This window comes from Hordeum vulgare, chromosome 6H (assembly GCF_904849725.1).
Source record: "Hordeum vulgare subsp. vulgare chromosome 6H, MorexV3_pseudomolecules_assembly, whole genome shotgun sequence".
Taxonomy (NCBI): domain Eukaryota; kingdom Viridiplantae; phylum Streptophyta; class Magnoliopsida; order Poales; family Poaceae; genus Hordeum; species Hordeum vulgare.
The window spans coordinates 243877837-243949925 of NC_058523.1; positions in this window are offsets into that span (position 1 = coordinate 243877837).

The following is a 72089-nucleotide window of genomic DNA, read 5'->3' on the forward strand; positions in this document are numbered from 1 at the left end:
GTTCTCGAACCCGCACGGTCTGCACACTTAAGGATCGACGTTGTTTTATGCGTATTTGAGTTATGTGGTTGGTTACCGAATATTGTTCGGAGTCCCGGATGAGATCATGGACGTCACGAGGGTTTCCGTAACTGTCCGGAGACGAAGATTGATATATAGGATGACCTCATTTGATTACCGGAAGGTTTTCAGAATTACCGGGAATGACGAATGGGATCCGGATGTTCACCGGGGGGGCAGCCCACCCCGGGGAAGCCCATAGGCCTTAGGGGTGCCACACCAGCACTTGTGGGCTGGTGGGCAAGCCCAGAGAGGCCCCTGTGCAGGGAGATAAAAAAATCAAAGAGAAAGAAAAAAGGGGAAGTGGGAAGGAAGGGAAGGACTCCACCTTCCAATCCTAGGTGGACTAGGATTGGAGGAGGACTCCTCCTCCCCCCTTCGGCCGAACCCCTTGGGGCTCCTTGAGCCCCAAGGCAAGGCCCCGCCCCTCCCACCTATATATACAGAGGTTTTAGGGCTGATTTGAGACAAGTTTTTCACGGCAGCCCGACCACATACCTCCACGGTTTTTCCTCTAGATTGCGTTTTTGCGGAGCTCGGGCGGAGCCCTGCTGAGATTAGATCACCACCAACCTCCGGAGCCCCGTCACGCTGCCGGAGAACTCATCTACCTCTCCGTCTCTCTTGCTGGATCAAGAAGGCCGAGATCATCGTCGAGCTGTACGTGTGCTGAACGCGGAGGTGTCGTCCGTTCGGCACTAGTTCGGAGCGGATCGTGGGACGGGTCGCGGGACGGTTCGTGGGACGGTTCGCGGGGCGGATCGACGGACTTGAGGACGTTCCACTACATCAACCGCGTTTATTAATGCTTCTGCTGTGCGATCTGCAAGGGTACGTAGATCTGAAATCCCCCTCGTAGATGGACATCACCATGATAGGTCTTCGTGTGCGTAGGAAAATTTTTGTTTCCCATGTGACATTCCCCAATATTGGCATCATGAGCTAGGTTCATGCGTAGATGTCTTCTCGAGTAGAACACAAAAGTTTTTGTGGGCGGTGATGTGCGATTTGCTGCCCTCCTCAGTGTTTTCTTGATTCCGCGCTATTGTTGGATCGAAGTGGCTCGGACCGACATTACTCGTACGCTTATGAGCGACTGGTTTCATCGCTACGAGAAACTCCGTTGCTCAAAGATGACTGACGAGTGTCGGTTTCTCCAACTTTAGTTGAATCGGATTTGACCGAGGAGGTCCTCGGATGAGGTTAAATAGCAATTCATATATCTCCGTTGTGGTGTTTGCGTAAGTAAGATGCGATCCTACTAGATACCCTTGGTCACCACGTAAAACATGCAACAACAATTAGAGGACGTCTAACTTGTTTTTGCAGGGTATGCTTGTGATGTGATATGGCCAACGATGTGGTGTGATATATTGGATGTATGAGATGATCATGTTGTAATAGTTAATATCGACTTGCACGACGATGGTACGGCAACCGGCAGGAGCCATAGGGTTGTCTTTAAACTAACGTTTGTGCTTGCAGATGTGTTTACTATATTGCTAGGATGTAGCTTTAGTAGTAATAGCATGAGTAGCATGACAACCCCGATGGCGACACGTTGATGGAGATCACGGTGTGGTGCCGGTGACAAAGAAGATCGTGCCGGTGCTTTGGTGATGGAGATCAAGAAGCACATGATGATGGCCATATCATGTCACTTATGAATTGCATGTGATGTTAATCCTTTCTTGCACCTTATTTTGCTTACAACGACAGTGGCATTATGAGGTGATCTCTCACTAAAATTTCAAGATGAAATTGTGTTCTCCCCGACTGTGCACCGTTGCTACAGTTCGTCGTTTCGAGACACCATGTGATGATCGGGTGTGATAGACTCAACGTTCACATACAACTGGTGCAAAACAGTTGCACACGCGGAACACTCGGGTTAAACTTGACGAGCCTAGCATGTGCAGACATGGCCTCGGAACACATGAGACCGAAAGGTCGATCATGAATCATATAGTTGATATGATTAGCATAGGGATGCTTACCACTTAAACTATCCTCAACTCACGTGATGATCGAACATGAGCTAGTGGAATTGGATCATGAACCACTCAAATGACTAGAGAGATGTACTTTTTGAGTGGGAGTTTAGCAAGTAATTTGATTAAGTTAAACTCTAATTATCTTGAACACAGTCTAAGTCCAGTTTGAATATATTTGTGTTGTAGATCATGGCTCACGCGATAGTCACCCTGAATTTTAATACGTTCCTAGAGAAAGCTAAGTGGAAAGAAGATGGAAGCAACTTTGTAGACTGGGCTCGTAATCTTAAGTTGCTCCTGCAAGCTGGGAAGAAGGATTATGTCCTTAATGCTGCGCTGGGAAATGAAGCACCCGCCACGGCTAACCAAGATGTTAAGAACGCTTGGTTGACACGAGGACTACTCAGTAGTTCAATGTGCAGTCTTGTATGGCTTAGAGCCCGGACTTCAACGTCACTTTGAGCGTCATGGAGCATATGAGATGTTCTAGGAGTTGAAGTTTATCTTTCAGAAGAACGCCCGGATCGAGAGGTATGAGACCTCGAATAAATTCTATGCTTGCAAGATGTAGGAGAATTTGTCTATCAGTGAACATGTGTTAAAAATGTCTGGGTACTCAAACCGTCTAGATGAGCTGGGGATTGAACTCCCGCAAGAAGCTATCACTGACAGAATTCTTCAATCACTGCCGCCAAGCTATAAGGGCTTTGTGTTGAACTACAACATGCAAGGGATGAACAAGTCACCCGGCGAGTTGTTCGCGATGCTGAAAGTCGCAGAGTCAGAACTCCGTAAAGAGCATCAAGTGTTGATGGTGAATAAGACCACTAGTTTCAACAGAAACGGCAAAGGAAAGAAGGGTAATTCAAAGAAGAGCGACAAGCTTATTGTCAATCCGACGAAGAAACCCAAAGCTGGACCTAAGCCTGAAAGGGAGTGCTATTATTGCAAGGGTATGGGTAACTGGAAGCGCAACTGCCCCAAGTATCTGGCTGACAAGAAGGCGGCCAAAGAAAAATCAGGTATATTTGATATACATGTTATTGATGTGTACTTAACCAGCTCTCGTAGTAGTGCATGGGTATTCAATACCGGTTCTGTTGCTCATATTTTCAACTAAAAACAGGAACTGCGGAATAAGCGAAGGCTGGCCAAGGATGAAGTGACGATGCGCGTGGGAAATGGTTCCAAGGTTGATGCAATCACCGTCGGCACAGTTTCACTTCAATTACCATCACGATTAGTTATGAACTTAAATAATTGTTATTTAGTGCCTGCGTTGAGCATGAACATTATATCTGGATCATGTTTATTGCGAGACGGTTACTCGTTTAAGTCAGAGAATAATGGTTGTTCTATTTCTATGAGTAATATCTTTTATGGTCATGCACCCAATGTGAGAGGATTGTTCATATTGAATCTTGATAGTGATAATACACATATACATAACATTGAGACCATAAGAGTTAGAGTTAACAATGATAGCGCCATGTTTTTGTGGCACTGCTGCTTAGGTCATATTGGTGTAAAGCGCATGAAGAAACTCCATACCGATGGACTTCTGGAGTCACTTGACTTTGATTCACTTGACACATGTGAACCATGCCTCATGGGCAAGATGACTAAAACTCCATTCTCCGGAACAATGGAGCGTGCAACTGACTTGATGGAAATCATACATACCGATGTGTGTGGTCCGATGAGCGTGGAGGCACGCGGCGGATATCATTATTTTCTCACCTTCACTAACGATTTGAGTACATATGGTTATGTCTACTTGATAAAGCACAAGTCTGAAACATTTCAAAAGTTCAAGCAATTTTAGAGTGAAGTTGAAAATCATTGTTACAGGAAGATCAAATTCCTACGATCTGATCGTGGGGGTGAATATCTAAGTTTCGAGTTTGGTGCTCACTTAAGACAATGTGGAATTGTTTCACAATTGACAGCGCCTGGAACACCACAGCGTAATGGTGTGTCCGAACGTCGTAATCGTACTTTATTAGAGATGGTGCAGTCTATGATGTCTCTTACCGATTTGCCGTTATCGTTTTGGGGTTATGCATTAGAAACAGCTACATTCACTTTAAATAGGGCACCATCAAAATCCGTTGAGACGACACCATACGAACTGTGGTATGGCAAAATACCAAAGTTGTCGTTTCTTAAAGTTTGGGGATGTGATGCTTATGTCAAAAAGCTTCAGCCTGAAAAGCTGGAATCCAAAGCGGAAAAGTGCATCTTCATAGGTTACCCAAAAGAGACAGTTGGGTATACCTTCTATCTCAAATCCGAGGGCAAAGTGTTTGTTCTTAAGAACGGAGCTTTTCTCGAGAAGGAGTTTCTCTTGAGAGAATTGAGTGGGAGGAAGATAGAACTTGATGAGGTTGTCGAACCTCTCATCCCTCTGGATGGTGGCGCAGGGCAAGGGGAAACCCCTATCGTTGCAACGCCGGTTGAGGAGGATGTTAATGATGATGATCATGAAACTCCAGATCAAGTTCCTATCGGAACTCACAGGTCGACGAGACCGCATACTACTCCAAAGTTGTACGGTAATCCCTTCTTATCAATTATGTTGTTAGACAACAATGAGCCTGCGAATTATGAAGAAGCAATGGTGGGCCCGGATTCCAACAAATGGTTGGAGGCCATGAAGTCCGAGATAGGATCCATGTATGAAAACAAAGTGTGGACTTTGGAAGTACTGCCTGAGGGCCGCAAGGCTATTCAGAACAAATGGATCTTTAAGAAGAAGACGGACGCTGACGGTAATGTGACCGTTTATAAAGCTCGACTTGTGGCAAAGGGTTTTTCACAAGTTCAAGGAATTGACTATGATGAGACGTTCTCACCCGTAGCGATGCTTAAGTCCGTCAGAATCATGTTAGCAATAGCTGCATTTTTCGATTTTGAAATCTGGCAGATGGATTTCAAAATGGCGTTCCTTAACGGTTTCCTTAAGGAAGAGTTGTATATGATGCAACCCGAAGGTTTTGTCGATCCTAAAAATGCTAACAAAGTGTGCAAGCTCTAGCGATCCATTTATGGGCTGGTGCAAGCATCTCGGATTTGGAATAAACGCTTTGATGAGGTGATCAAAGCATTTGGGTTTATACAAGTGGTTGGAGAATCTTGTATTTACAAGAAAGTGAGTGGGAGCTCTGTGGCGAATCTAATATTATATGTGGATGACATATTGCTGATTGGAAACAACATGGAGTTTTTGGAGAGCATAAAGGATTACTTGAATAAAAGTTTCTCTATGAAGGACTTAGGAGAAGCTGCTTACATTCTAGGCATTAAGATCTATACGGATAGATCGAAACGCCTGATAGGACTTTCACAAAGTACGTACCTTGATAAAGTTTTGAAGAGGTTCAAAATGGAACAGTCCAAGAAGGGGTTCTTGCCAGTTTTAGAAGGTACGAGATTGAGTAAGACTCTGTGCCCGGCAACTGATAAAGATAAAGAGCATATGAGCACCGTCCCCTATGCTTCACCCATAGGTTTTATCATGTATGCAATGCTGTGCAGTAGACTGGACGTTAGCCTGGCCATAAGTATGGCAGACAGGTTCCAGAGTAATCCAGGAGTGGATCACTCGACGGCGGTCAAGAATATCCTGAAGTACCTGAAAAGGACTAAGGAGATGTTTCTCGTGTATGGAGGTGACGAAGAGCTCGCCGTAAAAGGTTACGTCGATGCAAGCTTTGACACAGATCCGGACGACTCTAAGTCGCAGACCGGACACGTATTTATTCTTAATGGGGGTGCGGTAAGCTGGTGCAGTTCCAAGCAAAGCGTCGTAGATGATTCTACATGTGAAGCGGAATACATGGCTGCCTCGGAGGCGGCTAAGGAGGGTGTCTGGATGAAGGAGTTCATGACGGATCTTGGAGTGGTGCCAAGCGCACTGAATCCAATAACCTTGTTCTGTGATAACACAGATGCCATTGCCTTAGCAAAGGAACCACGGTTTCACAAGAAGACCAGACACATCAAACGAAAATTCAACCTCATCCGCGAGTACATCGAAGGGGAAGACGTAAATATATGCAAAGTGCAAACGGATGTGAATGTAGCAGACCCGCTGACTAAACCTCTTCCACGGGCAAAGCATGATGAACACCAGAACTATATGGGTGTTAGATTTATTACAATGTAATTCGCATGGTGATGTGAGGGCTAGATTATTGACTCTAGTGCAAGTGGGAGACTATTGGAATTATGCCCTAGAGGCAATGATAAATAAGTTATTATTATAATTCCTATATCAAGATAATCGTTTATTATCCATACTATAATTGTATTGAATGAAGACTTAGATACATGTGTGGATACATAAAAAAACACTGTCCCTAGCAAGCCTCTAGTTGGCTAGCCAGTTGGTCAAGGATAGTCAGGGTCTTCTAACTATGTACAAGGTGTTGTTGCTTGATAACTGGATCACATCATTGGGAGAATCATGTGATGGACTAGACCAAAACTAATAGACGTAGCATGTTGATCGTGTCATTTTGTTGCTACTGTTTTCTGCGTGTCAAGTATTTATTCCTATGACCATGAGATCATATAACTCACTAACACCGGAGGAATACTTTGTGTGTATCAAACGTCACAACGTCACTGGGTGGCTGTAAAGATGCTCTACAGGTATCTCCGAAGGTGTCCGTTTAGTTAGTATGGATCAAGACCGGGATTTGTCACTCTGTATGACTAAGAGGTATCTCGGGGCCCACTCGGTAATACAACATCACACATAAGCCTTGCAAGCAACGTGACTTAGTGTAAGTTGCGGGATCTTGTATTACGGAACGAGATTGAAATAGGTATGCGGATACTAACGATCGAATCTCGGGCAAGTAACATACCGAAGGACAAAGGGAATGACATACGGGATTATATGAATCCTTGGCACTAAGGTTCAAACGATAAGATCTTTGTGGAATATGTAGGATCCAATATGGGCATCCAGGTCCCGCTCTTGGATATTGACTGAGGAGTCGCTCGGGTCATGTCTACATAGTTCTCGAACCCGCAGGGTCTGCACACTTAAGGTTTGACGTTGTTTTATGCGTATTTGAGTTATATGGTTGGTTACGAAATGTTGTTCGGAGTCCCGGATGAGATCACGGACATCACGAGGGTTTCCTGAATGGTCTAGAGACGAAGACTGATATATAGGATGACCTTATTTGATTACCGGAAGGTTTTCAGAATTACCGGGAATGTACCTGGAATGACGAATGGGTTTTGGATGTTCACCGGGGGGGGGGGGGGCAGCCCACCCCGGGGAAGCCCATAGGCCTTAGGGGTGCCGCACCAGCCCTTAGTGGTCTGGTGGGCAAGCCCAGAGAGGCCCCTGCGCACGGAGATAAGAAAATCAAAGAGAAAAAAAGGGAAGTGGGAAGGAAGGGAAGGACTCCACCTTCCAATCCTAGTTGGACTAGGATTGGAGGAGGACTCCTCCTCCCCCCCTTTGGCCGAACCCCCTGGGGCTCCTTGAGCCCCAAGGCAAGGCCCCTCCCCTCCCACCTATATATACGGAGGTTTTAGGGCTGATTTGAGAAAATTTTCCACGGCAGCCCGACCACATACCTCCACGGTTTTTCCTCTAGGTCGCGTTTCTGTGGAACTCGGGCGGAGCCCTGCTGAGATTAGATCACCACCAACCTCCGGAGCGCCGTCATGCTGCCGGAGAACTCATCTACCTCTCTGTCTCTCTTGCTGGATCAAGAAGGCCGAGATCATCGTCGAGCTATACGTGTGCTGAACGCGGAGGTGCCGTCCGTTCGGCACTAGTTCGGAGCGGATCGTGGGACGGATCGCGGGACGGTTCGTGGGACGGTTCGCGGGGCGGATCGAGGGACGTGAGGATGTTCCACTACATCAACCGCATTTATTAACGCTTCTGCTGTGCGATCCATAAGGGTAAGTAGATCTGAAATCCCCCTCGTAGATGGACATCACCATGATAGGTCTTCGTGTGCGTAGGAAAAATTTTCTTTCCCATGCGACGTTCCCCAACAGACACACCCCCTACTTGGCGCGCCAAATTTCAGATTTCGGGCTCCTGAAAACCCTAAAGATTGAAACTCAGGGGCGTGTATGAAGATCTTTCATGGCCTCACCTCGCCTCCCTCTCTACTCGATGGGAACGGCGAAGAGCTCACTCGACAGTGAGGGAAACACATAGCACAACAGTGTACCGAGGTTCGGGCCGCTGCGAAGCGTAAAACCCTACTCCTGCTTTGGTGGATTTTCTCTCGTGTTGGTTGGTGGATGAACTAGTACAATGTTCTTCGGCCTCAAGAGGCTGGATGGTCTAAGTGGTGTGTGGGTTTGTGGATGTTAGTTGGTCCGGGTCGGGGTGTCCCTTCTACGAAGCAACCTATCCTATATTTGTAGCGGCGGCCCTGGTCCTCTTCCCTCATAGTTTCGGCAGGAAGGGATCCCACAACGGCAAATTTCGAAGGGGGACATGGGTACATGCTTGCCCTTTCCTAAAGTGGTCTTTGTGTGCAAAGTAGCTGCCCGCTCTACAGGAACAAGCCCGGGGATGACGTCTTCTCGGCTGGCGGACGGCCACGGTCTTGTTGCACCAGAAGGGAAACATTTGGAAGATGCCTTTGGGGCCCTCGTATGTCCTTGCTCCATTTGTACTAAAGGGGAAACTGCACGGCCCTGCCATCTGCGGTTCGCCTGTCCTTGCTCAGCGTCATCCTTGACTCCGGAGGCCAGATCATGCCTCGGAATGTCCGTCTCTCCAGAGGGGCCCTGTGGAGGCCCCCCACGGGTCTTGATGTCGTTCCTCCCCGTGAGGCTTGGCCCCTCGGGAGGGCCTTGTCTAGGGTGGTCCCTGGCCTGTTAGTTTTAGGTTGATGATGTGGACCAGTCCTGGGCCACAGGCAGGCATGTCTCGGTACCCCAGTTCCCCGAACGCAGACACTCCACACTCTCTCGTCTCAATGCTCCACCATCTCCACAACATCAATTCGACGCACGTGTCGTTCGTTTCACTTGTGACTAACCCTAGCGGCTCGACTGCCGGCGCCCGGCATCGCCATGGTTTTTAGGCTTCCTTAAAATTTTATTAGGGTAATAATATTTTTTGGCTTGTATAAATACCAGAAATGGAAAAATAGATTAAATACACTTGAAACCCTTATTGTGTAGCAAGAACTACGCATTGTAATATGTATGAAACCATGTATTTCTTACTGGCAGAACTTTTTTTATTGCCTTGTTTTTGCTATGGTTATTTCCGTAAGCTTTCTGTAAACATTAGCTTGTAAGGCGCATGATTTTCCTAAAATATTCATGTCATTAACTCATCATATTTTACCATTGCTAATACTGAGAGCTATAACATTATAGTAACTTGTCAGAAATAAAAGGATGATAATAGCGCTATGAGAGGCACTCCAACCATCCAACGCATATAATTTTGATGATCAACAACGTGCATGTTGTGTGCAAACAAAATACCTTCCAACTGGTTCGATGCACATAGAAGATTGTAAAACTTATGCTACAACTCTGTTTACACACGGTCACAAGTGGTTCGAACTTCCCAATCTATCAGTTTTGCCTTGGCCATATTCTGTTCTATAGAACGGCTGTCGATCTCCTTTGTTTCCAGCGTACATACTTTTCAATATATGGATATATTCTGCCGATCTCCAAGAGGTGAGCATGTGCTAGTTGATGAAGTGTTTGTTGATGTTCTATCATTGAAAAATTCCTGGCATCATGTAACAGAAGTAGCAAATTATTAGAGCCTACTTAGTTTGTTCATTTTTTTGAAGAAGGTCAAAAAGGCAAAAGTAACAGTAAATATTACTTCATGTCATGTGAGTACTAGATAGTTCCACCAGATAGTGCCTAGGCATTACACACACACACACACATAGCCACACAAACACACAAAATGTTCCATGATCATACTCTTTCCATGTTTTTGTTTATTTGATCATTTTTAATAAGTTCTTGTTTATTTGACCAAATTTTCAAGCTAAATTGTATTGTTCATTTAGCTAGTGGTGATTTTTGGTTCCCTACTCCTGCAGTCGGTTGGTAGGAGCAGTATTACTATAGACCACGGGAACTGAAGTATTTCAGTTTTCGATAGCACTAAGTGTTTATCTTCATGGTATTTTGAAGGACGTTTCTAAATTAATTTCTGATGTGTTTCAATTTGGGTTGTGCAAAAGAAAGTCTAATTTATACCTAGGAGTTCAAATGTATATGACCTCTATGAACTAGTACTTCATAGTTTCATTAATAAAAGTGTTCCTGAAACAACAAATGAAAGAATTCGGATTGGTTGTATGTTTGGTCTAGGTGAATTGTGTGATGCAATGCAGTTAGACAGATGAATCTATCTCTGTTGAAATTGTTGCTAACCATCTCTGGTGAAATGTTTTGGCTTGCTTGCTATATAATATTGCTTGCTTGCTTGCGATCAATTGTAGTGACGACATCCATTGGAAGTAAGCGTTTGCGGTGGCGGCGATGATGATGACGAGGACATCGACATGGGGCTATGGCCGCTAAAATGATGGCGAAAATGACATGGGTCTGTTGGCAACTATGATGGCGAAGATATCCACATGAGGTTGTAGCAATGACGATAATAACAACAACTTCTACATAAAACGGTGCATTGAACTCGTGGATCTAGGCAATGTATATATACTAAATGTATTAACTGGATGTATCTATTTGAATATACTAATGAATGTATTTGTATATTTGAATGAATGTATAATATGTTGCCACTATGAGTGATTAGTTGTGACATGAGTAAATGACCAATGCCATTGACCAATTCCATTGCTATTTAGGTTAGTGGTGGCATGAGAAAATAGAGCCACGAAACCACTATGTAAAATACTTATGGCATGGCATATGCACGCCATCAGTGTTTCCTTAGCAATTGAGCCATACTAGGGCGTCGACTCCTCACACTAGCAATGTGTCTTTTAGAATTTTGGCACTAGAGTTTTCTGCACTAGTTTGCACTCATCCTTGTGAGGGTGTCGGCTAGTGTTTGCCCATCCTTGTGAGGGTGTTGGCTACCTCGTTGCTATCTCGTGGGACATGATGGAATTCGAGGCTCTCGCAGCTGGCTGATATTGTGAGTACGACGTTACGATATGCCGTTATCTTTGGGTCCTTTGCGCCAAATTCGCCATTTCCTTGTGATAAAGCGAGGGTGGAACCACGTTGGAATTCCACATGTTGGACTCTCATAGACACGGATATCCGTAGCCCGTGTAATAGAGCCTCGTATTTGGTTGCAATGTTTGAATCGGTATACATGATTTGTGGTACATACTGTATATGGTCTATAGTGGGTGAGGTGTGAACTACCCCGACTCCTAAGCCAGCCATCATTTTAGAGTTGTCGAAGTACACTGTCCAATTGAAGTATGTACTATACTCTCTGGGAAGTTCGACTATTCTCCATTCGGCCACGAAATTGGCCAACACCTTAGATTTAATAGCTCGGCATGGACGAAACACGATTTCAAAAGGAAGGAGTTTCCTTGCCTGCGATGCGCTGATACTTGTGATCTGTGTTGGGTTTTTCATGATGAGGAACGGGTTATTGCATCACAACGATGGTAAGTATTTCCATCAGTTATGAAACCAAGGTTTATTGAATCAATAGGAATATCAACCAGAACGGTCTTCAACGAGTGCACACAAAAGAACAAACAACTTGCACCCAACACAGGCAAGAGGGTTGTCACTCACCTTGTATTTGTTATTTGCAAGCGACTGAGGTGTTTAGATAATTGTAGATAGCAATTTAAAATGAAAACAAGTAAATGGCAGCAAGGTATTAAAGGTTTTGAAAATATGTTGTGAATAGACATGGGCCCCATAATTTTCCCTAATGGCATATCTCATGAAAAATAGCATACGGGGGGTAAACAAATCAACAGAGTAATGCATAGTGAACGATGAAATCATGTAGACAAAGTTAACTCAAACAATATGAATAAACTCCATTGTTTTCTCCTTAGAAGTAGAAACACAAAGATGCATCTTGTCCTCCACTGTCATTGACATATAGAAACTCGCGAGGTTGATCCTACTACAACGCACCTCCCTCAGAGAAGACATATCAATCTAGTTGGCCAATCTATTTCAATAGATCAGAGAGAATTACAAAGCTATCATAATCATGCACACAATAATCATTTAAGTATTCAGAGAAGACTCAAATATTTATCATGAATAATCTGTAAATAAACCCAAAATTCATCGGATCCCAACAAACGCACTACACAAAAGGAATTACATCATGTGGATCAAAGTGAACATGTGATGATCAAGGAGGTCCATGGCTGCCTGAAGAAGGGTCGACACTGTTCAATTGGACACATAGCCGCACCTCTCGAGCATCCTTGTCGGGCGGCTGCGCTCCTGTACTTGAACCCACCTCATCAACTACCACCAAAAACAGGACTTAGGGTTTTACACTCCTGAGCGGCCCGAACCTGTATAAACCCTTCTATGTGATTTCCTCGATTGATGCTCGTCGTGCACCGGAGCCCCTCGTACAGAACCGTAAAGGGGCCCGCGCCAACCGCTACGGGTGATGGAGACGAGGGCGGGCAGCACGCCCGTCCCACCGACGAATACAACAACCACACCGGGCGAAGCTCCGCCAATCACGCCCGTACGCCGCCCTCATGCTCGCGTAGTACGCGCCGGCGGTAGCCGGAGGCGACATCGCGCCCACAACCACGGCTGTAGAAGTGGCGTCTACGGCCAGATCTCCACCGCGCCCGCTGGATGATGACACGGGGTGGCGCGCGTAAGATACCCTTTCATAGGACGCGAAAGGCAAGGCTCAACCACCTCCCTCTGGTGGAGACCGAGAGCGGACGACGACGTGGGAGAGTGCTCCTTCTAGCATTGCCACGGGTAAGAGCACTACCCATGACTCACCCCGTCCAGTCCCTATAACGGCAGGGGAAGCTTTAGCGCATGCTCCACTATTGTTGAATTTTCAGTCTATGCCGCAGAGGATGGAGGAATGGAGGGATACCATCCAGACGGTGGTGGAGCACACACGATGCAATCCCCCCACGACAACAACAATTTACCTGCCAGACCGACGTACAAGACGAAGTGTATCAGGCCTCAACGTACATGTGGCTCAAAGAAGATCAACGCCAAGTATTGACGGAACCGCAGAAGGAGGATGTGCATACCACAATCGAGGGGCGGCGTGAAGCATACCGCCAGTACGATGGTCGCGCCAATCCAATAGATGATGATCAAGTGCCCGGGGCATCTGGTAGCCTACCTTACAAGGTGGGATGCCCGACGTTCAACCGTGAGCTGCGGCAAGTCCCCTGGCCCTCGAGCAGGGCCTTCAAGCCAGAGTTGCTGGACAAGTACGATTGCAATATCAGTCCATCAGAGTTCCTAGGCATCTACACCATGACGGTGCTCGCTGGCGGGTGATCAGACGAGAAGGTGTTAGCCAACTACTTCCTGTGGGCACTTAAGCACAACGTGAGGAGTTGGTCGATGAACTTGCCGGAAGGGCCCATCTCCTCCTGAGTGGATCTATGCTACCAGTTCATTTGGGCCTACCAAGGGGGCCACAAGATCTCGGGGCGGCCGAGGGATCTGCGCCTTCTCCCCAAGCGAGACGACGAGACCCTCCGCAAGTACATCTAGAGATTCAGCCGCATGCAGCCCAACATCCTGGACATCCACCATGTTGCAGTGATTGTTGTGTTTCACATGAACGTATGCAATCGCCACATGCGCGACGAGATGACCATCAATAAGGTTGGGGATGTCGCTGAGCTTTATGCTCCAGCCAACAAGTGCGTGCGTGCTGAAGAGGCAAGAAGGCTCCCAGGGGAGGATGTTGGCACGGAAGCCAACTCCGACGACAACGAGAATGTGCCTGCCTCCTCGGATAAGGGACTCAAATGTAACAAGAATCAGAAGGGAAAAGCAATAATTACTGCCGAAAGCTCTAGCAAGCCTAATGCTTGCAATAAGACCAAGGACAAGAGCTCGGCAATGACGTTGTCGCCTGCTCCGAAGATGACAACGTTGTGGCAGGCGAGAAGATCGAAAATCCATAGTGCAAGATCCACCTCACCAAGGGCCACGACATCAATGAGTGTGGCCAAGTATAACAGCTTGCTGCGAAGCAGAAGCAGGAGTATGAAGGCAAGCGATAGGGTGCACCCCATGTGTAAAGCTAACTATCCCGCAACCTTTCACTGAAAGTGCACGCTTAATACTATATGTGTTGCATGGAATGTTGTGGTTGTTTTCCTCTTGTGCGAGGCGATCGCAGAGACATTACCATTTCTGGCACCATCTGTTTTCCTTTCCTTCCTTTTTCCTCAAAGGGAGAAAGCCCCCCCCCCCTCGTACAAGTCTTATCAGTGGGGAGGACAATGGTAGTTACACGAATTGCTACGGAACGATTGCTTCGCAAAAATAAGTTGTGAAAACTATTTTATGACTTTTGGCTATCTTTCCTTGAAGCAAAATTGTTGTTTGTATGTAAAGACCTGCATGCGAGGGACCCTTGCCAAAACTATCGGCGCATTTGGATGTTTCATGTCTGCTCAACATCCCAAGCTGTCGTGACAGGAACAGCAAGGCGGCCTTGTGGGTAGCGACATCACCAAGGGCTAATAGGGATGTGTCCCAAAAAGGTGCCCATGCACACGATGTGCGCACCGGCGAGCATTTCCCGCAAAGCGTAGGTCTCGAACAAGCATACGAATCTAAGATTGCGTCGAAACGAAAGAAGCATCCATGCTGATGAAACCAAGTGCATTACAAACAAAAACAAGTTAACGATGTTGATCCCGGGAAAACGCCCCTTAACGTTGCAGGAACACAAACTTAATGGTTCAAGGTCACAGAGCTGGCCTTGTCGGTGATGATTGCGATGAACGCGTCATGCTCGCTAGTATCAAAGTCCTTCGACAGCCTAGACATGGGCTTGGATAGGCCGAGGTCGGGGTTGTGGTAGGAGACTTTCACTAGAACTTTGTGGAGAGCTCCGCGGCACAGCTCGCGGCAGCCCTTCAGGAACTCATTTGCTCGACCCGCCTCATACTTTGCCAAGGCAGCTACAAACTTCCAAAAGAAGAGGGACAACCTCGTGCTTGCTGCATCTAGGCCATCCCTGGGGAATACACACTCCTCCAAGCACATCTTCGCCCGCTGGATGGAGAGCTCCTCGGCGAGGTCGACAAGTTGTGCTGTCCAGAGCTGGACGTTCTCTTGAAGCTCGTTGGAAGAGCGTGCACCGGAAGCGACCAAGGCCCTCTCCTTCTTGAGCTCCTCGAGAAGGTTGCGATCGCCTCCTGGGCGGCCACCCTTGTGAGAAGATCGGAGCTTTTGGACACGGAGGCCTCTAGGTCCTTGGCCTTGCCAACAAGTGTGTCCCGCGAGTCCACCAAGGCTTAGGCGTCCTTGTGGGCGTTCTCCTTCAGCTCTGAGATCAACCCCCCCGGATGCAGCGAGGTCTTGCTCTAGTTGCCACACCTTTCCCTCCAACTCAACCATGGCAAGCCGAGCGGCGTCGGCGTCTGATACGTCTCCAACGTATCTATAGTTTTTGATTGTTCCATGCTAGTATATTATCTGTTTTGGATGTTTTATATGCATTAATATGTTGTTTTATATTATTTTTGGGACTAACCTATTAATCTAGAGCCTAGTGCCACTTTCTGTTTTTTCCACGTTTTGAGTATTGCAGATAAGGAATATTAAACGGAGTCCAAACTGAACAAAATCTCCGGAAAGTTTTTTCTTCGACCAGAAGACACCCAACAAACTTGGAGTAGGGGGCAGGGCATGTGCCGGGAGGCCACAAGCCTGCAGGGCGCGCCCTAGGTGGGTGGTCGTGCCCCCTGGCTTGTGGCCGCCCGTGTAGGTCTCCTATCCCTATTCTTTGGCCTATAAATTCGAAAATATTCCCGTGTCGCAAAAAAGAGCATCGCAAATAATTTTCCGCCACCGGGAGCCTCTATTCCCGTGAGATCCAATCTGGGAGCCTTTTCCGGTAATCTGCTGGAGAGGGAATTGATCACGAAGGGCATCTACATCAACTTCATTGCCCCTCCAATGAAGCGTGAGTAGTTCACCATAGACCTACGGGTCCATAGCTAGTAGCTAGATGGCTTATTCTCTCTCTTTGATCTTCAATACCATGTCCTTCATGATCCTCATGGAGATCTATCCGATGTAATACTCTTTTGCGGTGTGTTTGTCGAGACCCGATGAATTGTGAGTTTATGTTCAGATTATCTACGAATATTATTTGAGTCTCTTCTGAATTCTTACATGCATGATTTCATATCTTAGCAAGTCTCTTCGAGTTATTGGTTTGGTTTGGCCAACAAGATTGGTAATTCTTGTAATAGGAGAAGTGCTTAGTTTTGGGTTCAATCTTGCGGTGTCCTCACCCAGTGAAAAAGTAGGAGTAGCGAGGCACGTATTGTATTGTTGCCATCAAGGATAAAAATAAAGGGTTTTCATCAAATTGCTTGAATTTATCCCTCTACATCATGTCATCTTAATTAATGCATTACTCTATTCTTCTTGAACTTAATACTCTAGATGCAGGCAGGAGTCGGTCGATGTGTGGAGTAATAGTAGTAGATGCAGAATCGTTTCAGTCTACTTGACACGGACGTGATGCCTATATGCATAATCATTGCCTTGGATATCTTTACAATTATTTGCTTTTCAATCAACTTCTCAGGAGTAATTTTTTCACCCACCATATTATTTGGCTTTATGAGAGAAGCCTCTAGTGAAACCTATGCCCCCAGGTCTATTTTCCACATTATGCTGTCAGATCTATAAACCAAAAATACCAAAAATACATTGCTGCAATTTATTTACTTTTGTTTCCGCAATCTTTATATATATTTGTATCAGATCTCATCCTTGCAAATAACTCTAAAGGGATTGACAACCTCTTTATAGCGTTAGGTGCAAGTGTGTGATTCTTTGCATAGGTACTACTATTAGGTCCTTGCTTGTTCCTCCTAATGAATTGAAAACTTGGTTCTCAACAAACCAAGGGAAATACTTATCTACTTCAAAGCATCACCCTTTCCTCTTCGAGGGAAAACCAATGCAAGATCAAGAGCTAGCAAGAAATTTTTCTGGTGTCGTTGCCGGGGAGGATAAATAGAAAGATCATGCCTACCAAGTACCCATCACAAACTCATCTATTGCATTTACTTTATTTGCCATTTGCCTCTCGTTTTTCTCTCCCCCACTTCTGGAACTATTTACAGAAAATACCAAAAAGATTTGCCTTTTTATTCGCCCTTCTTATTCCGCTCATCTTTTTCGCTTGTTCGTTTCCATGGCTCAACCTAAATAAATTTATCTATATCTTAAGAAGTTGGAAGATATTGAGAATCATGCTAGGGGGTTCATGTCGCTTCAATTTGACTATAATTGTTTCTTTTGGAACGAGCTTAAAGAACAAAGGTTTATGCTTGAATACATGAATAAATAACTTGATGATATGGACAAGGAATTTTGTAGTTTGAAATCTCAGTTTGCTCACCTCGAAAATTTAGTAGGCCCAATTTCTGACAAACAAGCCACCTTAGTTAATAAAATGGCCGCGAAGCCAGAATCTTTAAGTAATGATGAAGATCTTAAAGTGATTGGTGTGACACCTATTGAGTCTTCGTTTTCTAGTATAAATCTTGAAAAATATGGGACTGGAGATGAGTCAACTTTCATTAAAAGGCGTCCCAATGATTCGAAGTTTTTGTATCTTAATGATAAGATTGATAAAAGTGGGATGGAAGAGGTCAAAACATTAAATAGCAATGAACCCACTCTTTTGGGTTTCAAGGACTTTAATTATGATAGTTGCTCTTTGATTGATTGTGTTTCCTTGTTGCAATCCATGTTGAATTCTCCATATGCTTATAATCAAAATAAAGCTTTTACTAAACATATTGTGGATGGAACGATGAAATCTTTTGAAGAAAAACTTGAGTTGGAAGTTTCTATACCTAGAAAGCTTTATGACGAATAGGAACCTACTATTAGGATTAAAATTATAGATTATGAGTGCCAAGCTTTGTGTAATTTGGGTGCTTGTGTTTCCACGATTCCAAAAACTTTATGTGGTGTTCTAGGATTCCGTGAATTTGATGATTGTTCTTTAAATTTGCATTCAGCGGATTCTACAATTAAGGAACCTACGGAAACGATTAATGATGTTCTTATTGTTGAAAATAAGAATTAGGTGCCCGTAGATTTCATTGTTCTTGATATGGATTGGAATCCTACATGTCCTATTATTCTTGGTAGACCTTTCCTTAGAACGATTGGTGCAATTATTGATATGAAAGAAGGTAAATTAGATTCCAATTGGCATGGAGCACTTTCCTAGAAATAAAATAAGATTACCTTATGAATCTATTATGAGAGCCACTTATGGATTGCCAACCATAGATGACAACACCTAGATCTATTGCATTATGCCTAGCTAGGGGCGTTAAGCAATAATGCTTGTTGGAGGCAACCCAATTTTATTTTTATGTTTTTATTTTTGCATCTGTTTTTGAGTGCTTCACACATTATTACATCTGTAATAATCGTCCTTTATTTTTTTAATTAGTTTTGAGCCAAGTAAGACCTTTGGGATGGTCTATGATGTTTGCAAGTTTATTTTGGTGAAAAACAGAAACTTTCGCTCTTAGTCCAGGAATTTTATAAATTCACTGGAACGTGTTTTGATATGAATTTTTTACACTAGATTGATTTATAAATTTCCCAGATTTTCCTAATGCTTCAAAATTTTCTGAGTTACAGAAGTATTCGAAGTAAACCGATTGCTACATATTGTTCTGTTTTTGGCAGATTCTGTTTACTTTGTGTTGTTTGCTTATTTTCATGAAACTATGGGTTGTATCGGGGGGTATGAACAATCGAGAATTTGGAATACAATAAATATTACATCAATATAAATAAGGAATGAGTTCACAACATTACCTAAAGTGGTGATTTATTTTTCTTATACTAACGGATCTCATGAGTATTCTATTGAGTTTTGTGTTGTGAAGTTTTCAAGTTTTGGGTAAAGATTTCACGGAGTTGAAAAGAGTCTAAGCTTGGGGATGCCCAAGGCACCCCAAGTCATAATCAAGGATACCAAAGAGCCTAATCTTGGGGATGCCCCGGAAGGCATCCCCTCTTTCTTCTTCAATCCATCGGTAAAATTACTTGAGGCTATATTTTTATTCACCACATGATATGTGTTTTGCTTGGAGCGTCTTGTATGATATGAGTCTTTACTTTTAGTTTTCCACAATCATCCTTGCTTCACACATCTTTTGATAGAGAGACATGTTGAATCGTGAATATATTATAATACTCTTTGTGCTTCACTTATATCTTTTGAGCTAGGCAATGTTGCTCTAGAACTTCACTTATATCTTTTAGAACACGGCGGTGTGGCGTTTTATAGAAATTATTAATCTCTCGTGCCTCACTAATATTATTTTGAGAGTTCTTTAAACAGAATGGTAATTGGTTTAGGTTATTAATTTATTCCTAATATAATAGGCATCCAAGAGGGATATAATAAAAACTTTCATATCAAGTGCAATGAATATGATGAGAAGCTTGATTCCTTGCATATAGTTTTGAGATGTGAAGATGGTAATATGAGAGTCATGATAGTAAGAAAATGTGAATTAGAATAAATACTTGTGTCAAAGCTTGTGATTCCTGTAGCATGCACGTATGGTGATCCGTTATGCGATGAAGTCAGATCATGATTTGTTTAATGATTGTCAACCTTTGTGTGGAGGCCCGGATCGTGCGATGGTTAACTCCTACCAACCCTTCCCCTAGGATCATTCATCTAATACTTTGCTTCAATAACTAATAGGCTTTTGCAATAAGTATGCGAGTTCTTTATGACTAATGTTGAGTTCATGGATTATACGCACTCTCACCCTTCCACCTTTGCTAGCCTCTCTAGTTAAGCACAACTTTCGCCGGTACATTAAACGCACCTTCCTCAAAACAGCCACCATATCTACCTATTATGGCATTTTCATAGCCATGCCGAGATATATTGCCATGCAACACCATCGTCTCGTTTTTATGCAACACCGAGTCGTACTTTGTTCTAGATATCGAGTTGTAATCTTTGAGTTGTAAGTAAATAAAAGTGTTATGATTTTGCATTATTAGAGCATTTTCTCGTGTGGGAAAAGGATGATGGAAGCTATGATTCCCTCATAAGTTGGGATGAGTCTCCGGAGTTTACAAAAAATAAAAGAGGCCAGCGAAGCCCATAAAAAAATAAAAGAGGACAAAGAAGCACACCAAAAAAAGAGAAAAAAGGAAACAAATGAGAGAAAGAGAGAAGGGACAATGTTACTATCTTCTTCCACACATGTGCTCCAAAGTAGCACCATGTTCTTCATAGAGAGTCTCCTATTTTGTCACTTTCATATAACTAGTGGAATTACATCTTTTGCACAACCACTTAGTTATCTTTTTTGAGCTTTCATACAATTATAGCTCTAGTGCATTTGTTGCATGGCAATCCCTACTCACTCACATTAATATCTATTGATGGGCATCTCCATAGTGTCTTGATATGCCTAGTTGATGTGAGACTATCTTCTCCTTTTTTTGCAACCCCCATCAAACTCTATTCCACCTATAGTGCTATATGCATGGCTCACGCTCATGTATTGCATGAGAGTTGAAAAGGTTTGAGAACATAAAAGGTGTGAAACAATTGCTTGATTTTCATCGGGGTTGTGCATGAATAAAGAGAAATATTTTTTTGAGAACATAAAGAGAACTAACCTATTAATAAAGAGCCTAGTGCCAGTTTTTGTTTTTTCCACATTTTTGAGTATTGAAGATAAGGAATATTGAATAGAGTCCAAATGGAACAAAATCTTCGGAAATATTTTTCTTGGACCGGAAGACACCCAGCAAACTTGGAGTAGGGGGCAGGGCATCTGCCGGGAGGCCACAAGCCTGCAGGGTGAACCCTAGGGGGGTAGCCACACCCCCTGGCTTCTGGGCCCCTTGCATTTCTCCTAACCCTATTCTTTGTCCTATAAATTCCCAAATATTCCTCTACCGCAAAAAAGATCCACGCAAATACTTTTCCGCTGCCGGGAGCCTGTGTTCTCGTGAGATCCAATCTGGGAGCCTTTCCGGTAATCTGCCGGAGAGGGAATTGATCACGGAGGGGCTTCTGGGCCCCTTGCCGATGAAGCATGAGTAGTTCCCCACAGACCTACGGGTCCATAGCTAGTATTTAGATGGCTTCTTCTCTCTGTTAGATCTTCAATACCTTGTTCTTCATGATACTCATGGAGATCTTTCCGATGTAATACTCTTTTGCGGTGTGTTTGTCGAGATACGATGAATTGTGAGTTTATGTTCAGATTATCTATGAATATTATTCGAGTCTCTTCTGATTTCATATCTTAGCAAGTCTCTTTGAGTTATTGGTTTGATTTGGCCTACTAGATTGGTAATTCTTGCAATGGGAGAAGTGATTAGTTTTCGGTTCAATCTTGCGGTGTCCTCACCCAGTGACAAAGTAGGGGTAGCGAGGCACGTATTGTATTGTTTCCATCGAGGATAAAAAGATGGAGTTTTCATCATATTTCTTGAGTTTATCCCTCTACATCATGTCATCTTACTTAATGTGTTACTAACTTCTTCATGAACTTAATACTGTAGATCCAGGCAGGAGACGGTGGATGTGTGGAGTAATAGTAGTAGATGCAGAATCGTTTCGGTCTACTTGACCATGGACGTGATGCCTATATGCATAATCATTGCCTTGGATATCTTCATAATTATTCGCTTTTCTATCAATTGCTCGACTGTAATTTGTTCACCCACCATATTGTTTTCCTTTATGAGATAAGCCTCTAGTGAAACCTATGGCCCCCGGGTCTATTTTCCACATTATACTTTCAGATCTAAAAACCAAAAATACCAAAAATATTTTGCTGCAATTTATTTACTTTTGTTTCCGCAATCTTTATATATCTCTATATGATCTCATCCTTGCAATATAACTCTGAAGGGATTGACTACCCCTTTATAGCGTTGGGTGCTAGTGTTTGATTCTTTGTGTAGGTACTACTATTGGGGCCTTGCTTGTTCCTCCTACTGGATTGATACTTTGGTTCTTAACAAAATGAGGGATATACTTATATACTTCTCTTCATCACCCTTACCTCTTCATGGGAAAACCAACGCAAGCTCAAGAGGTAGCAGCGTCGTTCGTAACCTCCGAGAACTTGCCGGCGTACTCTGCGGCCTACATCTCAAGTGCGACCTTCACTACTGGAAATCAGTTTTTTGCCGTCTGCCGAATCTTTGCCGTCTGCTGGCTGATGGCAAAGAGTGTCTTTGCCGTCAGCTCCCACAAAGAAGATGGCAAAGAACTGGCTGATGGCAAAGAAGGTTTTTGCCAGGAGTCGATTCTTTGCCGTCTACCGCAGATGGCAAAGAAGGGGAGAACAGACGGCAAAGATGCTCATCTGGCCGAGGAAACCTTAGGTCAAACTACGCCCTTGTTTGCCGTCTGCTGGCTGACGGCAAAGATGCCAGAGGCAGACGACAAAGAGTATAGACCCTTTTCCGTCCGCCAGCAGACGAGAAAGTAGACGATTCTACTAACGTCCATCCCAATCCTCTCCCCGTCCCGATCCTGTCACACGCGAGCCTCCATCGCCCTCCTCTCCCTCGACCCCCCATCGCCGCCACCACGTTGCGCCGCCGCCCTCGACGCCTCCCCGGGGGCCCACAGCCCCGCCACCGCCGCCCCGGTGCCCACAGCTCCTGGCTGCGCCGCCTCACCACCCCTGGTGCCGCCCCCGCAGTGCCACCGCCGGCGCCGCCACCCCAGGCCCTGCCCCGCAGCCCCCGGCGCCGCCCCCGCAGCCCCAACACTGCCGGTGAGCCCCCACACCCCCAATAAGAAGAATAAGAAGAAAAGAAGAAGAGAAGAAGAAGAGAAGAAGAGGAGAAGAGAAGAAGAAAAACATAAGAAGGAGAAGAAGAGAAAAAAGAAGAATAAGTAGAAGAAGAGGATAAAGAAAAATAGAAATAGAAATAAGAGGAAGAAGAAGAAGAAGAGGAGAATAGGAGGAGGAGGAGGAGGAGAAGAAGAAGAAGAAGAGGATAATAGGAGGAGGAGGAGGAGGAGAAGAAGAAGAAGAGGAGGAGAAGAGGAGAAGAAAGAGGAAAAATGAAAAGAAGAAGAAGAGAAGAAGAAGGAGAAGGAGGAGGAGGAGAAGGAGCCCTCCTTCTTCTCCTTCTTCTCTGCTCCTTCTTATTTCTTAGCTTGTTTAGCTAATTATCCTCCAAAATGATATAATAAGCTAAAAGCCTTGGTTAGATCATGAATATTACATTCTTAGCTTGTTTTCCTAAAAAATGACATAATTAGACATAATTAGAATATTTGTGTTGATCGGGTGGATTTACATGTGATAGTTGTCTCGTCACTGTGAGGTCTGCTGTGCGAAGACCTCCCCGTGCGTTGTACGAGCTCCGCCCCTGCATTCGTGGGTCAGTACAAATTTCATCTCCTCCTCTCCCCTTCATTTACTGTGGCTCGATTTCCTTCATAATTCCCAAGCCACAAGACGTGACAAAAGTGAATAGTGACCAGTTGGAGTACCGGCCACATCAATCTGTACGCACTCTGCATGCAAGATTTACCGGTGCAAAAGTAGAAGCATCATTGGCCACTTTCCTTCATCCCATAGCACGTTTGCACATGTCCCAGCAATTAAATTTGCAGTTACCAAGGCGTGCATTTGTACCTCATGAATGTTCCCCTTTAAAATCCATAGGCATCATTAGTAGGCCATCTCCAGTTGCGGCTGTCATTTCCAATCCACGTCCAGACCGATGGAAAACTTCAGGTCCTATGGAGAACGGTACGGCTGCTACCTCCAACCCTTGATGCTTCATGAAGAGCATCACTGCTTTCTGGATTTCAGGTAGGTATTCAGCTCCTCCCCCGCGGCTGTGCAACGCTTAATCTTGTTGTAGTCTGTTGTGTCGCTGCATTAGTGCATTCCTTGGCATAAGCTCCATCAACGGATACTGGTTTTCTTGGTTGTGAGATGAACTTTTTTCTCTTCTTTTTTGGAGCTTCTATGAACTACTACTTTTGTGCACTAGGAAGACACTTTTCTTGAAACTTTTGATCCAGGTATCATGCTATCTTTTGCATGTACCTGCTGCAACAATGGAGTTTCGAGTACCTACTAGAGGAAGCAGTCTTCTACCCCACTCAGCATCTCTGTGGTACTAGTACTACTATTACTAGTACCACTCAGAGCTGTCACTTCCAAGGTAGTAAAAAAAATCTTCGCACAAAGCATCATCATCATCTAGTACTATGAAGGTTGTAGACTTCAAAGTTGTCGTGTGCCGTTGCAGACGAGCTTGATGCGGCCCTGTTGGAAGGCGATATCCTCAGCTTTTTGGCCTGCCTTGAAAAAACCAGCCCATCACAAGGGCCTGAAGGAAGTGAAGAAGAAGAGCCAGGGCTCAGAGGAAGCATTCTTGTCGTCCACCTCCACCCAGCATCTCTGCACTCGCATAATATCCTCAAAATGGCATAAGAACCTTGGTTAGCTCATCAATATTATATTCTTAGCTTGTTTTCCTCTAAAATGGCATAATTAGCCCATATAGCTCCAAAAAGACATAGTTATCTAATTGAGCTCCAAGAAGAGGAGAAGAGGAGAAGAAATAAGGAAAATGAAAAGAAAGAAGAAGAAGAAGAAGAAGAAGAGAAGAAGGAGAAGGAGGAGGAGGAGGAGGAGAAGGAGGAGAAGGCCAAGGACCTTCTAGTCCTTCTCCTCCTCCTTCTCCTCCTTCTTCTTGATTTCTTCTTCTCCTCCTCCTCCTCCTCTTTCTTATCCTCTTTCATATTCTCCTTGCCTTAATTTCCCCAACAATGTCATAATTAGACCATTTAGCTCCAAAAAGACATTATAAGCTCAAAATGGCATAAGAACCTTGGTTAGCTCATGAATATTATATTCTTAGCTTGTTTTCCTCTAAAATGGCATAATTAGCCCATATCGCTCCAAAAAGACATAGTTAGCTAATTGAGCTCCAAGAAGAGGAGAAGAGGAGAAGAAATAGGAAAAATGAAAAGAAAGAAGAAGAAGAAGGAGAAGGAGGAGGAGGAGGAGAGGGAGAAGAAGAAGAAGAAGAAGAAGAAGGGAAGAAGGAGGAGGAGAAGGAGGAGAAGGAGGAGGAGGAGGAGGAGGAGGAGGAGAAGGAGGAGGATAAGGAGGAGAAGGAGGAAGATGGCAAAGAGTGGAGGGGGGGAGGAGGTGGAGGCAGACGACAAAGAAGAGGGCGAGGCAGACGGCAAAGCCTCCGTTAGCCCCTAACGGAGGCAAGCCTGTCAGCTGCCGTCTCGACCTCCTTGCCGACTGCTCTTATGAAAAGCTGACGGCAAAGCTCTGCGCCGTCCGCTTCGGTGAGGCTGACGGCAAAGAAGCTACAATGCCATCGTAGGCTGACGCAGAATTTTTGCCGACGGGAGTTTTCTTTGCCGTCTGTGTATTACTCTTTGCCGTCTGTGTATTACTCTTTGCCGTCTGTGATGGAAGATGACAAATAAGCTGATTCCTGTAGTGCTTGTGTTCCAGCTCCAGCGCCTCGACCTGTTTTCCATACTCAACTTCGAGCGTGTCGGCGAGGTCTTTTTCCTGGGCCGCGAGCTCTTCTTCCTCGAAGTCAAGGGAGATCTTGCATGCCTTCAGCTTTGCGTCCTGATTGGCGACATCGCACAAAGTGGGTTGGTGTAGGGTAAGCACTCCATGGTGGCGCATGTCATCGTTGCTCTATAGATCTTGTTTCATCAACTCATGCGCTTGTGAGGTTGACGAGGAATCATGTGTACTCACACAACAAGGAGACACACAAAACAAAGTGTGTGCATGGTAAATGTACACATCATCCGTCATGATGTTTATGTGCATCTTAGAGTTAGCACAAGACAAGCAATGCTCAAAGAAATTTGATGCATGGTATAGAACATTTCATTCATAATGGAATAATAGTTGTTGTGTATAACATGATGGGGACACAAATTGGGCATGCAAATATATGGTACATCAATAGCATTTTTATTCATGATATGCGGATGGTGCATACAAAAATTGGTCTCATTCAATGGGTGGGATGGATCAAAATCTCCTAACATGTATGACGGGACTATGGGGTCCTCCACATGTGAAATATCGGTAGCATAATATGGAGAATGTGGACCGCATCCAAAATAATGCATGTCCAAAGCATGGTGTTCATGGCATCACATATGTGAATAATTGTGCAAATGATGCAAGGGAAGCATGACAATATCATCACATGAAAAACAAACGCCAATAACCATGGGCTTGTCATCTATGCCATATTCTCAAATTGGTTTTATTCTAATGGCATATGCATAGTTACTACGAGGAGATTGCGAAGATGCAATATGGGTCATCTCATGTATAGCATATGACAAGTTAAGAAGATTATCAAACATGATGTGACCTATAGAGTCCTCACAAGATATCCTATGTAACATGGCATCACAACTAATAGAATCCACATGAGACTCGTCAAACTCATCATAAATGGGTAATTCATCACATGTGGAAGTCGCATAATCATCATCATGCAAGCAATCATCACATTCATCACATGTGAAACTCATCATGAGGCATGGCAGTAGGGGTATCATCATCATGCAAGCAATCAATGCCCACTAGTGGGATAATAGCATCACCTTCACCTATTTTACCTTTTTCACTCCACTCATGTGGTGTAGGTGAAGTGGAAAATACAAAATCGTGGTCATCTTCATTGTGATGGAACCATGTGGGGGTGCATATTATTCCACCATGTCCATTGTATTCTCCAAAGGAGGGACGAAGTCATCAAAGATCAGCGCATCACCGTGTATCGGACATAGAGCAAAATGAGAAGATACTGTAGAGGAAGAGATTAAGTTGTTAGAAATCAAAATGGCCTGGCTTGCCGTATCAACTACCGCACTCGCTCTATGTGGTGGTGGATCGCTCAGTCCCTCTAGGTAGTTTCACCCATACTCACATATGGTAGATCCACTCATCTCACTCAAGTGACTCTCCTCACATGGGAATTGGGGCCACTAATCATATATTGGTGTAGCGGTGAATTGACTCTAACTCTCAATATGGTGGCAAAAATCTTTCAACTCGTCTCCAAACTCCGTCATGGTCGAAGGGAAACTCCCATGCTCAACCATATCGTCACCGTCATCATGGATGAAGGCCGAAGATGGCACATCATCGCTCTCCTCCCTGACCGAAGGGAAAATCCCATGCTTAATCATCTCACTCTCGCCTCCAAAGATGGAACCAACATCCTTGCTCGCCACCTTGTCGCTCGCCTCCAAAGCATGTTCCTTGACTTGCTTCGTAGACATGGTTGTCGCCGCGCTGTCTTCAAAAAGAATCGTGGTAGACTCGGCATAGTCAATGCCACAACGAGGGATGGATGTGAATTCGGACTTCGGAGCGTCATCTTCTAGTTCGTCGTGCATGGACATCTTGGTGGTACCATCCAAATGCTCATCATCATGGAACTTGGTCGTTGCAAAGTGTGCTCGGGGTGGAGTAGCATTGGCCTTGAGTTCTAGTTCCACCTTCAGAGCACCAAAATAAAGGTCATCGAGAGACTTGTAGGATTTGGTGAAGATAGTCTTGGCGATGTCGTTGTCCAATCCCATAATGCATAGGAACTTCATCCAAATGGGGTCATCAACTCTGGCTCGTCGCAAGGCTTTCTTCATCTCCATGAATTACTCCCCGTGGGACATGGATCCTTTTATGGTGTTCCCCAATTGGTGTTGACGATTTTCTTTGTATGTAGAAGTCACAAACTATTGCCGCATAGCTTTCTTCGTCTTGGACCAACTCATCTCCAAGCCCTTCAAAGGTGTGTGAAGCCACCATGTCGACCGTAGTCATGGATGTTTCTTGTGGCCCACTTCACTTGAACTTTGGAAGGAACTTTAAGTAGCTTCATATAGGTGTCCATCTTCTTCTCCTAGTTGAGGTACTCTTCGGGGTCATGAGTTCCATAGAGTGGAATCACGTAGTCGGAGTCAAAGTCATAGTAGCTCGTGGAATCCGAAGACTTGAGCTTGGGGTGCTTCTCGGCGAACATACCACATATCCAAAGGCGAAGATGCCTTGAAGTCGCTTGGAAAATATGCCATGGTAGATGGTGAAGTCACCGAGAGGTTGTTGGCTTCAAGCTCGTGACCTTTACAATTGTTTGTCGTCGAACGCCTTGATGTTTGTGTCGTTATTTCTTCATGTTGATGATGGTGTCGATGACTAATAAGTCTCTGATGTATCCACAACTTTTTATTGTTCCATGCTGATATATTATCATTCTAGGATACTTTATGGGTATCTACTTACCAATTCATATTATATTTTAGCACTAACCTACTTACCTAGTGCTAGTGCCAATTGTTGTTTTCTGCATGTTTTTTACTTTTCAGGTTTTAAGTACCAAACGAAGTCCAATTTACATGAAACTTTTTGGAGTTTTTTTCTCGACCAAAAGAAGACCAACGAGTGTCGGAAGAAGGGTGCGGGCAACCGAGGTCCCCACAAGCCAACACGGCGTGGCCTGGGGTGCCCTGGTTGCTTGTGGCACCCTCGAGGCTCTCCTGGCTGTTTTCTCTGGCTTATAAATTCTCATATATCCCAAAAACCATAAATGTAGTCCTAAAACACTTTTTACGCTGTCGCAAGTCTCTGCTCCGACGGGAGGTCGTTTGGTGCTCCGTTCCAGCACTATGCCGGAGGGGGATCGATCATGGGGGGCTCTTCATCAACCTTGTTTCCCTCATGGTGATGTGTGAGTAGTTCATCACAGACCTACAGGTCCATGGCTAGTACTTATATGTCAATCACTCTTTCTCTTGATCTTCAATACAATGATCATCACATCTTCGCTTTGATCCATATGATGTAATCCTTTTGTGCAGTGCGTTTGTTGGGATCCGATGAATTGTGGGTTTATGTTAAGATTAATCATGATAAATATTTGAGTCTTCTATGAATTCTAATATGATTCTTATGTGCATGATTATGATAGCTTTGTAATTCTCTTCGATCTATTGAAATAGTTTGACCAACTAGATTGATATTTATTCGCTGAGAGAGGTGCGTTGCAGTAGGTTCAACCTCGTGAGTTTCTATATCCCACTGATAGCAGTGGACAAGACGCATCTTTGTGTTTCTTGTACTAAGGGAAACATGATGGGGTTTATTCATATTGCTTGAGTTTACTCTGTCTACATCATGTCATCTTTCTGCATGCATTACTCTGTTTTACTTAATACTCTACATGCATGCTGCATAGCAGTCGATGAGTGGAGTAATAGTAATAGGTGCAGGCAGGTGTCGGCCTTTTTGTTTATGGACGTGATGACTATATACACATGATCATTGTCTTGAATATCGCATAACTATCCACTTTTTTATTAATTGTCCAACTCTAATTTGTTTACCCACCGTATGATGTTTTCTTGAGAGATGTCACTAGGGAAAACTATGGCCCCCTGGTCTATTCACCATATATTTACAAAACCTTCAATACCTTTCTGCCATTTACGTGTTTTCATTTTATTTTGAAATTGACAATTATTTACAATTATCTACACATCTCACTTGCTTGCAAATAACGAGACCAAGCGGATTGACAACCCTCTTGCCCGCGTTGGGTGCAAGTTGTTCATTCTTTTGTGTGCAACCTCTGAAGACTGTTGTTGTTGATATTCCTACTGGTTCGATATAAACCTTTGTTTCATAACTGAGTGAAATACTTACCCATGTTGTGTTGCGATAAGCCGTTCCTCTTCATGAAAAACCCAACGCAGGTCACAAGTATGAGGTCAGATATCTGACGTCGTTGCCGAGGAATATCATCACCAACTGCCAAGTAACTTCACACAAATTTGCATTCATTTGTTCCTCTTTTTATTTGCTGTTATATTTAGTTTGTCTCATAAAAATAAAAAAAAGTATAAAAGTATTTACGTTTGATAGTTTACATGTTTGCTTGCAACAATCATGTTATCACACACAGACAGAAAATAAAAACTTGTGGATCCAGATACAGCTTTGTACTTGGATCATGTTCGGTCCGTTTGTGCTCATGCTGAAACCCGAATTAGCTAAGTTGAGAGAAAATCATTAGATGAGCATGCTCATTTTGTGCGTCACTTGTTGAATAAAAGGGGGAAACATTTATGGCATCAAGTAAAGTGTTTGATGTGTTATGCTTGGAATCTGTGTGAAATTTATGACTTTACGTGTTGCTCTGAGAACCCTAAAAAACATCTCCCCGGCCTATGTGAGTTTAATGATAATGCAATATTATCTTCCTATGCCAAGGGTTTTCAGAGTTACTATGATATCGAACAAATTGAAGAATTTGGTGCTTTTAAGGGTGCTTATGAAATTGCTTCTTTCATTGAATAGTATTATGCTAATTTCTGCGAGTCTGGAAATTTTGCCATACTTCAGGATTGGTATGAAAATTATGCTTCTAATTCCTATGTTAAAGAATTTATTGAGGTGATGTCTGCTACGTTGGAGTAAAATTATGATTCCACTTATTCGATTAAAACATCCCTTCTTGATTAACGTGATGCTCGTTATTCTAATGGCCACGATACCAATATTGATGATGCTTACAGAGATGAACATGCTATAGTTCGTTATGTTGAAAATTATACTATTGCTATTGCACCCAAAAAGGGTGGTTGCAATGGTGTTACTATGAATTAAACTAATGTCAGTTGTGCTAGTGATATGCAAAGCTACAAGATCGGGGATGATAATTTTGTTATGACCACTACTTCTTGCAATGATCATGGTTGGGGTGATCATATTTCTTTTGATCTTGAAAACATATTTGAGGCTCATAATGAGTATGTTATGGATAATAATATTATTCATAATATCAAAAGGGGATTTGGAACAGTGTCAACTTTAGATAAGAATCCCACATATTCGGAGAGTGTTCAATTTTATGATACTATTGATAAAGGTGGGTTTGGAGAGGTCATGACCTCATTTATGGGTGATCCCACTACCTTGGAAGATTGTAAAACTTTTGTGCATGTGGATCATGGAGAGAATATTTTATATCAGAGCTATATTGTTGAATTAGGATATGATCCTACATGTAATTATTATGAGAGGAAAATATGGTTATAGGAAATTTCATGATACTCACTTACATGTCTTTGTGTTAAAATTGTTAATGCTTCATTATTCCTACATACATATGCTAGATGTCTCTTGTCTTGATACTCACAATGCCTATGCATAATAAGCATGTTAGCCTTAAATGTGCTTTTCACATGCTACATGATGCTCTCTTTATGTTTCAATTAGTATCTTTCTTGTGAGAATCATTGCCATCACAAGGCTAACGTAATGGCTATAAAGAAAGAGCTTGTTGGGAGAAAACCCAATACTTTCTGTTACTTTTAGCTAACATGATTGTTTCTAAACTAATGATTGTGTTTTTATGTTTTGATTAGTGTTTGTGCAAAGTAAAGCCTTTGGGACGATTTGTATGATTATTATAATTGATACGGCGCAAAAACAGAAACTTTGAAGTCCAACACAGAATTTCTCTGATTTTACGGGAACATATTTTTAAGCTGATTTTTACTGAATATTTATGTACAGATTTCTCAGGTCTTCCTAATTTTCTATAATTTTTGGAGTTATAAAACTATAGGTTCATTAGAGATTACTACAAACTATTTTGTTTTACACAGGTTATGTTTTTGCTTCCATAGTTTGCTTGTTTTGATGATGCTATGGATTGTATCGAGGGGTATAAGCCATGGAGAAGTTAGAATACAGTACCTTATGCTAAAATAAAATATGAATTAACTTATAACAGTACCTAGAGTATTTGATATGTTGCTTATACTAATGGAGATCACGGGGTTTTATTAAGTTTTATGTGATTGAAGTTTTCATGTTTTGGGTATTATCCCGATGGACAAAGGAACGAGGAGCAGCAAAAGCCTAAGCTTATGGATGCCCAAGGCACCCCAATGTAATATTCTACGAATACTCGTGCATCTAAGATTGGGGATGCCTCGGAAGGCATGCCCTCTTTTGTCTCAACCTATCTGTATGGCACTTTGCGCTACATTTCTATTCATCACATGATATGAGTTTTTCTTGGAGCGTTGTTTGCTTTTGTTTACTTTTACTATCAGTTTGCCATAATCATCTTTTTCTGGACACACCTATTTGAGAGAGACAGACCATCATTATAATTTGTTAGAATACTCTATCTACTTCACTTATATCTTTTGAGCTTAGAAGTTGCTGAAAGCACAATTGCTCCCTAGGGTGGTTTTGATAATTTATCACAACATATGCATCATTGGACTAATATGTTTTCGAAGTATATTTCAGAAAAGGTCAAAATATGCTATGGCTATAGGCTTATGTGGAGATGGCCCTTGATGCAGGAAAGGAATAAGATTGGCTAAAGCTTCAAGCTAGAAGACTCTTCATTTTATTTTGTGAGAAATCACTTTTGTGTCCATAGGAAAGACAATGCTATTAAAAGGGGGTGTGGTAGTAAAATGAATTGAATCCTTATACTCAAATTCGGTGTCACCAACTTCCATATTTCGGACCCGCCGAGTTTGACCTCAGACAGAAACCCTAGCCATTCCCACCATATCGGTGCTACCGACTTCAGTGTGACCAACTTTTTGTTGCGTCGGTACACAAAATCGGAATTTCCGAGTTTGAGTATCGGTGCCACCGAGTTTGGTCATCTGATCGTTAGCCACCTTTTCGGTGCAACCGAGTTGTGTGTATCGGCCCCACCGAGATTCAAAAGTTACCTCCTTTGTGTGAATCGGTACCATCGTGCTTATCATTTCGGTGTCACCGAGTTTGCCACTTTGGGTGTAACGGCTGGATTTTGTGTGTTGCCTATTTATATCCCTTCACCCACCTCTCACTCGTGGGAGAAGCACTCAGAACACACACTTCACTGCCAGATTCATTTTCTGAGAGAGAACCACCTAATCATGTGTTGAGACCAAGATATTCTCATCCAACCATTTGAAACTAGATCTCTAGCCTCTCCAAACTGCTTTCCACCAAATCGATCTCTCCTACACATGTGTATTCTGTGAGAGAGTGATTTTGTGTTGAGGAGACTATCTTTAGAAGCACAAGAGCAAGGAGTTTATTGTTCTACTACATCTATTACCTTTTGGAGGGTGGTGCCTCTTAGATTGGTTAGGTGTTGCTTGGGAGCCTCCTACTTTGTGTTGTGGAGTTGAACCATGATGTTTGTAAGGGCAAGGAGATCGCCTACTTCGTTAAGATCTACCATGAGTAAGGCTAGTCCTTCGTGGGCGGAAGCTGCGGTGGAGTAGAGAAAGTCGCTTCTTCGTGGATCCCTTGTGGGTCGAGCCCTCCATGGACTCTCGCAGTCGTTACTCTCTGTGGGTTGAAGTCTCCACTAACTGCCAAAGCTACCTCTCAACTAAAACTGGGAAAAGGCAAAAAAATTATCTTGTCAAGTAGTCTAATCACCCCCTCTACACATACTTTAGATCCTACAATTGCTATCACAGCTTTGGTCTCCATTGTGTTGGTTTCACAACCTAGGAGACTATGGCGTCTAGTGAGGGAAATTATCACCGTAGTGGTCCATATTTCGATGGCATTAATATTTTTAGTTCAAAGAATAAGATGAAAATGCATATTCTCGGCTTTAATCCTCATGTTTGGGATGTTATTCGTGTTGGTGTGCAAGTTAACTTCTTTGGATAAGGGCACGAACCTAATCGTGATGTGATAGCTGATGAACTGAAGATGTTGCAACTCAATGCTCAAGCCCGCGATATCATCTTCAACTATCTATGCCGCGAAGAATTTAACAAAATTAGCCGTCTTGAGAGTGGAAAAGGAATTTGGGATACTTTGATCGATATGCACGAAGGTACTGATTCTGTTAGAGAATCTAAGTTGGTTGTGCTTCAAAGTGAGCTTGACAAGTTCAAAATGAAGGATGGTGAAGGTGTCGTTGAAATGTCCTTTAGGCTAGCTCTCATCACCAATTAGATTGCCAGCTTAGGAAGCGAAGAGATGACCGACAACTTCATCATGAACAAGATACTTACAGCTCTTGATGGAAAGTATGATACAGTGTGCACATTGATCCAAACGATGCCAAATTACAAAGATCTCAAGCCAACTAAATGCATTGGTAGGATTGTTGCTTCTAAGATTTCACTCTAGGACAAAGATGAGCTGCACAACAAGTCTAGCGGTGCTTACAAAGCTTCATGTGATGCTCCCGCTACTTCGAAGGACAATCCTATCAATGATGACGAGATAAGCCTCATGGTAAGAAAATTCTACAAGTTCTACAAGAGTAGAGGCAAAGAGAGAATCTCAAGCTCAAGACATGATGAGAAGCGTTCGTCGAGTCGTGAACAAAACTGCTACAATTGTGGGAAGCCTAGACAATACTCAAATGAGTGCTCGGCTACCTACAAACAAAGCGAAGAGTCACCTCGAAGACAAAGCTCAAGAGATGAGTCACCTCGTAGAGAGAGAAAGAGTAGAGAAGATCATTATGAACGAAGACACTCACGGAGAGGCAAGGAATCGGAGAAGAAGGACAAATACACCAAGAGCGGCTCAAAAAGAAGACAACAAGCTCGTGTTGGTGAATGGGTTTCTTTGTCCAAGTCTAACAACCATTCCGAGAGAAGCTATCACTCCAACTCCGACTATAGTCAAGATGAAGGTGTTGTCGGCATTGCACTTGTTTCCTCCAACTCCTACGACCTATTTGATTCACCAAATGAGGGGTTCAGAAACTGCTTCATGGATAAAGTCCCCAAGGTATCACACCCCGAGTATATTGATCTTAATAGAGATGAGGATGACTTGTTAGGAGAAGATGACTTGCTCTTTGATAAAACTAGTGATTGCAATGAAAATGAACTTACTAATTATCATGCTAGTTAAGAGAAGGCGAGTGATGATGATAATAAAGAAACTGAACGACTAAATCAAGAACTGAAAACTCTTAAGTTAGCTCATGATACTACTGTAGAAGATCATAGAGAGCTTGCAAGAACTCATGAGAAGGTATGCTTCGAGAAGCTCAATTTGGAGCAAGAGCATGAGTTCCTAAAAGCGATCAATGATGATCTTTGAAAGAAAAGTTCTTCTTATCTAGCCAAACGATTACTCTTGTCTAATTTTGTTCCACAAGTTAAACCTAGGAATACTAGTAACAAAGGAAAGAAAGTTTCTTCATCTTGCAACAACAACGCTAAAGCTAAGTCCAATAATGTTTTTTTCTAGTAGCTCTCTTGATTCCACTAATGATTCTCTTAGCCAAGTTACACTTGAGCAAGAAGACTATTTATCGAAAGGGATTATAGAGAGAGGTGTCTTCAAGAGTCTTGCCGGAAGTAAGCAATTTGAGGAAATTGTGCGCAAGCAAGGAGGACATCGAAAGAAACAAGGCATTGGGTACTTCAACGTCAATGGAGATGATTGGGAAGAAGGTCCATATCCCATTCCTAAGATTGTTCCCCAAGAGGAGAAGCATGATCCTACTCCTCCCGTAGGAACTAGCTCACAAGATGGCCTTCTAACGCAAGACCACAAGGGCAAGGGAAAGCTTCAAGCTAACATTTACCCATTTGAAGAAGAACCCCAAGTCAAGGTCAAGTGGATCCCCAAGGACACTACTAGCTCTACCTCATCTAGTGCAACCACAAATCCAAGGATTCCCATCAATTTGATGTGGATCCCAAAGAGGAAGAACTAGAAAGTTCTTGAGGGGTGACTACGCCAATGAAATTCACTTTTATTCATTTTGGCAAGAACTATATAAAATCAATCTCAACCATATGCATTAGCTCAAGGAGTCACACATTTCCTCAAAGGTAAGCAAGGAACAAGGTAATTAATGCATCTTTGGACATCATCCCATGTGTGTTTCACTCCATGTCCATAGATATTCTTGCATATGTTCCTTTTTCTCTTGTACTAACCCATGTAGGTGAGAAGAGTAAGAAACAACAAGGATTGCTCCCAACTTTTAGCATGAACCACTACTTCACCTACTTGATGTCTTCTACGGCAAAACCCAAGGTTAGTTTATCCCTCTTAGGGGGGATGTCATATCAACGGGGAGCTTGACTCCAAATCTTGAGTATAAGCATCTCCTAAGGATATGAACACATTAATGGTTATGTAAAAGTTGTAACCGCACTTGTGCTTAACGATGACTATGACCTATGATCAAGTATTCTTACTTGGCTCCTAAGTAAATATACTCATATATATATGACTTTGGCATCGCCGAAGTGCTTGATAGCTGCTAGGATGTTTGTGCATGTTCACCATATTTTATCTATCATTCTTATTGTGTGAGCATGTTGGTCAGCATGTGTTTGCTCATTCGAGGACATCCAATAGTTATTATCTGGGTCTCGATTTATCTTGTGCCAATTGGATGGACAAGAATGCCTAGGACCCTTCTCTATCAATCTATGCTATCTCATCTCAAGTTCTATTCTTGCGTCATCACAAAACTTGAACAAGCACTTCTCGATCCCTCTGTTTGAAGGTGCACTCGGAGTTCCGTATCGTCAAAGGCTGCGTTCCTAAACTTCTTTGAAGATTTCGGTGAGACCAACTCCACAAACTTGGTTCCACCGAATTTCCAAAGGTGATATGTTTTTTCAATCTCAGTACCACCGAAATCACAAACTCGGTTACACCGAGTTTCCCTATTAGCTAAAAGTAGAGAAACTCGGTGACACTGATTTTGTAATCTCGGTGACACCGACAGTGAACGGGCATATATTCCATCACACTGGTTTCTTTGATTTCAGATCATCAAAAACCCTTCGACTCAAAACCCTAAGATGCCCCGAGGACCCCTGGTCATTGTTTTTGCGTCCTCGAGCGTCTCCGCCGTTGGTAATCGCCACTGTCGATGGATTCTTCACCGCCTCACCTCCGTAGCCAGACGGCCGCCAAGTTAGGGTACACTGTATTCCCTACAGACGGGTGTTTGGAAAAGTCAGTATCGCTGACCGAGTGTTGATCGGGAAAACTTGTCACAAACACTCAGTTGGGAAATCATCTGAATAGTAACAAACAGTCGGTCGGCAATACCAGAATATTTCCTGTCAAACGGTCGGTCGGGAAAGCTCTTGTGCCCATCGGTTCATCGGTCGGTAAATAATGCCGACCAACAATCTGTTGCAAGGGCCTGCGTGCATAGGAAATCGAATGAGCGCCAACATTTGGCCCAAGCGTGTGAAAATTTCCCCCTCTGCAGATAAGTCACCACACACGCGCGCGGGCCAAATCTCTAGTTTCCCCTCCTCATTGCCCATGCCAGCTGCCATGGGCTCAGGCCGCCGGCCTCTCCGTCGCGCCCCCCATCCCCCGCACCATCATGTCGCTCCCGTACCTATTGGCCTGCCACCGCACACCATCTTCCCCCATGCGCTCGAACCTTCCTTGACTAGGAACTATCTCTGCTCGAACCCTCGTCTTCATGGGGTGCGGCGGGAAGATCTCCTGGAAGACGAGGCTCAGCCTCCTGCAGATGAGCGCTTCCCTAGAAGACCATGCTCGTTGTTGCTGACGAGCGCCAATGGGAGGCCGCCACGGCTACTGATCCGGTCCCCATTCCCATCGACTCTGCAGGGATTAAACTGTGGTCATCGCAACCATGGATGGATGAGGAGGAAGATTTGGTCTTCCATGTCGGCTAAAGGAGGAGGATGTGCTTCTCCAGTCAGATCCATGTCCACCACATAGCCATCCACGTCCACCCTCCTTGATCGACAAATCGAGCGACCGGACGTGGCAGATGGTATCGACCACAGGTTGTTCCCTTACTCGTGCTCCATCGTTCACTCTTCTCATTAGCTGCTACTGCCTGAACTTTTAGGAGAGAAGGGTAAGGAATGGTTTCAACACTGCATTATGGTGCTTATTTCACCCTTTTTCCTCAGTTGGGTTGAGAGATATGAACGACATTGTTTTACTTGTATGCAGAAGATGAGGTTCGTTGACACATAACCCAATCAATTTGTGCCAATCACAAGAACAAAAGGAGAGCATGCTACCCAAGTTCCAATGTGGATGTAGTGTCAAAGAAACGTGCTTGTGGAGGATATTTCAGCTGAACCAGATCTGAATCAAGGATTGTAAGTTATAACATTATAGTATAGTACGGTAGTGTGTTTTCTTGCATGAACATTGTTGTCTCAAGCCAACCATACAGTTCAGTAGGCTCAAAAAACTAATAATATACGTGTAGTTGTACATCATCAAACTACCAGTAGCAAGTTGGTTGCCCTCACTCCCCTGCAAAGATAATATTTGTCATTACCATCTAATAGCTCAACCACTTCATGTTTGTTAGTTGCAAGTCAAAATCCAATACTATATTCTTCTGAAGGGCGGGATCATAATTGGATAGAGCGGTGTAGCTCTTATTTATGATTTGGACTCTTTTGGAAAGCAGGTTGAGATCTGTAACTCTTAATGCTTTATCAGTGATCCTGTTGCTTACGCATTCCATTAGTTGAGCTTCGTGAATTCATGGTTCATTTTGGTTATTTATTCAGTTTATCTATCTGTTAGAGTTCCTCATTTTCTCCTCGAGTTCCTCGGTTTCTTAGTACCATATTTTTTTTCTTAAGTCTGTCAGTTCCTAGTACCTCAGTTCCCTTTTCGTAAGTCTCTCTGTTCCTAGTACCTCATGTTCAAGAAAGATGGCGTACTAGAGGAGCTCGTCATGTGAGATTTTATGGTATGTTGTCTATTTTCTGCACTTCAAGTCGAAAAGACGAAATGCATATTCAGATATGTACGGTGCAACATCTATTTATGTTCACACTTGATATTTCAATATTAGCAGTCATATCTAACTATATATTTTTTGGTATAGAACTATAGGTTCAGAACCATGCATTCAACCAGCTTGACATGTAAGGGAGGAATAATATGAAACCTAATGTATCTTGTATGCTCAATTATTATTGGAAATACCACTGATCCTTTCTATAAGGCAATTAGAGTTCTAGGATTAGTTATTAACTGCTTAGACTTGTTACCAAGTATTTCTACTTAATACTTCTTATTATGTGTTGTAAATACGCCAAAAGGCGCCATTGCATTTACTTTTTCTTATAACCATTTACTTGATATTAGAGCATGAGTTTAAATCTTCTAGATTACTGCATCAATTATGTAAGCATATAAGTTATCCTTTGTTAGCCCCCTCTAGCTATGTACTTTTCCTGCTACTAGCTAGTCATAAACTATATGCAACATGAAGCATTCTAACTATTCTTTTGCATTGTTCTCTATCTTGACAACTAATGTAGTGTAGGCTGAAGCGATGGCATGAATGATGTAATTGCATCTTAATAAGAACTAGCTGGTGCATAGTATTCAGAGTGATGGTAAATTCTTAATGTTTTCTATTTTTGCTTATGCACAGAATATAGCTAGATTCTTCTATTGTGCCTTGCTAAAACCAACTTGAGCCAGTTAACCTCTTAAACTTGTTGCTCCTAATTAATTACTTATAAATATGCATGTGTGATCTCTTAAAGTTTTTCACTTCTAATTATTGAATACCTATAACAAATACAGATGTTTGCTTCTACGCATTATATCCTACTAGCATATATATATATGGACTACTCACATATGACATGTTTGCAAAATAAAAACAAGAAAATAAAATGCAATTTATGATATTGTATTATTATAATTCAGATTGGTTTAACTTTTGTAGGAAGCAAAGAAAAGGACAACACTCAAAGAAAAGGACAACACTCACAAGGAACCATGAAGCCAGCGATCCGTGTCACCTCAATATTTAGCCTTCATTTTGTACAACTCATGTCTCATACTAGCATCTTTTAGCTGTCCTTTTTGTGAACCTGATGTATGGTGACCTTGTGGTTATGCTTGGAACAGACGGAAGCATGTGTATGTGACAATTAATTAATGGAACACAAAGTGTTTGGTGCACCTGATGGAGGATGTCTTCATGATTATTATTAGAACATATGAAGTATATATGTAACAATTAGTACCATTGGTTAATTACAACTGTGGTTGGCTAAAAAATGTTGATGATTTGTTGGTCGGCGAAAGAAAACAACATCACATTGTTGGTCGGCAATACAAATGTTGTCTGAATGTCGGTCGGGAAAGGCTCACGTAAAGCCCAATTGAATGTTGGTCGGGAAAGATCCATGGCTACCCCAGTAGATTGTTGGTCGGGAAAGGCCCATGGCACCCCCAATGGATGGTTGGTCGGGAAAAGCCCATGACAGGCCCAACAGACTGTTGGTCGGTAAAGATACTCCATAGCCATCAAACAGTCGGTCGGGAAAAATATGTCGGTCGGGAGAGGGCTTTCCCATGTGGACTTTCCCCAACAGACACGATCAGTTGGCAATAATCTTTCCCGACCAACTGTTTGTCACCGTAAGTTGTATTTCCAACCAACCTGGTTGTTGGAAATGCAGTGTTGTGGTGTAGTGAGATCCGATCTCCTTCTACATTCCCCTGACCAACTCATACGCATTTGGAAATTTTATCTACATGCCACCATGTGCATACCCTTTTTGTCTACGAGAGTATCTCGTAGCATAGAAAGACGAAATTTTGGATCTGATCTGCCGCAGCATGCAACTTGGTGAGACCGAGTTTGCAAAATCGATTCCACCGGTTTTCCTTTAAGGGTTCCTGAGAAGCAACTCGGTGAGACCGAGCAGATCTTTTCGGTCCAACCAAACAGATTTCCAAGTTTGTGTTAAGCGAGTAAGCCTTCTCGGTGACTCGGAAAATGCCAACTCGGTACCACCGATTTACATCCTGCAGAATATCGTACCGTAAGTTTCAAACTTCAAATTTTGAAAAATTCCTTCTCTGTTTTGTGATGCTCAACCCTTGTGCATTTCATATATCTACTTCACAGGTTTGCTATTTGCTGCTAGGTTTTTTATTGTCTGCCGAGATGTCTGCATCTGAAGATAGCTAGAATGATTTCAAACAGCAAAGTGTTGAGATGGACCCATGCACTAGTCCCGAGAAGACTGACTCTAACCCTGGATCTTACAGCTCACATGGCTTGCACAAGGCAGCCACCACGCAGAGGAAGAAACTGAACTCAGATGAAGACGACTCAAACTTTGTGCGAGAGGAAATTTCAGCTCCTCCAAAGGCTCCCAAGAAGACTGACAGGAAACAGTACGCAACCCCTGCCGATCTTAGAGCTCCTGAATCTGCAAGGCAGAGCACAACACTCTCCACTGATAAACCTGCCAAGGAGGCTAGTGTGAAGAGAGCAAGGAAGAGGGTAGTTCAGGTTGTGGGGATAGAAACTTCTATGTATGAGGACCGTGAAGAAGACGCTCGTGAAGATAAGATCCTAGTTCCTCCTAAGAAGAAGAAGCTCATGGCTGATGCCATGAAATCTGCTCCTAAGCCTCCATCCAAGGCAAAGAAGTCTATAGCTCATATGAATACTACAAAGGATATTCCTGCAGCTGCCAAGGAGAAATGCCCTGCTTCGAGTGACTTTACTGTAGAAGAGTAAGAAGATGAGAATGCACCTATTGTGAGGAAGCTCCGACCAATTCAGCCAACACACAATGATGCTCACCATGTAGCAGATGATTTGTGGAAGATGAAAGATGCAGGGTTGAGGAAATGGAGAGCTGCAAATCCATATGCCATAAGGAGAAGGACTATTGTAGATCCAAGATTTCACACCAAGGAACAACAAGATTTCTATGAGACTGTCATGTATGACAAGAGACCAGCTGTTAGTTATATGAGATATGTTGACTAGGTTTACATCCAAGAAAATGAAAATTTATTTCCCCATGTGCAAGAAAATTTCAGGCTAGTGGACATTGAAGATTTTGTTGGAAAAGAGATGACCCCATGGAATGATGAGATGATCATGTAATTTTACTCAACTGTTCATTTCCATGGAGATGGTTCTTTTGTCTAGATGACTTGTGGTCACAAATGTGAGTCTACGATTGATGAGTGGGACACTATCATTGGTGCCCCCAAGCAGAAAGAGAGTGATGTAGATGTTTATTCTGAAGCAAAGATGAGCCACAACACCATGGCAAATATGTACAAGCCAATTCTTCACAAGTATTTGGCTAGTCACAAGATAGGCTCAATATACTTCTTGCAGGAGGGATACCCACAACTAACACCATTCTGATACACACCTTGATGCCTAAATTAGATCATGATAGGATGATTCGAGGACACTCCATCAACCTCTAGCACCATTTGGACTCTTACATTAGATTCAGTGTGATGGACTTGATAGTAAAGACTATCCGGAGGACTATTGCTGATCAGAAAAGATCTTGTGGATATGCCCCTTACATTCAGATGCTTATTAATGCCAAGCTCGGCAAGCATGCATATCTCCTTGATCATCCCCATCTACCCCTTCAGCCATAATTTGAAAACAATGTCGTGGTGATGGATGAAAATGATCCGAGCTCAGCTTCAGCAAGAATGGCAGTAGAGGCAATAGAAGCTGAGGTTGCTAGAAATGAGCCACCACGAGTTCCACAGCTCAGAACTCAAGATGATAAACTGGTATTTCTAGTTAACTGTGTCCAAGGTATGGACAAGAACATCCAGGAGATACTACAAAGTGAGAAAAGCCTTGAGAGAGTCATGGAAACAAAGTTTAATGACATGGATGTGAAGGTAACGGAGTTGACCACTATACTGAAACAACTTCAACAAGAAGTTGACTCCATGGAAATACCACACTAAGATTATGATGATGAAGATGACGATGATGAAGAGTCACCTCCTCTCACTACCAAACGGTTCAGCACCCATCCTAGATCAGCTGCTATTCCTGCTCAGGAGACAAGACAGACTGCATCAGCTCAAGCATCAGCACCTCCAGCACCGTCTCCTTCTCAAGCACCTCCAGTATCCACTCCTCCAGCCTCAACAGATTCCTTCATGGACGCTCTTCTATCGACTCCGTCATCAGCTGCCTAGAGAGAAGAGTAGTTCTATACTTTTTGAACTTTTTGGTAACTTGGTGCCAAACGGGGAGAAATGTATAGATCATAGACTGAGAGAGGGAGAGAGAGAGAGCTTTTGACTTTATTTCCTCTCATTTCGTTTTAAAACTTTGGTCTTTTGGATGACTTTATCCCATTATCTGTGTTTGATCACACACTTTGCTTGGTTGATGCTACGTTATTATCCTTTTAGCTATCTATGTGATGATCATTCACTTACCTTGTTGGTGTCATGTGCATTACTATTCATTCTTATCTTGTATGTGCACCACCAAGATGTATGTGACATGGAAGAGTGACCCATGATCCTAATCGATTGTGCATTTGTATTCAGACGCAAATTTAAAATAATACAGAAACTTAGGAGGAGCTCTTGCTTTCCACATACTTCTCAAAGCAACGATGCTAATCATTGATTATATCTTTTGTTGAAGCTTTGATCTGTATTTTGTCATCAATTACCAAACAGGGGGAGATTGAAATGACAATTGATCCCTAGGGTGGTTTTGATAATTGATCACAACATATGCAGCATTGGACTAATATGTTTTCCAAGTATATTTCAGAAAATTTCAAAAGACGCTATGGCTAAAGGATTATGTGGAGATGCCCCTTGATGCAGGAAAGGAATAAGATTGGATCAAGCTTCAAGCTAGAAGGCACTTTATTTTATATTTGTGAGAAATCACTTTTGAGTCCATAGGATAGCCAATACTATTAAAAGGGGGTGAGCTAGTAAAATGAACTGATTGCTCAAGTGCTCAACGTTACCAACCGAAAATGTCAGTCATTTTTCCCACATAACCATTCTGTCCAATTCCACATACTCAAATTCGGTGTCACCAAGTTTCATATTTCGGACCCTAGCCATTCCCACCTAATCGGTGCAACCAAATCCATATCGGTGCTACTGAGTTTAGTGTGACCAACTTTCTATTGCCTCGGTACACAAAATCGGAATTTCCGAGTTAAATATCGGTGCCACCGAGTTTGGTCATCTGACTGTTAGCCACCTTTTTGGTTCCACCGTGTTGTGTATATCGGTCCCACCGAGATTCAAAAGTTATTGCCTTTGTGTGAATCGGTACCACCAAATTTATGATTTCGGTGTCACCGAGTTTGCCAATTTGGGTGTAATGGTTGGATTTTGTGTGCTGCCTGTATATACACCTTCACCCACCTCTCACTTGTGGGGGAAGCACTCATAACACACACTTCATTGCGAGATTCATGTTTTGAGAGAGAACCACCTACTCACGTGTTGGGACCAAGATATTCCAATCCAACCATTTGAAACTTGATCTCTAGCCTCCCCAAACTGCTTTCCACCAAATCAATCTCTCCTACCCATTCCTATTCTGTGAGAGAGTGATTTTGTGTTGAGGAGACTATCTTTAGAAGCACAAGAGCAAGGATTTCATTGATCTACCACATCTATTACGTTTTGGAGGGTGATGCCTCCTAGATTGGTTAGGTGTCGCTTGGGAGCCTCCTACTTCGTGTTGTGGAGTTGGACCAACATGTTTGTAAGGGCGAGGAGATCGCCTACTTCGTGAAGATCTACCGTCAGTAAGGCTAGCCCTTTATGGGCGGAAGCCGTTGTGGAATAGACAACGCCTCTTCTTCGTGGACCCCTTGTGGGTGGAGCCCTCCGTGGATTCTCGCAGCCGTTTCCCTCCATGGGTTCAAGTCTCCACTAACATGGACGTACGATAGCACCACCTATTGGAACGATGCCAAAAATCGTCGTGTCAACCTCATGCATTTGATCTCCCTACCTTACTCCTTTACTTTACACTTGCATGTTTTACTTTCCGCTACTACACTCTTAGAACTGCATGTGTAGGGTGTACTTGACTTTCCATAATTGCCAAAGCTGCCTCTCAACTAAAATTGGGAAAATACAAAAAAATTATCTTGTCAAGTAGTCTAATCACCCCCTCTAGTCATACTTTCGATCCTACAGTTGCTCTAGTACTTCACTTATATATGTTTTTAGAACGGTGGAATGTAGATATTATAGAAATATTATGCTCTCGTTCTTCAATTATATTAGTTTGGGAGTTAGATAGATAGTGATGGTAATTTGCATGGGTCATAAGACTAGACCAAAAATAATAGGTGTTCAAGAGTGATAATTAAAACCATCATGTAGCACATATAGAGAAATTATGGGTTAATGATATTGATGTGGGGATATGAAAAAGGTGTGAGTTCATTATTACTATTTCAGAGAGGTGTTTACTTCTTTTCATTTAAAAATATAAAAAGGCATGGTGATGATGTGTGAGCTTGTCGGTTCCTAGTTGAAATCCTAGTGTTTTTTGGGTCAGTGGCGCGCGATGGTTAACTCCTACCAACCCCCTCCTTCGGGGCATGCGAGTAGTACTTTAATTTGTGATAAAGCCAATAAAACTTTGCAATAAGTATATGAGTTGATTATGACTAATGCGATAACATGGACATATGCAATCTCACCTCCTCATATTTGCTGGCCTCTTTGGTACCGTGCATTGCCCATTCTGACGTCAAGGATCGGTGCAACTTTCAGAGGTGCATCCAAACCCTTGACATGACACGCTCTGTTGCACATAAGCCTCGTTATATCCTCCTCAAAACAGCCACCATATATACCTAGCTATCATGGCATTTATGTAGCCATTTCGAGATATTTTGGCATGCAAATTCCATCGTCACTTCACATGAATAGTTTGTTCACCATCATATTTCTTTGCATGATCATAGAGAGCTAACATAGTATTTGTGAAAAAACCATCGTTTATCATTTTTTGATACATGTCATGCTAGATATTTGCACATCCTCGTATACTTCCAAAGGCATTCTACAAAGTCATACCGTCCTATCAGTCTTCATATTGAGTTGTAAGTAAATAAAAGTGTGATGATCATCATTATTAGAGCATTGTCCGAGTGAGTAAATAAAACTTGGGAAGGCCAAATGAGAAAATTATAATAAAAAACGAATGAGAGAAAAAGAGAAAAATGACTTAATTTTCTACTATCCTTTACCACATTCGTGCCTCAGAATGTCACCATGTTCTTCATATAGAGAGTCTGATGTTATACCATTCATATGCTAGTGGGAATTACTTTTCCATAAACTTGGATTGTATATTCCGATGATGGGCTTCCTGAAATGCCATAGGTCTTCATGAGAAAGCAAGTTGGATGCACACCCCACGTAGCTTCAGTTGAGCTTTCATACACATATATCTCTAGTGCATCATTTGCATGGCAAGCCCTACTCCTTGCATCGATATCTATCGACGGGCATCTCCATATCACATTGGTATGCCTAGGTGATGTGAGACTATCCTCTCCTCTTTTACCCCTTTGATACCTACCACCATATTCTATTCCACCTATATGATATGTCCAATGGTTCACGCTCATGTATTGCATGAAGAATAAAAAGTTTATGCATATTGAAAAAGTACGATCCAATTGCTTGACGTCGGCACCGTGGTGCTTGACATTTGTATTAATGTGGTGAAGATGGAGTCATGCCTTCCTAATATAATAATATGAATGGGGGTAAAACAATCTTTGAGGATCCTATACTTTAAAAGATTAATGATTTTGTTGCTTATACTTATAAGTATTGCTTTGTTAATATCTGTTAATTCAGTATTTCTCAATGAGCATCCGTGCATACGGTTACATAATTGGTAGCATGTCACATCAAAAATTCTTTTTTTATAATTTACCTACTTGAGAACGAGTAGGAATTAAGCTTGGTGATGCTTGATACGTCTCCAACGTATCTATATTTTTTATTGTTCCATGCTGATATATTATCATTCTAGGGTCCTTTTTGGATATTTATTTACCAATTTATATTATTTTTTAGCACAAACCTATTGACCCAGTGCCCAATGTCAATTGATGTTTTCTCCATGTTTTTCACTTTTAAAGTTTTCAAGACAGAACGAAGTAATTGACGTGAAACTTTTCGGAGATTTTTTCTAGACCAAAAGAAGACCAATGAGTATTGGAAGAAAGATGGGAGCCACCCGAGGGCCCCACAAACCAACACGATGCTACCTGGGGGGCCGCACCCTGATGGCTTGTCGTCCCCTCGAGGCTCTCCCGTCTCTGTTCTCTGGCTTATAAATTCTCAAATATCCCAAAAACCGTAAAGGCAGTTCCGAAACACCTTTTATGCCACCGTAAGTCTTTGTTCTAATGGGAGGCCATGTGGAGCTCTGTTTGGGCACCATGCCAGAGGGGGATCGATCACGGAGGGCCTCATCATCAACCTTGTTGCCCTCATGATGATGTGTGAGTAGTTCACCACAGACCTATGGGTCCATGGCTAGTACCTACATGGCAATCTCTCTCTCTTTCTATTCTTCTTCAATACAAATATCGTCGCTCTTCTCTTTGATCCATACGATGTAATCATTTTGTGTGGTGCATTTGTTGGGATCCGATGAATTGTGGGTTTATGTTAAGATTATTCATGATAAATATTTGAGTCTTCTCTAAATTCTAATATGATTCTTATGTGCATGATTATGATAACTTTGTAATTCTCTCCAATCTCTTGAAATAGTTTTGCCAACTAGATCGATATTTCTTCGGTGAAGAGGTGCATTGTAGTATGTTCAAACTCGAGAGTTTCTATATGCCAGTGATAAAAGACAAGATGTGTCTTTGTATTGCTGCTACTAAGGATAACACGATGGGGTTTATTCATATTTCTTGAGTTTACTTTGTCTACATTATGTCATCGTTCTCCATTCATTACTTTGTTTTACTTAATACTTTAGATGCATGGTGGACAGCGATCGATGACTAGAGTAATAGTAATAGTTGCAGGAAGGAGTTGACCTATTTGTTTATGGACGTGATGCGTAGATTCACATGATTATTGTTGTGAATATCGCATAACTATTCGTTTTTTTATGAATTGCCCAAAAATAATTAGTTTACCCACCGTATGTTGTTTTCATGAGAGATGCCGCTAGGGAAAACTATGTCCCCGTGGTCTATTCACCATATATTGACAAAACATTCATGTCCTTTATGCCATTTACTTTATTTTATTTTATTTTGTAATTTACAATTATATACACAATTCGCTTTCCTGCAAATAACGAGACCAAGGGGATTGACAACCCTCTTGCCCACATTTGGTGGAAGTTGTTTGTTCTTTTATGTGCAGCCATTGAAGACGGTTGTTGTTGATATATCTATTGGTTCTATAAACCTTGGTTTCATTACTCAGGGAAATACATACCCACAATATGATGAGATAACCCGTTCCTCTTCACGAAAAACCCAACACAGATCACAAGTATCAATGTTGCTTTTATCTTGCCGGAGATGGTAGCTCAGAAGCAAGTGCACTTGAGCATCTTCTCAAAGACTATTAAGATCCTGTGCGGTTGTTAATAAGGGCTTTGAGCTCCTCCAAATGAGCATCAACCTTGGCGTCGACGGTTTTTTTCATGGTGTTGAACTTGTCATTGTGGTTGTAGACCGAAGTAGATGTGCTTTGCCTAGCCATCATAAGGCTCGAGAAAATGTGAGTTGGAAATGAGATAAACAATAACAAGACATCGTTTACCAAAGTTGAGGATGTATCACATTTCACTCAATGTGAACTGAGAGAAAAGTTGAATTGGTACTGGACTTCTTCACTCACACGTACAAAGTATAGCTTATAGAGTGGCTTGGTTAGCACAAGTGGCGCAAATTCATCAAAATTGAAGTCCAAGATATTATAAATCTTGAAATAAATCCAAAGGACTCAAAATGCAAAGCAAGTGATCAAATATATAGAGAATGGAAATAAATAAACACAAGCAGTGGGATAATGGGGAATGTGCAACTATAGGGATGAGCAAAGCTTGTCTTGCACAAACACAACTCCTTGCTTATTGCATGTTTGGGTATGATTCACCACTTGGCACCAATCCTATTCACGCAAGCAAACGTTCACTATTCATGTATCCTCATGCACAAGTATTTCTTGTCTTGCTCAAAACTTTGCTTATAAGCTTTTGATCTTTCTCTCTTGCTTAGAAGCTTTTTTTGCTCTTGACTTCCTTTCGACTATTCTTATTGAGCCTCAACTAATATGAGAAAAGTATCATAATATATGCCGGGAGAAAGCAATTTAAATATATGATATTTCCAATGATGCAACAATACGATATCATATCGCTATGGTGCAGAAATTTTCACGAAGCCCGGCAATACTCGGATAGCTAGTCTCAATAGGTATGAAGGTAATCGCAAAGATGTTGGGGCTATCAAGTTGAAATGGCAACGAAGGGAGAGTGTATGAAGGAATGTATAACTTCATGACATTTAACTTTTCACGAAGTCAGGGTAAACCGTCCTTGCTTCCGGTTGAAGATGGTCTCAAAGGATGGATGGTCATAGTCTATGTCGATCATTGGTAGTGGATGTAGTCGATAGCACTTTACAAGTCACCAGTGGTTGATGATGAATTAACCATCCCTATGTATCCAAAACTCCTTAGGAGACTGAAATCACAACTCAAACAACCACAAATGCAATGGTAACCAAAATGGTTTAGGTTGCGGAAGACTAAGGGTGATTGTGCGGAAGTTATGGTAGAAGGCCTATGCAAAGATGCCAAATTATGAAAATTTTATGGAGTTGAATGATAGTAAAACTATGATGAAAAGTTCGAGCACGTCGATAGCTTCAAAACGAGGTAAGGAACACTCAAATAGAAGTTCGGGAGAAGAAATTATGGTCAAATGGTAGAGCGGTGGTGGCTGGATGGGGTGGGGGGGGGGGTCGTACTCACGTGGTGTTAGGACCGTGGGCACGGGGTCTTGTGCGCACGGGACATGGACATGGACACGTGGTGGTCAGGGACTTTGTGGGGGGGGGGCGTGCGCATGGGGTCGTCAGTCCATGGGCATGGGGTATGCGGAAATTTCGCGATTTTGACCTTAGATCTGAAGGGGGTCAAGAAAAATTGGGCTAATGGGATGCGATAGAAGGTGGATCTACTTGCTAAACACCAGATCCATGGATTGAAATCAAAAAAATACACTAGAAATAACAAGTCACAAAAAAATTTGTGTGGCTCTTTTGGTGGGGATTTTTTGACTTGGAACGAAATCAAACAAAATTAGGCTACAAAATGAAGCAGAGGACTCCAATTTCGTGAGAAACGTGGCTCTTGATACCAATATGACATGGGGCAGACCCGAGTGTGTCGTTCTTTTATGAATTGGAGGGGGAAACCTCAATAACATGAAGAATACATGGATGAATGGGGAGAAATCACAATAGAAAATACTCAAGAGCCAGTCCAATCACACATCCACTAGACTCACCACACAGAAGATCCACAATGGTACATGAACAACAAAGGACAGTAAGATACATGGTAGAGTTCATCCGAAATACCATAGGTAGACGAGGCCTTGAATCAACTAGGAATCTTCCCTCACAAGGGGCCTTGACATCCTCTATGGTGTCTTCTCACATCAAGGCATCTCCATGGGAGGAGGCTAGAGATGGACCTATGCTCAACAATCTCAGGTTGTGAATACATTAGCTATCCCTAGAAAGGAGGAGGGGAACGATTATATATAGTCATATGGAGCCAAGGGGTAGGAGAGGGGCAAAACGGGATACATGCGCCAAGCCAAATAGATGCACGCAAGCAGCCCCGTGCGCACGCACTAAGTGGAGCACGTGCTCATGGGGTACCCATAGAGTTGGGGACTTAGCCCATGTGCACGCGCGTGTATCTTGGGGGCTGGTGTCCCGTGGGCACATGGTATTCCGGGCCCGTGCGCGTGGGGTACCCAGAGACCCTCTAATGAGACCGTGCGCACATGGTCCTTGGAGACCGTGAGGACGGGATCTTCAGCTTCCGGACTCCATCTTCTTCCGTCTCTGGTTCCAAGCTTCCTTCGTGGATGGCGTAATTTTACATAGGTGCTCGCATTCCTCCTCGTCATATGTGAAGTTCCGATAATACCTATGCATGCACACGAATAGAGTGTCAAGTAGTATGCCATGCTCGAGGGGGTCAAACGAGCACGTGTAAAGGAGGCGATTTACCTTAATGTATGTGGAATAGATGTCGCGTGTGTCACTTGGCAAAGCGACTCTTGCCACGGTGATGTCCGTGGGATGCACCGTATCATATTTGTTGGAAAATTGGACCAATTCTTTTTTTTAAATATTAGGTCATATTTCAAGTGCAATTAACCAAATCGTTGGCTATCAAAAGCTTTTCATCTGCCCCTCATGAAAAAGACAAATTTAAGCCGATTTGGTAGGAATGAGGTCAAATTTCAATGACAGTTGCCTCATAGTTTGCTCTTTATCTTTTCCAAAAATCATTTCTCGGTACATAAATATCAATTTAATCGAAGGTACTCCAAAATTTTTGTAGGATTAAACCCCTAGAAACATACGGTCATGTGTGCTACTTTGACCGCATTTTGAAACGGGCATTAGTAATTAAAAAAATGAAAACCTTCGCATTGTGTCAACATATATGACCTAGTATCTAGGAAAAATAACAAACTTGGACTATGACAAATGTCTTTAAAAAGTGTTCTCATAAATGAGCTATTATGTATGAAGATCAATGGCTTTGAAGGCAAATCGTGTCGTGGTACGAAGATCTACGGGACCTGGGAGGCCCCTTTTGGAGGTTCAACTATGGGGAAACATGAGCACAAAGAGCATCACCAACCTCGTACGCGCTCGGGGTTTAGACAGGTTTGGGCCACTTGGGAGCATAAGACCCTACGTCATGTGTGTTGTGGATTATATTGGTCCAAGTATAGGAGTGCAACAACACGACAAGATTGCACAAGGAGTGGAGCTACGCGTGCAAATGTACAATGTGTCAACGTTCGTAAAGGTATCCATGGACCTCCTTTTATAGGTAAAGGGGTTACCACATTGGCTAAAATGGTTTTTTACATGGGGTAAATAGTGGATCATACAGCTTCCAAAACTACTGACACGAGCTAGAGTGGCAAATACCTAACCCTAATGGATTAGGTCAGGCTCATTAAATGCGTCATGAGGTGTGATGCTGGCAACATCTTTAAGCAAGGATCATCTCTCCTTCTGTGTCGTTCGCCCAGCTACCTCTTATTATCTTGCCATGTCATGGGATGCGTATCATTAAAGCTGTTGTAAATCCCTGGGGCTGCCACGTGCGTGTGACAAGTCTCACATAACCGCATGCCCTCTCAACACCATGTTGATCTTGACAATCAGCCCACTGAGGTGGAGCGGTCAGGTGGTAGTGGAGTCTTGCCAGGCATGGTGGCTGTCGGGTCTTCTTCACCGGCAAGGCAGCTTGCCGGTGGCTTGTCCTTGTTGCTTGGCATCGTGTTTGACGTATCGTCTCTCCGTAGGGCTTGCCGGGGAGGAGGCTGTTGTCGTTTGTGCACTAGTCAAGGTACTAAGGGGCTCGTTCTTTAGTACACCGAGAGTAGCCCTGAGTGCTGGGCCATACTGAAGTCTGTGGCACCGTTAGGCTAGGCCCAAAAATAGTGCACATATACATGGCAGATTTTTGCGGTTGTGATGATGGTTTTCACTGTTTTCCCACGATGCGCGTTGAATGCGGGTCTTGGAAGTGGTGGAGCAAAACGGCGCCTCAGGGGTGCGTCTTGGGAAGGTGCATCCACGTTGGACGGGCAAAGGCGACCTCTGCACATTCCACCCTTATAAGAAGGGGGGATCCGCAGATTCTCCACTCATCTCACCCACTGCTTCCCTCTTCCACCGCCTACTCCGCTTTGCTCCTTACACTATACAGAGCCCCCGTGCCATTCTGACGTCCTCGTCATTGTCCATATTTGAGCTCGTAATGGCACCCAAGCGAGTGTCATCCACCGCTGCCTCCGGCTCGGGGAAGAGGACAAGAGGGCCGCCAACTCGACTTAAAAGTGACGAACAAGGCACTAGCGGCGGCGAGGAGGTACAATGTCATCTTCTTGCCCTCCACGCTGACGAGGAATGACATCATTTCGAGGTATAGTCTGATGTGGGGGGAGATCGACCAACGCGCATCCGGCACAAGCGGTTATCCCAGGAGATTCCAAGACCAATGCAGGGAGGTATCCATTCTTCACGGTGTACTTCTATTGCAGGCTGGTTCCCCTGTCTCCGCCTTCTTTGTGGACATGATGATGACTTATAACTTTAGGTTGTTAGACGTCATGCCAAACGCGGTGACCACCTTGGCAGTCTTCGCGCACTTGTGTGAGAATTTCACAGGGATACTTCTCCATGTATCCCTCTTCTGCCATTTCTTCCACCTGCGCATAGAGGGTGATGCTCCCTCTGGTAACAGCATTTGGATTCCTTGTCCCACTCACAAGTCATAGTGGGCATAAAACCCTAAACTCGAAGCCCGAACTCGAAAACCCCGAGCCCGAACAGGAATTACCCGAAGCCTGAAAATTCGAGTGTAATATCAGGTTGAAAAAGTCCAAACCCGAATTAATATATGAAAATTCGAGTAATGATCCATGGTACCCGATATACCCGAACAACTCCAAATAAATTGAAAGTCCATTTTCATAGTTGCTAACTGCCTAACATGGAAGCCCAACAAGGATTTACACCACTTGCCCCAACAAGGATTTCCATGACTTGGAAGCCACACGTTCGTTTCCCGGTCACATGTTTGTTTTCTTGCCACAACCTTACACCATGCATCCACCAACTACAGCCACACATCCGCTCCCAAATCCCACCGACAAGGAGTACGATGTGGCGACGATTCATGGGGAAGTATCCCTGGTGGCTCGTCCAACTTCCCTCACGGCCGCTCCCCGATGCCCATCTTCCTTGTTATGAACCAACTAATCCGAACCGTCATTAGCGAACCGTCATTAGTGTGTAATTAGTCAGTTAATTAGTCCAAGCGTCGTACGGACGCATCCGTTCGTACGGGCGCCTCTTTGTACAGACGCCTCTTTGGATGCGTCCCTAATCCTTGTATAAATAATAAGTTCAATCAATGAAAGAGACATTCGCACAAAAACTTTTTTACTTTCACTCTTTACACGTTATCAAGCACTGCTCTGCCAGAAAGAGAAGAAAAGGCATCACGGGAGAAAGAAGAAAGAGGTGAGAACATGGCAGGAGATGACTTGCCATCCCATGCCTTTGCCTTCGCTCGCTTCATCCAGCGCGAAAGCCATCACCGTCCCTTTCCTCGGTCTCAGGAACACCATGCCGCACGTCGTCGTCATGGACTTGGCATAAACGGTGGCCCTCGCCACCACTCTTTCGGCAGGAACAACCGTCGTCGTGGAGACGCACACCACAGCAACCACCCGGTGCATCAGGCCGGGCCTTCGGCTCCAGTCGCCGCCAACGTGACCGGACGGGGAACTCCACCAACTGCCTTCCCCATCCCTCCGACGGAGTGGTTGGTTGCAGGGCCATCATCGTCGGGTTTTGGAGAAGAGCAGTTGCTCTCATACCTGGAACCGCCACCACTGCCCCTGTACTGCCTGCAGCACCACCCGTGCTCAGCACGTACGTACGGACGCAGTCGGATGAACTTCCAGAGCACTTTCTCCCTTCAGGATACGGCCCTGTCCCGGAACTCCCATCCCCGACGCCGGCTGCAGAAGAAACCCATGGCCACTCCACCGTCCCCGATCTGAACATTGAGGTCAAGGTGGGAGAGGAGATGGAAGGACATGGCTCCTCGTCGACTCCTCCACCGCCTCCAGCACCACCCCTCCCTCCCACAGCTCCCCCAGAGGTGTGCCGCATCCTGCGGCAGTTCACCACAGCCATGGCCCAGAACCGCCCTGCAGTTCGGGGCGCGTGGTCGCCGGCGGCCCTCGGCCTCGTCGGTGCCCCCGGGGAAAGCAACGGCGGCATGTGCTTTGCGGCAGCACGGACAACACCATATCAAGAGGAGGATGACCATGGGAATGGAGAGATGGCTTGGAGAGGCGTTGTGCACCACCAGATCGAGTGAACAGGGGAAACGGGAGAGGAGGTTAAGCGTGGTGAGCTTCCAGATCGAGAGGAAATACGAGAGAATGGGAGTGGTAGCGCTGTGGGAAACCCTCGCATGCGTGTTCTCAGGCTCCCTTATCCTCCCATATGGATGCATAGGCCACCAACCACGTTTTCCTCTCCAAAAAGGCCACGTTCTCTCCCTGCAAGCCATGTTCTCTATCTGCAAAAAGGCCACCAGGCCACGTTCTTTCTCTGCACAAAGGCCATCAGTCCACGTTCCTGACCAGTCCAAGATTCCATCACAAACTAGCTAAATAAAGTGACTATTAGTGTGATGTGTAATTATAATCATAGTATTTCTATATTGCACATCAACTTGTTCCTTTTATTTTAAGTGTGATATCTTATTGTATTAAGAGCTCCTGCTTATCATATTCATTCAGTATTGTACTGTACGTTTGAATAATTAGACTATGTACTGTATAAAATAAAGTCTCAGACTATGTATACATATTTTATATGATTGCCTCAGCATTCGTTTTTCAAAATTTTTTATAATATGTAAATTGTTAAATACAACATTTTTTTCGAATTTTGGGATCACAAGATAGATAAGGCTTCTACTGCACTTTGCAAATTATCCTCATCACTAAAAGATCCAAATTTTGCCTCCATTCTGTTGGCAAAATGACTATCTGAGAGTGCTCTCCCAAAATATACAAACTAAAGTGACTACCTTGAATTTTATTTTGGAAATCACAAGGCAATTGTGTGATCTACTTCATAATTTGCAGATTATCCACTCTCTCTATGAGGTCTACATCCAGTCTTTTGACAAGATGATTACCTTTAAAGTGATTTTGTAAAATGTAGTATGACACAAAAGTAATGGACATATGAACATCTACTTGTCAAAACCAGAATATGCTCTCCATTACTGTGAGATCTACATCGCAACGGTGACTATCTTCAAAGTGCCATATACATAAAAAAATGAGGTCTACACATATAAGTATAAAGCATCAGCTATACTTACAAATTTTGCTTCATCAAAGCATTGATTGTTCCTTATATTTTACTATGATAGTAAAACTAAATTATGCATGAAAATACCATGCAGGAACTGGCTGGCGTCATGCATCGTGAATTTCATGAACTTGAAGTAGATGGTAGTAACTATTTACCATGGGCTATGGATGCAAAGATAGCCCTCGAAAGCCGTAAACTCGGTTTTACTATCACCACACCCGATGAAGGCGTCGGAGAAATCCCCACGGTAGCCAAATATACTGCTTTAAGTTTCTTAAGGCACCACCTCCATCCGGACTTAAAGTCGGAATATTTGATGGAAGAAGATCCACTTGCTTTGTGGAATCTCTCAAGGAGAGATATGACCAACAAAGAGCAATTATGCTGCCAGAAGCACAGAGAGAATGGTCCCTCATAAGGTTCCAAGACTTCAAATCTCTAGCAGCATATAATTCAGCAGTGCACAAGGTTAACTCAAAACTAAGGTTTTGCAATCAAGCAATTTCTGAAGAAGACCTTATTGAGAAGACCTTGTGCACTTTCCACCCCTCGATGAGGGTACTACAACAGCTGTATCGTCAGCAGAAATACAAAAACTATTCTAAGCTCATATACACTTTACTTCAGGCTGAGAAACATGATGAACTTCTGATGAAGAATCATCAGACACGCCCAACGGGCTCAATGCCACTCCCTGAAGCACATGCTAATACTCAGTTTACTAAAAAGATGGGGGCAACAAAAAGAATTTCAAGAAATTCAATGGAAAGTGGAAAAAGAACAACAAGCAGAAAAGCGTTGGTCAATCTAAAGGTAAAGGTCACTTCAAGAAAAATGACCGCAACACCAACTCCGAGATTTGTCAAAGGTGTGGATGTACTAACCATCGTACTAGCAAATGCCGAACTCCCAAGCATCTAGCGGATTTATACATCAAATCCACTGGGAAAGGCAAACAAGTTCATGGAAAAGCTGAAGCTCACTTCAACGCCTTACAACAAGAAGAAAACCTTGCAGGTAGCACTTCTCAATGCGCTCCTAAGGAAACAAGGCAGGAGGATGAAGATCTTCTTGATATTGACAACCTAATGGTGGAATACACCCAAGACGCATATGGACATCTCATATAATCTCCACATCACTCATTTGATGTTATCAGCTATTTTATTGTAATAATGGATGTTATAATTTGTATAACTCTAAGTAGAATAAAGTCCGACGGACCAATCGTATTATGTAATTCAAACATAATGTCATATTTATATTTGTAACTATAATATGAGTACTTTGTATATATATATTTATATGTGAGTAATATGAATATAGTTTCATTCTAAAATATTCTCTTACTCTATATAGATTTTACGGGAAAATAATCCAATGGAAGAAGAATTATGTTTGGTGGACAGTTGTACCACTAACACAATTTTAAGGGAAATAAAATATTTCCAATCTCTAACTAAGAGAAAAGGGAATATTATGACAATTGCCGGTCGCGATGCATCAATTATTGGTTCAGGACGAGCCACACTTGTTCTACCTGTGGGTACTACGATTATAATTGAGGATGCACTCTTGTATCCTGAATCTACACGCACCCTCCTAAGTTTCAAAGACCTCAGATCAAATAATTTCCATCTGGAAACAATTTCTGAAAATAACTCTGAATATTTTCTTTTAACAAAGAGAAATGGGTCTGAGAAACAAATTCTTGAAAAATTCCCCTCACTTTCATCTGGATTATATTACAGTTATATAAAACCCGTACCACATGTTGCGTACAAAATAATTTTTCAAGATCTTGATAAATTCAAGACTTGGCATGATCGCCTAGGTCATCCTGGCATAGGGATGATGAGAAAAATTATTGACAATTCTATTGGTCGCAGCCTTCCAACTAAAAATTTCCCAAAATCATCAGATTTTGTGTGCACCGCATGAGCAACTGGGAAATTAATTATAAGACCATCTTATCTTAAGGTAAAAAGTGATCACTTAACTTTCTTGAACGCAATTAAGGAGACATATGTGGTCCAATTCAACCACTATCAGGACCTTTTAGATATTTCATGGTGCTCTAGATGCATTTACTAGATGGTCACATGTATGTTTATTGTCCACACGAAATCATGCTTTTGCCAAGCTAATTCCTCAAATTATCAAGTTAAGAGCAAATCATCTTGAAAATAGGATAAAAACAATTCGAATGCACAATGCCGCTGAATTCTCTTCACGTGCATTCAATGACTACTGCATGGCTATGGGCATTCATTTAGAACATTCTATGCCTTATGTCCATACTCAAAATGGTTTGGCTGAATCTCTCGTCAAAAGAGTAAAATTAGTTGCTCGACCACTATTACAGAATTGTAATTTACCAGCATCTTGTTAGGCACATGCAGTATTACACGCCGCAGATCTGATACAAATCAGACCAACTTCATATCATACTACCTCCCCACTACAAGTAGTACGTGGCACTCAGCCAAGTATTTCCCATCTGCGAAAATTCGGTTGCGCAGTATATGTACCGATATCACCACCGCAGCGTACAACAATGGGCCCCACAGAAAACTAGGCATCTATGTGGGTTATAATTCTCCGTCAATTATTAAATATCTTGAACCTCTTACGGGGGACCTGTTTACTGCCAGCTACGCTGATTCAAATTTTGATGAGGACCATTTCCCGGCATTAGGGGAGAATCAAACCACAAAGAATGCCACGAAATAGATTGGAATGTAACAGGCATTCGGTCCTTAGATCCACGTACTAAAAAATCTGAAACTGAAGTTCAGAGGATCATAGACTTGCAACACATTGCAAATAATTTGCCAGATGGATTTACTTACCATAAAGGTGTCACTAAATCACATATTCCCGCTGGTAATGCACCAGAGCGAGTAGAGGTACCAACTAAAACCGCTCAAACCCGAAATGAGAGTAAGAGGGGGAGAAATCTGGTTAGCCGGAATATAGCTTCTCAAAAGCCTCTGCGGAAAAAGAGGAAACCAAATCCTCTACTAGTCAATGCAATTCAACCTCAAGTTGAAGGACACCAACCAGATGCTCAACATCTTAAACCCAGCATAAATGTGCATAAAAACATAATAGCTGGGACACCAGAACACCATGACTCTATTGTTGTGGGAAATCACATAGAGTCTGAAGGTATAAAAGAAATTTCCATAAACTATATAGAATCAGGAGAATCATATAATAGAGAGACTATAATTGTCGACATATATTTTGCCTCTGAAATTTCTGAAACCCTTCAACTGGATCGAGAACCAAAGACCGTCAGGGAGTGCCTCAAGCGTCCTGATTGGCCTAAATGGAAGGAAGCAATTGAGGCAGAACTACACTCGCTCAACCAAAGAGAGGTGTTTTCCTAAGTAATACCTACTCCTCACAATGTTTTCCCTATGGGAGCAAAATGGGTTTTCGTTCGAAAAAGGAACGAAAACAATGAGGTGGTGAGATATAAAGCGAGGCTTGTAGCACAACGGTTCACGCCGAGACCCGGATCGATTACGATGATACATACTCTCATGTTATGAGTGGAATAACGTTTCGATACTTAATATCTATGGCAGTACAAATGAGTTTATCGATGCAGTTGATGGATGTAGTGACAGCATACTTATATGAGTCACTCAAATTGGACATATATATGAAAGTCCCTGAAGGACTTAAAATGCCGAATCCAAAAGCAAATCGCAACCCATATTGTGTAAAATTACAGAAGTCACTATATGGCTTAAAAAAGTCGGGTAGAATGTAGTATAACCGACTAAGTGAGTTTCTTATTCAGAAAGGCTACTCAAATAATGATGATTGCCCTTGTGTATTTATAAAGAAGTCCTCAAATGGATTTTGCATCATCTCAGTGTATGTTGATGACCTCAATATCATTCGAAGTACACCTGATATCGAAGAAGCACGCAATGATCTAATGGCGGAATTTGAGATGAAAGATTTGGGAAAGACCAAATTCTGCTTAGGCTTACCGCTTGAGCACCTTCCCTCAGGAATTTTAGTATACCAACCTGCTTATATTCAAAAGGTTTTGGAAAAATTTAATATGGATTAATCATATCCAACCAAAACATCCATGGTTGTCAGATCCCTTGATATGAATAACGATCCTTTTAGACCTCGGGATGATGACGAAGAGATACTAGGACCTGAGTTCCCGTATCTCGGTGCCATTGGTGCGCTAATGTACCTTGCAAATTGCACCAGGCCTGATATTGCATTTGCGGTAAATTTACTAGCTAGACATAGCGCTACTCCAACAAATCGTCATTGGACGAGAGTAAAGAATATCTTTAGATATTTACATGGCACAAAAGATCTTGGCTTATTCTATCAGAAAAACCAAGATATGACTATGGTAGGATATACTGACGCTGGCTATCTAGCTGATCCTCACAATGCCAGGTCACAGACAGGTTTCGTATTCTTATATGGTGGAACTGCTTTTTCGTGGAAGTCAACAAAACAGACTCTTGTAGATACTTCTACTAATCATTCTGAAATTATTGCATTATTTGAAGCATCAAAAGAATGTGTATGGCTTCGCAGGATGATTAACCACATTCAAACTACATGTGGTGTTGGTTCATTAGGGTCACCAACTATTATTTATGAAGATAATGCAGCTTGTGTTGCTCAAATGCAAATGGGTTATATAAAAAGTAATATCACAAAACACATTTCTCCTAAATTGTTCTATCCGCATGAATTACAGAAAAATGGAGAAATTGATATTTTGCAAACTAAATCATGTGACAATCTAGTAGATTTGTTCACAAAGTCTTTACCAAATTCAACGTTCCAGAAATACATTCATGGAATTGGTATGAGACGAATTCGAGATTTGCAAAGTTCAGGGGGAGAAATCTCCTGAAAATATAACCCTTTAATTATCATCAGATAATGAATATTGTACTCTTTTCTTTTATGAGTTTTTCCAACAGGTTTCTCATGAAAGGTTCTTAACGAGATAGTTAAATACAAGCATTGATGCATGCCATATCATATTTCTCCTGATATATTTGTCCTACTAGGTTTTAAAGGAGTTTTTCATGGCACAAATCATTGCACTCTTTTCATTATGAGTTTTCTTTTAATTTTTTTCTCATAATGTTTTTAAAGAGGGAATATCTTCATTAAGATCATATGCTATACTTTCTATTTTTCCTATGAAGGTTTTTAAAGGAAAGTATCTAAAGCATATTTATTGTCCTCTAAAACTCACCAATAGTTTTCTCCTTCTTTGAAGGTTTTTCTCATATGAGTTAACAAGAGACAATAATCACTATATGTTGTATCATTTTATCCTTATCATCTCCCACTGGGTTTAAAGGAGTTTTAACAACATATCTATAGATTTCTCCTCATATTTTTTCCCACAGGGTTTTTGGGGGAGAATCTCAAGAAATGACTGATCAATATACAAGGAGTTTTCAATAATGGATTACTCAAGACGGCGTTGTTCAAGGGAGAGTGTTATGAACCGACTAATCCGAACTGTCATTAGCGAACTGTCATTAGTGTGTAATTAGTCAGTTAATTAGTCCAACCGTCGTACGGACGCATCCGTCCGTACGGGCGCCTCTTTGTACAGACGCCTCTTTGGATGCGTCCCTAATCCTTGTATAAATAATTAGTTCAATCAATGAAAGAGACATTCGCACAAACACTTTTTTACTTTCACTCTTTACATTGCTCTCCCAACACCTCCAGCTGTCGTGAGCCACTCCACTCGTGCCACCCCTTGACATACGAGGCCTGCCACATTGCAGACGCTACCATACTCACGCCGCCAGTGATGCCAGATCGGCGATGACACGGACTCGTACTGGCTCTTTCGATTCTGCTTCTTACCTGATGGTGGATGCGACCCCAAATTTGTTCTCTAAGCTCCTCGATCCCCGGATTGTTGCTCAGTTTGTGGTTAGTGCTATTGCAATATGGGTAAATGGGGATTACCCGAACCCGAACTCGATATGTTGGGTACCCGAATTTTTGGGTTTTTATTTTTTCAGGAGAATTCGAGTTTCGTTTTCAAAAACCTGAGCTACCCAACCCAAATTTTTGGGTATACCCAAACTCCTAGCGTGGCTTACAAGGAGGTGTATCCTCCCGACAAACTACACAGGAAGTGGGAAGAATGGCGGACTGAGTGGTGTTACATTGTTGACTAGGAGCCACCGGTATTGTGCATATCCGGAAGTCCAAGCCTATCCACGATGAGGAGTGCAGCGGTCTTTCTCTTGACAACGAGAAGTTGGAGATCGCAATCTCGTGCATGATCCGACTATGGGCTTCCAGGATCACCATAGAGATGGTGGACGTGGACTTTCTTGCGAGGCGCATCACCTCTTTACAGGAGTTGGGATGCTTCATCTGGGAGTCTGGCAACCCTGTTGATGTTATGCGGTTGCACCGAGGGCTCAACAACAACTTGATTCTCACTTGACATCCATGCAACTTTCTACTTTGAAGCACCAGCTCTTCCGTCCTCACGAGAAGTTCGAGCTCCCGGCGGCCATCATCCCGCTCTACAACAACTCAGCCAAGGATTTGATCCTGGCGATGTTGCTGGCATGCGACACACGTGGTGTTGATCCACATGGAATATGCACGCACCATAGACGGTGTGGGTGTAGAAGTTAATCATGTTGTTTCTGTAGGATTAGAAAAGAAAGCCAAACCGAGTCCTAGTAGTCTTAGGGTTCCTAGTCCTAGTTTATTTCCATAGTCCCTTGTGGACGTGTATAAAAGACACCCTAGGGGTGTTGATTGTAACACTAGAAAAACGAAAAGCAATACAAAGCAAAGCCTTGACACGGGCCTTTAGCTATCAAATCCATCGATCGGTTTTATTCGTGTCGCTAGTTACACAAGTTCTGTCAAGTAGCCGGCCGAAGCAAGAATCGCGTAGGCACGCCTGTACGGCTCCATACGCACGTTCAAAAGCCAACAATTGGTATCTAGAGGCTCGACGATCTACGATCTACGATGACGGACGGCGACAATGAGTTGGTGAAGTCCGGCAAGGGCGGTGCCAAGGCGAACAAGAACGGTGACAAGGTGAAGAAGGGCGGCAAGTCAGCAACCAGTGGTGGAGGAACGTGGGCGCCAACGTCCAGGCGCATCGCAACATCCCCATCCAGTACCCGATGCTCACCGACGCCAACTACGGCGTGTGGGCGGTGAAGATGAAGATTATTCTCCGAACCCTCCGAGTGTGGCAGGCAATCACGGACGGCGACGTCGATGATGAGTCCGACGAAGGTGCCATGGCCGCCATAGCCTAGTGCGTGCCGGATTCCATGCTGATGACATTGGTGGAGTTCGAGACGGCAAGAGAGGCGTGGAATGCACTCAAGGAGATAAGGATCGGAGAAGATCGCATCACCAAGGCTCGGGCACAAGTGTTGAAGAGCCAATTTCACAAGTTGCAGATGGAGGAAACTGAATCGGTGAACGACTACGCCATGCGTCTTACTACTTTGGTGGGAGAGAACCGCACGCTTGGTGCAAAGCTCGATGATACCGAGATTGTAGAGAAATTTTTCAGTTCGGTGACTGATAAATTCACGTACATCATCGGCACGCTCGAGCAGCTTTACGACATCGACGACATGACCATAACGGAGGCGATCGGACGCTTGCAGACATGGGAAGAGAATGCTTGTGGCTGTCGGAAAGGCAAAGGAGGAGGTAGTGACCAACTCACGTACTCGCGCGCAGATTGGGAGGCCCCAAGTAGCAAAGGAAGGCGTGACGAGGGCAAAGGCTCAAGCAACACAAAAGGCGATGGACAAACCGGAAAAGGCAAAAGAAAAGGCAAACCACAAGGTCGTGGTAAGGTGGGCCAATGTAAAGAGCAGAAGCCACGAAACTTGGACTGGTCCGAGGTCAAGTGCTATAACAGCAATGAGATGGGTCACTTTGCGAAGGATTGTCCGAAGCCTAACAAGCGGGAGATCAAGGCAAATTTGGCAAAGGAGGAAGACAAAGGTCCAGGTCTTCTAATGGCCGAAGTTTGTGATCTTGCTGAAACGGTGGTTGTGAAACCAAATCGGAAGGTGCTACTTCATGAGAAGAAAGTGACACCAAAGCTATCCGGGGATCAAAACGTGTGATGGTATCTCGACACGGGAGCCAGTAACCACATGACGGGTTGCAAGGAGAAATTCCTCGAGCTGGAATACGATGTAGAAGGCTCGGCCAAGTTCGGTGATGGTTCAGCTACGGAGATTTGCGGGCAAGGATCAGTCCTCCTCGAGGGTCTCACAGGCGAACATCACATACTCACCGGAGTGTACTACATCCCACGGCTGTGCAACAACATCATCTCTATTGGGAAGCTTCACGAGAATGGATGCAAGGTGAATATCGAGAACGGAGTGATGACGATCTTCGACAACCTCCGAAACGTGCTAGCTCGTGTTAATCGCACATGGAATAGACTCTATATCCTCAACCTTGATCAATCTCAACAGGAGTGTTGGCTTGCCAAGAGTGATGATGATTCGTGGTTATGGCATGCTAGATTTTGACACGTTAACTTCTACGCCTTGAAGAAGTTGTCAAAGATGGAGATGGTATCCGGGATGAAAGTTATCGACCATGTTGATCGAGTATGTGACGGGTGCTTGGTTGGAAAACAGAACCGCAGGCCGTTCCCTGCTCAGTCTACCTATCATGCAAGTGATGCACTCGAGCTGCTCCATGGTGATCTATGTGGCCATATCACCCCGGCAACTCATGCGGGAAAGAAATATTTCTTCCTTGTGGTAGACGACTACTCGAGATATATGTGGGTCGTTCTCCTACGATCTAAAGATGAGGCATTTCAAGCGTTCAAGAAGCTAAAGGCTGCAACAGAGATGGAACACAAGTTGAAGGTTCGCGCTCTACGGGCAGATCGCGGTGGAGAGTTTACGTCGAACGAGTTCAACGACTACTGCGAGAAGATTGGCATAAAAAGGTTCCTCATAGCACCTTACACGCCGTAGCAGAACGGGGTCGTTGAAAGGCGCAATCAAACCGTCGTTGACATGGCAAGGAGTTTACTCAAGAGCAAGAACCTGCCGAGGATTTTTTGGGGAGAAGTTGTCTCGACGGCGGTCTATCTTCTCAACCGGGCTCCAACAAAGGCGGTTATCGGCGACACTCCGTATGAAGCAACTTACGGATGTAAGCCGAATGTGTCTCATCTACAAACGTTCGGGTGCATGGCACATGTGAAGACGGCGGAGCCGCACCTCTCAAACCTTGTCGATCGTAGCACCAAGATGGTGTTCATCGGATACGAGAGGAGTTCCGCACCAAGGCATAGCGCTTCTACGATACACAAACCAAGCGTCTAGGGATTTCACGCAATGTCGTGTTTGAAGAAAACAAAGCGTGGAATTGGAGCTCCGCAACCGATGATGCTCCAACCAGTAACATATTCGCGGTTGAATTTCCAACTAATGATGATGCAGGGGAGGATGTCCAAGTGGTTGGTAAGATGCACAACCAAGCTGACCACAATGGTAGTGATCATCATGGTGCCGACACCGACGACAGCACGCATAGGTCGCAAGGAGATAGCGAAAAGGACGCGCACGACATAGTAAGAGATCTCGACGACAACATCGACAACGAGGCACATAGTGACAACGACAATCAAGATGATGCTCACGGTCATCACGACTACGCCGACGACACGGATGTCGATGACACACCCGGGTCTCAGCCATCTTCCTCAAATGCATCAACACCGACACAATTTGTGTCGCCTCCTTCGCAAGCCACAATGGACTCCTCAGGGCCTCGTCGCTACAAGACCCTCAAGAAAGTCTACAAATACACAAAGCAAATTACTCTCGTATACTCAGGACTATGTGTTTTCAGAGTTGAGGAGCTGGCAAACTTCGTAGAGACGAGCAAAAGTCCTAGCTGGACGCACGCCATGGCTGAGTAGATGAAGGCGATTGAGAGCAATGGCACGTGGACTTTGGTAACCCGACCTCCGAACCAAAAGGCGATTGGTTTGAAGTGGGTTTACAAGTTAAAGAAGGACACGGAGGGAACCATTGTGAAGTACAAGGCAAGACTCGTTGCAAAGGGCTACGTACAACGTCAAGGAGTTGACTCTGATGAGGTGTTTGCATCAGTTGCTCGACTCGAGACAGTGAAAGTGCTCCTAGCTTCGGCAACACAAGAGGATTGGAAGGTTCATCATATGGATGTTAAATCCGCTTTCCTCAACGGTGATCTCACAGAAGAAGTGTACGTGGAACAACCCCTCGGCTACGAAAATAAAGGCGAATAAGGGAAAGTTTACAAGCTCAAGAAGGCACTTTATGGGTTGAAGCAAGCGCCAAGAGCTTGGAACTCAAAGTTAGACCGAAGTCTGGTCTCGCTCGGGTTCAAGAGATGTCGCCTCGAGCACGCAGTCTATACAAAGAACTCCAAAGGCTCAAACCTGTTAGTTGGAGTTTATGTCGACAATCTGATTATCACCGGAGATAGCGTACTAGAAATTGAACGTTTCAAGGCGCAAATGAAGAACAAGTTTAGCATGAGTGATCTGGGATTACTCAGCTATTACTTGGGCATCGAAGTAAAGCAAATCTCTGGAGAGATTTCCCTATGTCAAATGGCCTACGCGGTCAAGTTATTGGACAAGTGTGGCATGTCAGATTGCTACAAGACACAAGTTCCAATGGACCAACGTCACAAGTTGAGCAAGCGTAGCCCAAATGCGCCGGTGGACACCATAATGTATCGAAGCGTTGTGGGAAGCCTAAGATATTTGGTGCATACACGACCTGACTTGGCTTATTTATTCGGGATCGTGAGTCATTTCATCGAGAATTCGACAACCGAGCACATGAGCGTGGTCAATCAAATCTTGCGCTATGTGAAAGGCACCATTAATCTTGGTTGCATGTACAGAAAAGGAAAGGAAGGATTGATCCTTCGTGGATATTAAGATAGTGACATGGCACGTGATGTGGATGACCGAAAGAGCACAACGGGAATGGTTTTCTACCTTGGCCCGAATCCGATTAGCTGGAATTCTCAGAAGCAAAAGGTGGTGGCACAGTCTTCATGCGAGGCAAAATACATAGCGGCAAGCACGGTGGCTTGTCAAGCAGTGTGGCTGAGAAGACTCCTAGCTATTCTTGCAAAGCGGGAGGTGCAGAAGGTGTCACTGAAGATCGATAACCAAGCTGCAATCTCGCTGTGCAAAAATCCGGTTCGTCACGAAAGGAGCAAGCACATAGATACCCGGTTCCACCATATCCGGGAATGCATTGAAGAAGGGTTGATTGAGGTTCAACGTGTGAACACGAAAGACCAACTTGCCGATATTTTTACCAAGTCCCTCGGTCGATAGAAGTTCATCGAGATGAGGAGGAAAGTCGGAGTGCAAGAAGTGAAGTCAAGCAACAAGATTAAGGAGGTGAATGTAGAAGTTAATCATGTTGTTTCTGTAGGATTAGGAAAGAAAGCCAAACCGAGTCCTAGTAGTATTAGGATTCCTAGTCCTAGTCTATTTCCATAGTCTCTTGTGGACGTGTATAAAAGACACCCTAGGGGTGTTGATTGTAACACCAGAAAAACGAAAATCAATACAAAGCAAAGGCTCGACACGGGCCTTTAGCCATCAAATCCATTGATCAGTTTTATTCGTGTCGCTAGTTACGCAAGTTCCGTCAAGTAGCCCGCCAAAGCAAGAATTGCGTAGGCACGCCTGTACGGTTGCATACGCACGTTCAAAAGCCAACAGTGGGCATGGCTCGGCAATTTGACGGAAGTAAGCATAAAGGAAGAAGGACACCTGATCCACAACATCACCGAGGAAGATCTCGAGTGGATCAGTCATAGATCGATGGAGGCTAGACTTGCTACGTGCGGCATTAGTTCTCGCACCACCATGAGTTTGGATGAGGAGGAAGAGACCGCCATGTAGAGGAGGACGACAAAGAAACATCGGTACCTAACCTGCCGGAGGAGCGTGTCGGGGTCTGGGGGTCCAAGGCTGAGGCGGAACAAGAAATCGAGGAGTTCCAAGTTCACGCCATCCCCGAGAAGTGATCTCGCGTGCTTTGCAAAGTCGCCACGAGGGAGCCAATTGGACCCTTCTCACCACTAGAGGCTGAGGCGGAGGAGGAGCAGGAATACCCCACCGCTGATGTCATCCGTCCACGGCGGACAAGGCAGACCATCAAGAAACATGTGGCTAGTGCTCCTAGGCACGCGGTGAGACCGACCAGCTCCTCCATGCTAGCGGCACTCCCTAGGACGTCCACTCCATCCCCTGCTCGTGCTGCCCGCGAAGGGGGATATGGAACTTCTTCATCCTTAGCTCATGAGATGAGGAAGACGAGTAAGCACTTGTTCTTCGATTTTTTTCTTGATTCCTGCAATACTCATGTTGAACTTTCTTGTTGTTAATATTGTAGGGACAAGGAGACCTTGGCGCAACTGTCGGCCAAGAGGGAAAACCTTGCGACCACCATGCAGGGCACAACGAGTTCCACACTAAAGCGGGAAGTAATTAACCTCACACCTTGGACCAACCCCCGACACGAGGTCCCGCCACAATACACAATGGAAAGTACAACTATGGACGCCGGCAACACCACCTTCGTTTCACATCAAGTGGGGGCACAGTGCTTGGAGGAAGCTCACGAGCGCTCAAATCTGGAGAGGAGCTCCCCATCAAGGTCTTCCACCGATGAGCTCATCCATGACGAAGACACCCCAGCTAGGAGTGCTGCCAATGGTCATGCGATAATGATGGATGTTGCCGCACAAGAGGTCACCTCTCCTTGACAAGAGCCCATGGATAAGTCCCTTGTTGTTGGAATCATTATCTTCTTTTCTTCTTTTTTCTTGTGGAACTTCTTCTGAGTTTAGTTTCTTGGTGTTACAAATCTACCTCCGCCTAAGGACAGGAAAGTCGACACCAGCATTGACAAGATAGCCAAGGAGCCCGCCCAAGAGGCGAGCCGGATTGTGGTGGAGGAATAAACCGGTCATAAGGCCGCTGAGGAAGCCGATAAGAAAACTGCTCAAGAGTAATTTGAGGAGGAGGCGATAGGTGTTGAAAACACTTCTGCCCATGGAGCACCAGAAATGGGCATGCTCACCATGACGGGGGCAGCTAGCGGGGCTGCCGTCATCCCGTCAACACTAGAGCCGCCACCCCCAAGCCGGTAGCTCAAGGTCGACGATCTGCAATTCGTCGGCTTCCCTAGTGATGTGGTCCTCAAGGCCTTCACCGAAGAAGGAGTTAATGATAACGCTATCGCCACCGCCCGAGGAGAAGTGGGTGTCGATCCCTTCAATAGGAATGACGAAGCCAAGGAGCATGCCATCTTGTCTTCCATGAGAAAAAGCTTCAAGCAGCTGCAGTCGCATTACGCCAACCACACAGATAAGCGGGACTGCTGGGAGGCTCTTGTGCCGCAACAAGGAGTAGGTTCTGGGAATGCCTTACCAATGCCAAAGCTAAGTTCTTGAATCAGAAGGCCAAGGCGGAGAAAGTCTAAAGGGAGCCCGACGAGAGCATCGGCAACACCGAAGGAGAGCAAAACGTGTGCAAGATCCAGCTCAATGCCCTTGTCGCTCCAATATCATACAGGGCCGACTCTGTCACCCTGAATGGGTCATTTCTTGTCGTCGTCATGGTACATCTATCAGAAACATTTGTCTTTAATTAGTGTTGCAACTTTTTTTTTGAATTTATTATATTCGTCTGCCATGCTCGATACTACACTTGCAAGTTTTCGATCCCTACGCTTGCTGGGGATGCTTGCTAGTGCGTGCATCCGTGTCGCGAGCGCTTTAGGAACGGGTCCTTAGCAGCTCGCCGAGGATGCCCTGCCAGGAAGACCACATTGGCATCCTTGTCATGGCTAATTTTGTTGTTGAGCGGACTCGAAACAACGAAGAGGGAAGAAAAATACGACAAGGGCCCTTTCTGTGCAGGTATTCTCACACAAATGGAATCATTCAAGGGGACATAGCTTACGAGGAAGAAACATTTAAAGCTATTTGTGACTTACATTTCTCTTTGTCGTGTTCCTTGCCGCAAGGTGGCTGTCCTTGAATACATTTGTATGTGTACAAACCATCAATCCCCCCGGGAAGACTTGCACGTGAGGTACCCTTCTTCCTTTCAAGAAAAAGAAAGAGGAGAAAATAGAGGAAGCTAGGAACCTTGGCAGTTCAACAATTACCTTAAGAAAGTCAAGAAGTGACCAAAACATTTCATGTAGGGTACACAAAATAAATATGTACTTTGACAAAAGTTGTAGAACACTTAGTTTTATTGACTACGCACAAGGTCTTCGCTTGGCTTTGTACAAAGGATTACAAGCCTTGTCGGGCCGACTTGTACAAAAGAGGTTGTTAGGTGGCCAGGCAGCCGCACCTCAGAAGTTGAACTTGCAAAGATGCTCGTATTCCATGAGTTTTGCACCAGGTTGCCATCTTCGGTCTCTAGGTCGACTGTGCCGGCATAGCCACTCGTTCTACCCGGTAAGGGCCTGGTGGTCCTATATTTCTTGCTTTCGATGGCAAAGGTCTCTAGTAATTCATTGAGCTGTGTGTTGCACTCTGCGGTGCACTTCCCGGAGTCCTCGCCACAAGCCTGGTTGGAACTCTTGTTCTTCTCCCCCGGAGCTTTGTCGGTAGGACCAAGTGCCTTGTGGATAGATGCTACTACTTCCTCTCAATAGAGCTTGTCGATACACATGACTACGTTCTTTCTATCGGTGTGGACGTGATGACACTCAATGGCCCTGGCATCTTCAGTGTGTTGTAGGTGTGGTGAGATGCAAACATGAACTTTGCCACCGTCGATCGGCCCAAGATTCCATTGTCCAGGAGCGACATATTTGCAACATTGAAGACAACCCTCTCTGTCCTGAAGATGAGTTCACTACCGAAGAATGAGTGATCTTCTCCTTGGGTTAAGATATTCCTGGGTTGGCCGCTCGAACGACCCTCTCAATTAGAGATCCGCGTTAGGGATCTGCAGCCTCTTGATCACGTCGGGCGAGATCAAATTCAAGTTGGCCCCACTATCGGCCAACAACTTCATGAGCGCGAGGTTGAAAAATGTTGGTGATACCCACAAGGGAACACTCTCGACAGATGTGAGCATTAACAAATTGTCAGTGGTAAAGATGATCTGAGTGTTGGACCACTTGAGGGGTTTCATTGCCTCTGCCGTCGATTCTGCTGGACTAACCTTACAGACCCATTTCTTGAGCTACCGGTGGGAGGAGTGCAAAGATGCGCCTCCATCAATGCACATAGCATGTACCGCCTTCTAGAACTCTTGGCTATCATATCCTCCATCATCTCCATCATCATCACCATCCTTGTTATCAGACTTCTTGTCTGAACTCTTAGAAGTCTTCTCCTTTTGCTGCTTGGACCTACCATAGCTACCAGCACAGCCACCTCGGTTTTTCTTGCCGGAACCACCTGCACCGTCTTGGCCTTTCTCCTTGTTGTTCCTTTTGTACTCTTGCTTCTGCTTCTTGGCAACCTGTTCTACTTGGTGACATTTGTTGATGTCGTGACCCTTGGTGAGGTGGATCTTGCAGTATGGCCTACCGCCTTTTCTCCTATCGCGGCTTCATCGTCTCCGAAGCAGGGGGCAACCTCTTTGCCGGACCCCCCGGACTTAGCATTCTTGCTCACACTCGACT